At 39.1% G+C, this 69,353-nt stretch overlaps 2 protein-coding genes and 1 long non-coding RNA gene across 11 annotated transcripts; 2 read left to right on the forward strand and 1 right to left on the reverse strand.

Moving 5' to 3' along the window:
- The first annotated feature begins 2,188 nt into the window (after positions 1–2,188).
- Positions 2,189–31,484, forward strand: LOC114317629 (retrovirus-related Pol polyprotein from transposon RE2). Of its 9 annotated transcripts, XM_028264386.2 has the most exons (12): positions 2,189–2,572; positions 2,751–2,840; positions 3,139–3,216; positions 4,281–4,355; positions 11,300–11,352; positions 11,668–11,818; positions 12,279–12,389; positions 20,263–20,389; positions 20,541–20,638; positions 30,061–30,199; positions 30,537–30,589; positions 31,095–31,484. In XM_028264386.2, the coding sequence occupies exons 1-12, from the start codon at positions 2,357–2,359 to the stop codon at positions 31,173–31,175; spliced, it is 1,272 nt and encodes a 423-aa protein (XP_028120187.2). In that variant the 5' UTR covers positions 2,189–2,356; the 3' UTR covers positions 31,176–31,484. The 9 variants fall into 9 exon arrangements, with proteins under 9 accessions (XP_028120187.2, XP_028120188.2, XP_082762941.1 ...); XM_028264387.2 differs by lacking the exon at positions 30,061–30,199 and having other exon boundaries at positions 2,217–2,572; XM_082906815.1 differs by lacking the exon at positions 4,281–4,355 and having other exon boundaries at positions 2,217–2,572.
- Positions 31,485–32,863: 1,379 nt separating this feature from the next.
- LOC114317631 (C2 calcium/lipid-binding plant phosphoribosyltransferase family protein) lies at positions 32,864–36,492 on the reverse strand. The gene has a single exon (XM_028264389.2). The coding sequence runs from the start codon at positions 36,074–36,076 to the stop codon at positions 33,110–33,112; it is 2,967 nt and encodes a 988-aa protein (XP_028120190.2). The 5' UTR covers positions 36,077–36,492; the 3' UTR covers positions 32,864–33,109.
- A 25,297-nt stretch (positions 36,493–61,789) lies between these two features.
- Positions 61,790–63,134, forward strand: LOC145807885 (uncharacterized). Its single transcript, XR_014351284.1, has 2 exons — positions 61,790–62,339; positions 62,420–63,134. It is a non-coding gene; the product is annotated as an uncharacterized LOC145807885 (long non-coding RNA).
- Positions 63,135–69,353: the final 6,219 nt, after the last annotated feature.

Raw genomic sequence — 69,353 nt, forward strand, 5'->3', positions numbered from 1 at the left:
AAGTTATTCATTCATCGCGTAGCTTTAATAATATTGTTATGTAATTCTCTGCTGAACTCACAATTTTATAATATCTACCAACAAAACTAATCAAACCAATTATTATAATTTTTTCCCTACAAGAGAACAAATTATTACTAGGAAACTAAGAAATTATGTATATATATAGAGAGAGAAAGAGAGAAAGAGAGAAAGAGAGAGAGAATATCAACTGTGACAATCATAGATGAGGCATCAAGTAATCACATTCTTGGTGGGTTTTGTTAGGGTTTTTTTGGAAGAGAGATTTTTTTGGGGTGTGGAGATGTGTGGGGTGTGCATTTAATTGGTATAATGTTTTTACAAGGATAATTTTGGTATTATTTGAGGGGGAAATAAATTTTGAGGATTTTAAAATGAGTGATGCTATTAGCACCTACCAAAATTATTTGGACCCCCAATTTCTTTGGACCCCAACCCTAAACCCTAAATTTTAATAATATTTTTTTGGACACCCCACTTATTACCAAATTTACCCATATTTATAATATTTTCACAATGAAATGCACACCCACCTGAATCCATTCCAACATTAACCTTAGCCTAAATCCACAAGTAAATGCACGCAATTCACACCCCCAACCACACCTACTCTCTGCCTCTCTCTCTCTTCTCTCTCTATCCTCATCAGTGATGTCTGTTCTCTCTCTTTTCTCTCTCTCTCTCAAAACCCCTTTTGTTCAGATGAGAAAGTAAAGATTCTTCTCCCTCTTCTTTCTCTCTCTCTCTCTCTCAAAAACCCCTTCAAAACCCTAGATTTTTCTCTAAATTCTCTCTCCAACATTAACCACATCTAAAAAGTGGTTCTTGAAAACACAATGGGGTTGGTGTTCTTCGTCGATTGGGATTTCAACGACGTGGGTCTCTTTGGAATTTGCCATTGATTGGAAAATTCAAATGAGAAAGCGAAGATCGATGCGAATTGTAGGAATAGAAAACAATGTATATATATGGAAAACTAATCTCCATAATATTTCCATAATATTTTTAGAATAGAAAACTAATCTCCATATTTTCACAATGAAATGCACACCCACCCAATTTGTTCACCACTGTGTAGCCGAAAAAATGTATTTTGTTCAGACCTGTTTTGTCGAACAATAATGATCCTGTTAGCACTGTTTGTCCGAACAAAATTTGTTCATCACTGTGTAACTTGAATCCATTCCAATTCACAACTTAAAATAACATGAATTAAATCCATTCAAAATACATAACTTAAATCCATTCCAATTCACTCTTTTGCATTCTAAGTTAGTTTAACAAAGAAAATTACATAACTGACTATCTGCATTAATGTTCGGAACCTATGTATTGAACGAAATGATTATGTTCAGTACTGTATTACTGAACATAATTCTAACAGTCAGCAAACCAGTACCGAACAACTCGAACGAAACAAGAACGACCGAAAACGCCCGAGAATGTTAATACAAGACAGATAAACGACCGAGAATGTTGTCATCGTCCTCCATTGCTCTACACAGTGAAATAAGTGATGAAGTATACGTTATACTTGAAACAAAACTTTCAAGTTTAATAGCGTTGATGATAGTGATAAAGATGACACATTTAGGATTTTAGATGATTATGAAAAATAATAGATTTAGGGTTTATGTTAATTGGTTATGAAAAGTAATAGGTTTAAGGTTTACAAACATGGAATACGTATAGTCAGAGTTGGAGTTGGGGGTGGGTGTCCAATATTATAGAGTATTAGTTCTTATTAATAGGTGGTATTCCATTTAATAATGTCTTTTAATGTAATTTTACTTTAGGGTATAATTGTAATAAAAAAAAATTATAAAATGAGGAGTTCAAAGAATTTTGATAAGTGCTAATCACATCACTCTTTTAAAATTTATAAGTGACGGCACAAAAAAAATAAAAAGCCTAAAACAATTCACGATGTGTTAATAGCATCACTCAATAATAATGCTTCTAACTTTTGTTTTGTTTTGTGATTTTAAACATTACCAAACATGAGCAAGGATCCTCTAGAGTGATTTTTTCCTAAAATTTTCTAGAGTGCTCCATGTGTGGTTGAGATTTATTGGCAAGTCACATCAATTTTTCTGATCTGACTTGCCAGTGAACCTCAACCACACAATGGAGCACTCTAGGAAACTTTAGGAAAATTTCACTATAGAATCCTTGGTCACCAAACATGCCCAACTCTAGCCACTGTCGAGAGAGAGCCTTCCCAAGCAAAGCCAAAGGCGAAGGGCTAATACATCTGCAATCACAATCAGCAGTCTCCGTCCACCGTGCACCGGAGCCACTGAAGGGTTTCGTGTGATTTGCCATCCTGATTTCTATGGCAATACTCTACACACGTCCCACCACCACCACCACCGCCACCACCACCATTGTTTTCAATTCTATGACTTCTCTCTTCTCTCCTCCTCCTCCTTCACGCCCCACTTTCTCTCTCTTCGCTTCCACAACCAGGTCCAAAATAATGTCCACTCACTCTTCTCCCAATTCCTCCCCATCTCTTCCGCTTCCTCCTCTCCCTCATAATCGCATCGTCGTACGTTCCTTTCTCTCTCTCTCTCTATCTCTCTCTCTCTAATTTTTTTTTACACACACACACATATATATATATATATATAATGTATACTGAATGCATTTTGTAACATGCGCACATCAATTGGGAAGCCATATGAGAGATTTTTGTTATTAGTGCTGTGATATGCGTATGTTAGCAGCTAGGATGCGGTGGTGTGGGAGTGGACTTCTTGGCAGCTGTGGCTGCTTACCCCAAGCCAGACGACAAGATCAGAACCACCAGTTTGAAGGTACCCAACTCTTTTTTTACTTTATAATTTAGGCTTTTGTTTTTTTTTTCTTTAAATATATATATATATATATATATATATATATATATATATATATATATATATATATATATATATAAAGTTGTTTTCATTCATCATTCTATAATTTGAATTTTTCAATATGGGCCTTGTGTGTTTCTCCAATATACTTACCTCTTTTTATTTTTGGTTTGTGGGGGAGTTAATTTATCTATTTTATGAACAAGCTAGCTAAGCTAATAAGGGACTTTAATCATGTTTTGATGTTTTTACTTTGCAGCTTCAAGGAGGTGGAAATGCGGGAAATGCTCTAACATGTGCAGCTCGTTTGGGTTTAAACCCAAGGCTGATTTCAAAGGTAATATGTAATCAATTTCAGTTGTTAATTACCTGTGCTTTTGCCGTGATCCTTATTTATTTATTCAACTCCTGATTGTACATTCTACAAACTGTAATTTGACTGCAGTAATTTTAAACAAACTAGTCTTGTCCATAGATGATGATCCTAAAAATTATATAAATTATTGTAAACATAAAATGATGTTTTGGTCTTAGATTTCTATTATCAAATAATCAATACATCATTTCAGTTGAATGAATAACTTATTGTTGCTCAAATAATGTTGTAGACATTGCTGACAATTTTTTTTTAAAAAAAAAAAATTACAAATTTAAAACAAGAAGGCATAAAAAGGTTGTCATTTAATATGAGGATTTTGTATTTTTAAAATTTTAAATTTGGCCTATTCTGTTTTTGTGATAAGTAACATCCATTAAAAGTGCCAAAATGGGCATAACCTATATTCGTGAATAGCATAGAGGACAAAACCAAGATCAAGAAGGAAATGGTTTTTCACCGGAAAACTCTAACTAAAGAACTTATACCCAAAACAACAAACTTCTCAATAACACTACCTTTAACAGGTGTAAAGGGAGAGTGATTGCCTGTTGCTCTCATTCTAGAAGCACCATGTATTACTTGTAAATGGATTGCCTTGTGCACTTCATTAATGCTCCTCCAGTCCATAATAGCCCTCCAACTACCGGGCACGTCACTGACAGAGTGCAGCATAAGCCAGCCCATTAAATAGGTAGCAACCACTATAACAACAATTTCAGAGAGAATGACCCCTCAATTTAAGGTTATCATTATTCAAAGTGGCGTTCAGAGTTGCACTTTAAAGCCCTTTTGTTGAGCCCTCCAACATATGAAATCATTTACATCATCTCTGGTAGTAACATTAAGTAATATCTCCATAAAGGTGTCTATAGATTCTAACTCCCTTTCCTGGAATTGTCTTAAGAACAAAAGGAGCCATACAACATTACTAATATCTTAGCATCTGATATTACTTTATTAATTCATTATATAACTGTCAGGGGTCTTTTACCCTCACATTCATAATATTAGTGTTCCTCTAGGTTGCTGATGATGCTCAAGGGAGAGGAATCCTAGAGGAACTGGAAGCTGACGGTGTAGATGCTTCTTTTCTTGTGGTAAGCTGGAAAATACTATGCCACTCGTGATTTATGAACCATTTATTCATGTGATTTGATTTTCTTATTTGAGTAAGTTCGAAAAACTACATGATATGATGTTATGTCAATATAGGAAGAAAAAAAAGTTTTTCTCTCTCTAAACTGAGAGCGCTCTCTGCCTACTGGTAGTTTTTAGGGTTTATCCCTTGGTGTCTCTACTTAGTTTTCTTTACTTGTGTCGGTCGACTGAAGGTGACTTCGGTGGAGTATGGAGTCTTTCGAGCTGCCGGAGGTCACGGATGAGTGTGAGGATGTCTCACACCGGTGTCTAGTAAGGAAGATTCTTGCTCCCAAAATCTTGAACAAACTAGCTGTTACTAAAATCCTTCTTACTGCTTGGAAGACCAGAGCAGGTGTCTCTATTACTCCTTGGAAGGAGAACATCTATCTCTTTCAGTTTGAAGATTTGGAGGATCGTTCTAGGGTTCTCTTGGAGGCCCCGTGGTCTGTTATGGAGTCTTTTGGTCCTTCAGACACTGTAGCCGGGGATTGGATTTTCGATGGAGCCCTTTTTGGGTTCAGGTTCATGGTCTACCTTTCGAAAAAATGACTCGTGCTCATGGGGAGGTTATCGGAAATAGGATTGGCAGATTGGTTGAGGTTGAAGCTCCCTCAGACGGCCTTCTTATACATTGTAGCTTTTTGAGGCTACGTATCGAGGTAGATGTTACTAAACCTCTGCTACAGGGGTTCATTTTATATTGTCGTGATAGCTTGGGGCCAGTTGGGGACGGTGTCAAAGTTTTTTATAAGTATGAGAAGCTAACTAAGTTTTGTTACGATTGTGGTCGCATTGGGCATGACAACTTGTCCTGCAAATTTGTGTCACGGGAGGAGGGGCGCAACTCTGGCTATGGTTCGAATCAAAGAACAGGGCCTGCTAGAAGCGCGACTTCACTTTGTAGCCCGAATGGGAGACCTATGGAGGAGCTTCGTGCTGATCGGGATAAGTCTATGCAACCTTTGAGTATTCCGATAGGCGCTGCGGCGGCGCGTTCGATTAGGGACGAAGGGGTTGCAGCGAGTGGGTCAGCTGCGCCCAGCTCGCAAAACCTGGATGAGAATGCGGAGGTACAATCAGCACAAAATAGGGTAGTGGAATTGGGGGCTACAGAGTTTTTTCAGTCTGAGGTATCACGTCCATGCACGTCAGGCTCTCCTCTAGAACCTTCATCTTTACTGGACCCCTCCTCGCATGCCTTAAATCCGGTAAGTGGACCATCTCACATTTGCAATTTAAATCTTGGGCCAGTTGAAGTGGTAGGCATGGACCATACAAATTTGGGCCCCCTTATGGAGTGTTCGGTGTTGAGGCCCAAAGCCTCATATTTTGTTACAGAGCCCTTTGAAGCTGTGTCTTCTATTTCACGCCTTATTCTAGTTTAAGTGTGGAAGAACTTAGTCCCAGCCCAAGTCCTGAGAGGCCAAGGCCTAGTGATTCCCTTATAGACTCAAGTATTTCCCAGGTGTTCACCTATTTATCTTTGAAGAGGCAGCTCAGTGAGGAGGACCTCCGTGACCCTGTCCCGCTGAAAAAATTGAAAGGGGCTGATTCGGAAATAGACAATGTTGTAGATGACCCCAAGGCTCTCTGTGTCTTTACTCAAAAGCCAAAACCAAGGGCTATATCTCGGAGAGGAAGTCGTTTGAAGAAGGTTCCCCTTGTTGACATCCCAATTCAGACTGCAACCACTGCTGTCATTCCGAGCCCAGGGGGTGTTGTGCCTGTGGGTGTGGTTTCTTTGGCGGATAATGACTGTTGCACAAAGGTTCTTGGCTTGTTTTCGAACTCGGCCGTCGGAGAGGCGGATACGTTTGGTAATAACAAAAGGGTGGTGGTGGCTAACCCCAAACAGCCACAAGATTCATGTTAATTATCAGTTGGAACTGTCAGAGGTTGGGCCGTCCCCTGACAGTCCAGGTCTTACGAGGGCTATGTACAACCCATCGGCCTTCAGTGATCTTTCTAATGGAGACAAAGAATAAGAGAGCCAAGCTAGATCGAATCAGGCAGAGCCTCAATTTTTCGAATAGTTGTTATGTTGATCTTATCGGCACCTCCGGCGGTCTAGCCCTCTGGTGGATGGATGGGGTAGTGTTAGATATCCGGTCTAAATCCCAAAATATTTTTCGGTGTATTTTTTCGCCAATGGCAGGAAGGAGTTGGGCTGCATGTTTTATTTATGCCCCTCCTCGACGGCGGGAACGGAGAGCATTATGGAAATACTCATGTGATATGGCTATGGGAATGCAATACCCGTGGTTATGTGTTGGTGACTTCAACCAAGTGGGTTCTATTTTGGAGAAGCAGGGTGGTCGGGAATGAGCCTCTCAGCTTAGTGAGTTTCAAGTTATGGTTTCGGATTGCAACCTGGTAGATTTGGGCTTTAAAGGGAATGCTTTTACTTGGTCTAACAACTAGGAGGGTGAGAATAATGTTCGTGAGAGATTAGACCGGGCCTTGGCTACAGTTGATTGGAGAGACATATACCCGAATGCCCAAGTTTTCCACGATATTTGTTTCGGCTCGGACCATTGTCCATTGGTCCTTAATTGTTGTGTCCCTCTTGCTCGGGTGCCTAGAAGATTTCATTTTGAAACTTTGTGGACCACCAGCCCAGCATGTGCAGCTACAATTCAATCGGAATGGGATAAGGATCAAGCGGGCTCTCAGATGTTCAAACTTGTGCAAAAGCTAAAAAGAAGCCGACGCAGGTTATGGGCCTGGAGTGCCAAGGAGTTCGGTAATGGGAGAAGGCACATTGAAAATCTCCGGGGTCAGATAGCCTACTTACAAAGTTGGCCTTACTCAATGACAAATGAAGCGCATCACAAGCAGTTATCTTACAAGTTGGAATCGGTTTTGAGGAGGGAGGAGATGTACCTTCATCAGCGTTCTCAGGTGCGCTGGCTCAATTTTGGTGATCGTAATTCTGCTTTTTTTCATGCTACAATCACTTAACGTCGCCAACGGAACCAACTCTTGCAATTGAAATCTGGTGATGGCAGCCTCTTGAATTTGGAGTCGGAAATTAATTCTCACATGTTTACTTATTTCTCGACTCTTTTTTTCGACAGTGATAGAGGTGAGATGACTGAAGCTCTAGTTGTGGTTCATAGAGTTATATCTAATGAAATGAACTCGATGCTGATTTGAGATGTTTTAGATGTGGAGATTAAAATAGCGGCCTTTCAACTTGGATCTTTGAAAGCTCCCGGACCGGATGGTTACCCAGGGTATTTTTATCAGCACCATTGGGATATTGTAGGGCCCTCTTTGTGTTATGCGGTGAAGAGTTTCTTTCAGGGGGGCTTTTTGTTGAAGAAGCTCAATCACACGAACTTGGTACTCATTCCCAAAGTGCTAGCTCCAGAAACATTAGCGCAATTCAGACCAATAAGCTTGTGCAATTTTAACATGAAAGTGATAACCAAAATTCTTGCCAACTGATTGAAGGGGATTCTAAGTTCAGTGGTCTCGCAAAATTAGTCGGCTTTTGTGGGGGGAAGGTTGATCCAAGACAATATCATTGTGGCCCATGAGGCTTTCCATGCAATGAAACTTTGAAAAGGGAAGGTGGAGGATGTAGCGATTAAAGTGGATTTCAACAAAGCTTATGATCGTGTGGATTGGAATTTTCTAAAGGCCTTGTTGGTTAAGATGGGGTTTCATTCCCAATGGATTCAATGGGTGGTGGAGTGCGTCACCACAGTCTCCTTTTCAGTTCTCGTTAATGGGGCCAAACGGATTAGTTTTAAACCTCACCGCGGTCTCCGTCAAGGGGACCCTCTCTCCCCATATCTGTTTATCCTCGTCTTGGATGTGCTTTCGAAATTGATTGATCGAAGTGTTCACAATGGGAAATTGACTGGGCTGCGAATTTGACAGGGTTGTCCATTATTGTCACACTTGTTCTTTGCGGATGATGAGGTACTTTTTGTCAAGGCCAACAGGGTGGAATGTCTTGAAATCAGCAGATTGCTACACATCTATGGACGCGCTTTGGGGCAATCAGTTAACTTTGACAAATCGGGAGTGCAGTTCTCAAGTAATGTTCCTATATCTCGACGGATGGAGGTGAGTGGCTTGCTTGGTATTCTGCAGATGCATGCTAATGCAAGATACTTGGGCCTACCGTTGTGTTGGGGTCGCTTTAAGGTTGAAGCTTATAATTTCTTATGCGAGAAAGTGCTGTCCAAATTGCAAGGATGGAAGGCGAAGTTGCTTTCCCAAGCAGGTCAGGAAGTCCTCATTAAGTCGGTTGCCCAATCAATGCCTACTTATGCTATGGCCTGTTTCTTGCTTCCCAACAAGCTGTGTGATAAATTGAGCTCCTATATTAGGAATTTCTGGTGGAAAGGGGATCCAGAGGGGAGAGGTATACATTGGGCCAGTTGGAATAAATTGTGCTTGCCGAAAAGAAAGGGTGGTTTGGGTTTCCGAGATTTTCGGGCTTTCAATAGAGCTCTCCTCGCTCGGCATGGTTGGCGAATAATTAAATTCCCGAATTCCTCATTTGCAAAAATTATAAAAGGGATTTACTACCCCAACTCAGATTTTGTCATGCCGTGCGAGGGGCGCGACCTTCATGGGCTTGGCTCAGTTTACTTCGAGGAAGGGACATTCTTTCAGGAGGTTTACGGTGGCAAGTTCTGAATGGTAAGTCCATCAATTTCTGGGAAGACCAGTGGATACCATCTAATCCAGGATTTCGTGTCCAAACAGTGATGCATGGTGGGGTTTCGGTACAAAAGGTCAATAAGGTCATCAACCCTTTGCACAAGCAGTGGAACGAAAGGAAGCTTCAAAGCTTAGTGTCTGGAGCAGACTGTGATGCTATTCTGTCTATTCCAATTTCAGTTGCGGATAAGGATGATACTCTTATTTGGCACCATGACTCAAAAGGCTGCTATAAGGTTAAATCGAGATATCATGAAGCAGTGAACCAAGCGCACTTGGGTTCCAATCTGTCATCCTCTTCTATGTGTTGGTCGGAGAAAGAATGGAGGTTTGTGTGGAATTTGAATTTACCTCCTAAGCTCAAGCATTTCGTCTGGAGAATATATCATAATGCACTGGCTACTTGTCAAAATCTTTTTTCTAAACGGTGTGCCAACACGGCTTGCTGTCCCTTGTGTTTGACAGCCCCTGAATCTATTGAACACCTTTTATTTGACTGTGATTGGTCTAAAAGAGTTTGGTTTGGGTGTAATCTTGGCCTTCGATGTGACGATCTTGGCAGCCTCTCGGTTCGAGATTGGTTTGGGAATTGCTTTACATCTTTGGGGACTTCTAGTTGGGGGAAATCTGTGATTTGTTCCATGATTTGGGTGGCTTGGACTATTTGGAAGGGCCGCAATGATCATCTGTTCAACCGCTGCCTGGTTGATCCAGCAGGAGTTATCCGGAAGGCCAAGCACAATGAAGCTGAATTCTTGGCCACCTGTACTGTGACCACTACCCCTGTTCTGGCAGTAACAGGTGTGAACAACACAGGGTCTGCATGGGTTCCTCCTCCTCGAGGAAAGTGGAAATTCAATTGCGACGCGGCCTTTGATTTGAGGCAAGGAACTGGTGCAGTAGCAGTCCTTCTACGGGATCACCTGGGCATCTTGGTGGATGGCATGGTCTGCAAGGTCCGAGTGAGGTCAGTTGCTCAAGGAGAATTGTTGGCAGTTCGGCATGCATGTCTTATGGCAGGTGCTCTCAACCTTGCTGCAGTAGACATTGAGAGTGACTGTAAATCTGTGATTCACCTTTGTGTATCTGAAGGGGTCCCTCCGTGGGAGCTTCTTGCTTTGCTCAATGATGTTCGATCAATGGCCACGAGTCGGCAGCTGAATTTTCTGTGGTGTCCTAGAATGGGAAATAGAGCAGCCCATTGGGTTGCTTCTGCTTATTTACACAATTCTCTGCCCACTGATTGGGTTGCCCAACCACCTATGGGTCTTGTTAGGTGCCTATCTTCTAATTCTATGTAGTTTGGGATGTTTTACTCGATCAAAAAAAAAAAGAAAAAAAAAGTAAGTTCGAAAAGAATTGTAAGCTATCTTTATCTATTTTGAAGTGGCCTAGTGGGTGATTATTGTTCAGTATTTTACTGACTACATGGTTTATATGCTATAATTGTTTAAGAATTTAAACTCTTAGTCATTTTATCCTATATATTCTGTTCAATTCTATTCAACTTCCTATCTTATGTGTCTCAATTTATCAAAATTTCAGTACGCATGTATCTAATATACTGGAAGTTTACTTTTCAAATTACGCTGTGTTTGGTTGGGGGATTTGAGAAGGAATTTGGAAAATGAAAGGAAAAAAGTGTGTAAAACTATGTGAAATGTAGGTATATTTTATTTATATTTTACATACCTTTACCTTTTCCTTTTCCCTTTCCAAATCTCTTCCCAAATCCACCAACCAAACATAGCGTTAGTAAATATTGCATATGGTTAAGTTTTAGATTTTATTGAGGTCATAAGGTTGTCAGCATTTTGATAGGTCTGCATATTCTAATTAATTGTTGTGCTATGGAGCATGATCCTCTCTCGGAGTTGAATGTGTGAGCTATTTACCTCAAATATGGTGATTCTGTTTTGAACCACATAGCTTGAAGCTTGTCAAAAATTTTTGCTTTCTTTTTATTTTAAACTTTTAAATCTTTTCAACGCTTGTAAAAATTAAATGCTGGAGGGCACCCTTACCCTTGTCTAAGTTTCCCTCCCCAATACCAAAGAAGCCCCAGGCCCTTTGTTTTACATAATTCTCTAACCTGTATTCTCTATACCTGACTCTGTAAATTCATTTTGTGTGTTTCAGGGGTGTGACAGGTAGCTCTGCGACATGAGATTGCCATCTTTCTTCTTTGTGATTTTTCTGACTCGATTTATCTTGGTTCCAGGTCTCCAAGGAGGGAAATTCACCATTTACCTATATCATTGTTGACAACCAGACGTGAGGGTCTTTGCTTTTGTGTTTTCCCCCCATTTTTTATGGTCGGATTTGGAAGATAAATATGATAGAAGAAGTATTGTTCTTCATTGTTAAAAGTTGTGGTGTTTTGAACAAAATTATAATTTGTATTTCCTGGGGAACTAAACCAGTAGGTAGTGGGGAAACTGGATGAAAGTGAGGGTTATTGGCTGCACTTATCAGGCATTTTTCAAATGTTTATTAGAAATTTATTTTTAGTTTCTATTCTTAAACATCTAGCAAGGCTGGTTTACAAGTTGCATATCTGGGAGAATAAATATTGAATGGCACTTTCAGGAAAACTCGCACTTGTATTCATACTCCTGGATTCCCTCCAATGATACCTGATGACCTTTCCAAGTCAAGTTTGTTATCTGCTTTGGATGGAGTGAGACTTGTCTATTCTGATGGAAGATTGCACGAAACAGCTTTAGTTATTGCACAGGAGGTAAATATCATTTCTTCTGCCTTCAAACTAGTTAAAAGATGAACTTGGGAGGATAGCTAAGATGGAGTAAATTAGTTGTAGAACTTTGGCTTAGGGAGGGTGATAGGAATACTTGCCTTTTCCATACATGCTCATAGATAGTGCAATTTCATCAGTAAAATTTAGATTGGGAACTACTTCTTGTCATCAAAGGACAAGGTATCCTTCGTAGAGGAATGGAAAGAAGAAAATGAAAATAGAAACAACTGGATGGTAAATGGTAGTATGTTTATAATACTACAAATCCCCCAAAGAAAGTAGTCGAAGGGGGATAGAAGTGTCCTCTAATGTTCTGACGCATCTCAGTCGAGTTTCCCATACTTTATCATACTTGCAGCTATTTCTCATTTACATAATTATAATAAAAAATTATGTTGACAAAAAGGAAATAAACAGCATCTCTTCAATTCATCCAGTGCAGGCAAAGTGCAGGAGTATACCCATTTTAATTGATGCAGAAAGGAAAAGGGAAGGGTTGGACGATCTGCTCAATTTGTCAGATTATATTGTATGCGCAGCAAAATTTCCACAGGCAAGCTGACTGTTCGTATAAGCTACTATTAGTAGTTTTCTTGATGAATTCCTCATAGTTTTGTATAAAAGTTATATTGTGAGGATCCGTGTTCCTTATCTGAATATTGCAATCTGTTTGTTAAGGATTAAGCACTTGGAAATTTTCTTTACTGACATATGGAGTTGTAATGAAACATAATCAGAGTAACCTGTATGTAAAAGCAAATTAACTGAAAAACGAGGTCTATATGCTCTTTGCTAGTGTTCATTTGATTGGTATCAAGATGATAAACACCAAGTTATGGTTTAATCACATTATTGTCTGTCTTTTACTGTATTAATGCCATCAAAGAATATGAGCCTTGATGAAATTACTACGAATACCACTGTGCAATAGACAAGTACTGTATTTCTGTTAAAACCTATCACCTACTTCACCCACTTAAACTTACTCCACTAAACCTAACCCACTACACCACTACCACCTCACCTACTCCACTAAACCTAACCCACTACACCACTACCACCTCCACTTCACCTACTCCTTACCTACTACACACTCACCCTCTTCTATATATAGGAATCATGAATCATTGTAATAAATATAACATTAGATTAATCAATAATACAATTCTCTATTTCTTTTTATACATCAATTTTAACATGGTATCAGAGCAAGGTTAACAACCTAGTCATTCTGCTTCACCGGCGGGCGGCAGCCTCGCCTTGGCCGCCCGCCGGACCTCTACACATACCTTCCCATCGTTGCCCTTGACCTCTCATTTTCATAGCCAAATCTCCTACAAATACAGAAAGATCTGAACCAGTATCCACACGCCTATCACCTGTGCTGAAGCCTGCCCAATTTAGGCGGAAGAGAAAACCTCGCCGGTGTGAGCGAAGCAGCTATTGACGTAGCATTCATCCATTGTTGCAGGTCACCGATCCAGATCATCCTCTTCTCTTCACTAGAAACTCTCTCGCTGCAAGCCTCGCCGGAGTCGCTGCTGCCGATGGCTCTATTGGTCCCTCGCCCTCATCATTTTCCCACCGCCACTGCCCTACCTCATCTTCGACGACATCGACAAATACTCCGTCGACGACATCGCCATCCGAGGCTTTAACCCGACGTTACTCTCCCTGATATCAAAGGAATTTGTGCTCTTTGTTGCCACCGATGGTCGCAGTCCCTCCATCGTCGCCGATGTTGTCTTCGATCTCCCTCCTCCGCCGTTGCACTCAAGAGGGTGTTCGAGCAGGAGTGAAGGCAGCTTCCATTGCTTGTGTTGCCAGTGCCGTGCCTACTTTGGTTGCTGTTCGTGTGATTCCTTGGGCAAAGGCAAACCTCAATTATACAGTTCAGGCACTCATCATATCTGCTGCATCCATTGCTGCATACTTCATCACTGCTGACAAAACCATCCTGGAATGTGCAAGGAGGAATGCACTTTATGAAGCACAGTATGATAACTCATCGACCTGAGATTGTTGTTCTGATACAGTGCTACTGCAATTCCCCTCCTGTAAACACGTGACGTCCGACACATGTTGGTCTGGCCAAAGAATGCCTTGAACATCTCATCAGGATCAAAATCCTCACACGGGACTTGACCCTCTTCTCTCTCTCTCCACTTTATCACATGAGTTTTGTCCCCCTCTTTTCATTTCTTTTTATTACTATTATCTACCCACTCTTCTTTACTTTAATCATATCCACCCATATCAGACCCACTTTAATCATATCCACCACTATTCACCTATCTTTATCTCTTTTCTCTACAACTCTCACCCGCGCACATGCTTTCCTCCTTAATATATTATTTTTTTTATTATTATTATTATAAAACCAAAAAAATAAATAAATAAAAAAATAAAATAAAATAAAATAAAATAAAATAAATAAATAAATAAATCTATATATATATATATCTATATACCGCACACCGTTGCGGCTTTCACATATACTCTTATTATTTCTTTCTTTATTTTTCTTTCACATTATTTTTAATCTTTTTCAAATTCCTTTCATACCATATAGCTTTGCACACCAAACCAAATTTTATTCATCTCAGGGCTCAACCCCGATCACAATTTTACACAAAAAAAAAAAAAAAAAAAACACCAAAACACGACACCCGACGATTTGTTTTCTTTTCTGTAGACGGCCACCCACCGACCTCACTTCTTCGCCTATTCCGCCGGTCTCTTCTTCTTGCCTCCGTCCTGGGCGGCCCTTGCCGGTGTTGCCTCCGTGTTTCCCACTCCACTGGGCATGATCACTACTCCCTGCTCCTCCACTGCAGCATATGGCGGCCCTTCAAATCGAAACATCACGGTAGCCTTCCGCTTCAGCTCCTTGTTTTCCGCCTTTAGCACACTTATCTCTGCTCGCGCATCCTTATACATGCGCTGGAGCAGAGCCAGTTGGGCGTTTAACTGCTGCACCTCATTTGTTCTACTCTGCAGCCGGTGCGACAGGTTTGTGACCGCCGTCATGGTCTCCACACATGACTTCAAAGTATACTGATTGGCCTCAATATCAGTTTGCACCGCCATTTTTTGCTCCACCGACCGCATCGGAAAGTTCAACGGAGCAAAACCAAAGGCGCTTGGTTGAGGTTCACTGGCCACCGTACCAGTTATCTCTCTTGTTGACTCGTTGAGGTCGGGAAAGAGAGTGAGCAGACCACGGGACGAAGAGGCCATATTCTGGGTAGCTGAACGGGAAGACGAGGCCATGTTATGGGTTGCTGAGTGTTTCAGAGAAAGGTTGGTTACAGAATGGCAACAGAGTGTTCCAGAATCTCTTTCTCAGAAACGAAAGAGTTTTTTCAGAGGATTTTCGGTGGTTTCAGACTGGTTTGCACAGCCTCCGTCTCAACCTTGGTTAAATAGCCGAGGCCGACACGCCACTCTGTCGCTCACGTGCCTCGCCACGTCTCCGGCTCACCTTTTGATGGCTCGACGCTTTCTGTCAGGCACGCCTTTTGATGAAGTGGGCGCGCCTTTTGAGGGCGCGACTTTTGAGGGCTCACTATATATATCCATATATATATATATATTTGGGCAGCCTATATATACCATCATACAGTGTATTTTTTAAAGGTCCGACAAGACTCTGTAAACTGTCCCGACATTGATTCCGGTTAGCTCCTTCAAGGGTCCGACAAGACTCTGTAAACTGTCCCGACATTGATTCCGGTTAGCTCCTTCATGGGTCCGACAAGACTCTGTAAACTGTCCCGACATTGATTTCGGTTAGTTTCTACAAGGGTCCAGCAAGACTCCGTAAACTGTCACAACAACTATCACAACATTGTCTGCTACAACGGTCCGTCATGACCCCATAAACTGTCTTCTACATCGGTCTGACACAACCATCCAGTGTCCTCTACAACGTTATGACACCACCATACAGTGTCTTCACCATCGGTCTGACACGACCATACAGTGTCTCCTATCCTCTTTTCTTTTATGTATTCGTCTATTTTCTTGTTTTGTTACTCTCTCCAAACTCAAGTTGGCTAGTTCCTATCCCCCTTGAGTTTGCGGGGGGCTGTTAAAACCTATCACCTACTTCACCCACTTAAACCTACTCCACTAAACCTAACCCACTACACCACTACCACCTCACCTACTCCACTAAACCTAACCCACTACACCACTACCACCTCCACTTCACCTACTCCTTACCTACTACACACTCACCCTCTTCTATATATAGGAATCATGAATTATTGTAATAAATATAACATTAGATCAATCAATAATACAATTCTCTATTTCTTTTTATACATCAATTTTAACAATTTCTTTCTCTCTGTGTTTGGAATCTTTTTTCCATGCTGGGTGATTATCCCACTGAGATAGATTATTGATGTTTTGTTCCCTTGGTACTCCGTAAAAAAGGTTCTGAACCTGGGAAACAAATATTTTTTACTGTTGGATTAATGCTTACCTGTATAATTGGTACGTGATGTTGTTAAGAGTCATCACTCACTCTCCTCACTCTCTAGAATCTTCTCTCTAGAATATTTTAGAAGTTTCTACATAAATCTAGAATACTCTGGAAAGATCTAGAAGATTCTAGAAAGACCTAGAGAAATCGAGAAGATTCTAGAATATCCTAGAAGGTTCCGGAACATTAAAGAAGTTTGTAAAAAACTAGAGAAATCTAGAAAGTTCTGGAAGGTTCTAGAATATTTTAGTGAAGAATAGAAAGCTCTAATATGTACTAGAGTAATCTAGATTGTTCTAGAGTGTAGGGTAAGTATGAGTGTATTCTAGAAAATTCTTTAACTAGTATAAATATAAGATGAGTGCATGTATTAGGTAATTGGACAATTGAGTGAAAGAAGAGTGAGGCCAAAGTGAGTGGTCAAGCACTATCTAGTGTAAGGTGTCTTAAGGTCTTGTGTGAGAAAGACACAAAGTGTGAGTGCTTGAATGTATGTTTGAGTGGATAAGTGAAGTGTATTAGTGTGTGATTGTGTACAAGTGTTTAGTGTACTAGAGTATTATCAATAAAGGTTGTATTTCTGGGTCCACCAGTGCGTCAGACTCAACAATTTGGTATCAAAGCTTGGTCGTTCGGGGACCGACACGAAGAGTGATTGAGATTGATACAAAAGATTGTTGAAGTCAACGAGCACAGTTGTTATGGCGGATTTCGGAAACTTCATTGGTGGTATGGAGAAATTAAATTATTATAATTATGATTATTGGCGAATATGCATTGAGGCATATATTCAAGGACAGGATCTATGAGAGACTGTTGATGGCAAGGAAATTGTGTCACCTGGAGAAGAAAATGCACCGGCCTTGCGAAAGTGGCGGATTAAGGCTGGAAAAGCGATGTTCGTGTTAAGGACAACTGTTCAGAAAGAGTTATTGGAGTATGTTCGGGAGGCTATTACTCCAAAAGCAGTCTAGGACACATTTGCGGCGTTATTTTCGAAGACAAATGATGCACAACTTCAGTATCTAGAAAACGAGCTTGCAACGGTGGCACAAGGATCAATGACTATCAGCCAATATTTTCTCAAGGTAAAGACTCTTTGCAATGAAATTTCACAACTTGATTTTGAGTAAAAAATTAGCGAGTCAAGAATGAGGCGCATTATTACTCGAGGTTTAAGACCCGAGTATAGTGGGCTTATGGTCTCTGTTAGAGGATAGTCCACTCAACCATCACTGGTTGAGCTCGAAAGTCTATTGGCGAATCAAGAAACTCTAGCAAAGCAAATGGCTGGAGTCACACTGAAGAATGAAAGTGAAGAAGAGGTGTCATTCAGTAACAAAAAAGGAGATGGACCGAAGTGGCAAGAATATGAAAAATCGAAGAAAAAAGAAGATGAACAATCACAAGCTGATCGAAGTTATCAACGAGGAGAAGTTCGACATAATGAAAATAATCGAAGAGTTACTAGATTTGGACGACGCAACATAGAGTGCTTCAAATGTGGCAAGATTGGCCACTATGCAAAAGATTGTCGGTTAAGAAGAAGACCAATTGAAGGTAATATGGTAACATCTAACGGTTACCAAGATGAGAGTGAATAAGAATGGGATTTCCAAGCTTCATGTGCAATGTTCGAGACCGTAGAACCAGGTTACTTAGAAGAAGAGCCAGAATTTGAAGAAGAATGGGATTTTGAAGCATCTCCTACAATGTTCGTGGTTACTCAAGCAGATTCAGATGAGGAGATAGACTTCGATGAAGGCGTACATGAGCAGTGCAATGCAATTACCAAGGAAGTGGATGCAAACTCTATCACAGATAAGTCGATTCTTGTAATTGAGTCTCAGTTTTCAACATTTAAAGATCCAGAAGCTCACCTAGTAGAGAAGTTGGGGGAGCAAACAGAAGAAGAAATAGTTGAAAAAGTGATAAAGTTGCAACATCCAATATCTACAAGGCAATGCCAACCTAATCCAAGGTACATTGATGCAACCTTTGCTAAGATAGATGATACAAAGGAACCAATAACATTTCAAGAAACAACAAAATTTAACAATTGGAGGAAGACAGCAAAAGAAGATATTGATGCATCAATACATATTCAAACGTGACACTTGCTATCTAAATGGAAGGATGAGAATCCTACAGCTAGCCAAAGACGTGGTGTTCCATGGAAGAATAAATCATTTCAAAAGAGGGAAGTCAATATTGGAAGAGATGGAGACAAAGATTATCGTGGCAAAGGACCAGGGTGCAAATATACTTACGAAGAGTTTCTAAAACACTGTGGTATGGTTACATAATTTAGAAATGAGAGTTAGGGTTCATTTGGGAAGTGGGTTGGCTTTTTAGTTTTTTTAGCCTGGGGCTAAAAGCCTCATTTGGGAAAGGCTTTTGGCTTTTTGTGAGAAAAAGAATATAATGATTATGGGTTGGATATAATGCTTTGTCTTATTGGACTAAAAAGCCTATTTTGTTTTTCTATGCCTATTTTATCCAAAAAAGCCCAAACCCTCCCTTCCCAAACGAGCCCTTAGTGCTGAGGAGGAGTGTTGAGAGTCATTACTAACTCTCCTCACTCTCTAGAATCTTCTCTCTAAAATATTCTAGAAGTTTCTACATGAATCTAGAATACTCCGGAAAGATCTAGAAGATTTTGGAAAGACCTAGAGAAATCCGGAAGATTCTAGAATATCCTAGAAGGTTCTGGAACATTAAAGAAGTTTGTAAAAAATTAGAGAAATCTAGAAAGTTCTAGAAGGTTCTAGAATATTTTAGAGAAAAATAGAAAGCTCTAATATATACTAGAGTAATCTAGATTGTTCTAGAGTGTAGAGTAAATATGAGTGTATTCTAGAAAGTTCTTTACCTAATATAAATATGAAATGAGTGCATGTACTAGGTAATTGGACAATTGAGTAAAAGAAGAGTGACTCCAAAGTGAGTAGTCAAGCACTATCTAGTGTGAAGTGTCTCAAGGTCTTATGTGAGAAAGACACAAAGTGAGTGCTTGAATGTATGTGTGAGTGGATAAGTGAAGTGTATTAGTGTGTGATTGTGTACAAGTGTTTGGTGTACTAGAGTGTTATCAATAAATGTTGTATTTTTGGGTCCACCAGTGTGTCAAACTCAACAGATGTAATTGGAAGTTTGTGCATTCCTGAAAGAATAAGAACATCTTACAATCAATGGGATATATCAAGAAAATAGCATTGTAAAAATATTTACACAAGATCGTTAGTAGTATAGTTTGCTGCATATTGACTATAAGGATCTCCAGATTGTCCATGGTAATCAAGTATTTTAGTTTTTGTCAACATTTTCAGGCTGGTTAATGAATGTTTGCAGTGAAACGAGAAAAGCATGAACTTCAAATATAATTAGAAATCTGTTTTTCTGTTATGTTCAGCCCTGCAGGCAATAAATAAAACTATGCCTAAACAATGTTTGTTCATGTACTGTGCAGAGGAAAACTCATGCTCTGGATCTCTCTTATTATACCATCTCCAACATGTTATCCATCTATCACACTGCAAAAATATTATGTTGAAACCCTTCATGTTGATTGTTTTATTGATATCCTAGGATATATGATCACAAGGCAGTGTGTGATTTGTTCTGTGAGATATTGGTTGTTCTTTGTTTTTGCCTTTCATTTTTTTTTTCGCTGGAGACCCCTTGTTCTCCCGTTTCTCTTGTACCTTTCTTCTTTTTAATAATATTTCTCTTGTTGCCAATCCAAAAAAAAAATGTAGACATTTGACTTGTGGTTTCATGTAATCGATTAATTTCAAGTTAAAATATCTTTGTTCTCCTGTCAATGAGGTAGAATTTGTTCTTTTAAATCTCTAGTCCATATGATTTGTACAATTATATTGCTGGCTTAATTTGAACTACATGGATAATAATGGACATAATTCTTGCCTAGCAGGCATGGACGGAGGCGCCATCTGTTCCAACTGCACTTGTGTCCATGCTTTTGAGGTTACCAAATATTAAATTTGTGATCGCGACCTTAGGCAAAGATGGTTGTGTAATGCTTCAGAGAAGTGTGACTGGTTTGTGCACAATTCCCTGTTCTTTTACTTTCAACAGTGAAAACTATCTGCAAGCACAGAATTTGGAAGCATGAACATGCACTAGATAAACTTGGTCTATGTATTTGCTTTAGTATTCACCATTTCTAGTTTGTAATCCTATATTTAACAGAGGGTGATCAGCTTGAAGAAATGGACGCAGATATTTTGTTAGAGACGCTAAAGCAGAGAAAGGATAGTGACACAACCATCCCAACATGCATTTCATCGGTAGTCCCTTGCTCTTTAGATTGCACATATATATTCCTATTCTATGTATAGATAACATATAGACATGCATATATGTAAGGTTACCTTTTGAATTTTAATGCTATTATTCTTGCTCACCATTAACTTAATGAACAAATTATTGTTTATGTGTTGGTTAATAACTTGGGAGAAGATAATATGCTTGATGCTTGTGTGTATTAAATGGAAAATTTACCCAACTTTCTGAATCTCCATCCCACCTCAACTGTATTTGGATATTTTGGGAGGGTTTAATTGGAGTAGGATCAGGTTTGGGGGTGGGACACCAAAACTTGTTTGGGGATGAGAAGAGGTGTAAACAACCCAGCCTAACCCAACTATGTGTAATAATTTAAATGTCCCCATTTGTTAGTAATATCTGTATAAAGACCCTTACTCTATATAAGACTTGCGTGCTTCAGGATTCTAGGATTAGAGTACTCTCTTCTCTGTTCTCTGTTACCACTTCATGTATGCTGTCCTCCATGTACAAGTGTCAAAGATTAGGAAAAACACTGTTGTCACTTCTTTGACTTCAGGTGCTTTTGACAACTGAAAATTATTAAATTATCTCTCAGCTTGCCTTCGCCCTGTTATACATGTGGAGTACAACAGAGAGAAATGATGCATAAGATGGTCTGTTTTCCTTGAACATCTTCTTGTTGCAATTGAAAAAATAATAATGCTAATAATATTTTTGCAATATAGTTTTCTGTTTCTTGAATGCCACTTATTGCTGGAAATTTGTGTTAATGTATATAATAAGATAGTGGCATGTATATAATATGATAGTGGTGTTGGTGGCAGATAGTGGCATGTATAGAATATGATAGTGGTGTTGGTGGCAGATAGTGTCATGTATATAATATGATAGTGGTAGATAGTAGTAATATATAATATGTAAGTGGCATATAATGGGTTATAATGATATTTGTAATATCTCCTATATAAGGAGTGTCATTTGGTCTTGTAAGACAAGAAGTTTTGAATATAACAGAAATATATTCCTTCTTCCTCATATTTTCTAAGTTGGTATCAGAGCAACAAAAAACACAGCAGCCCTAAAACCGTCATAGCCATGTCGGAAGTCACGTCCGAAACCACTTCAATCCCTGCCGCTGCCATTCCGGTGAAAACGTCCAACTCTCACTCTGTCCAAATCACCACCATCCGCCTAAATGGTGATAATTTTCTCCACTGGTCACAATCTGTCCGGATGTATATCCGTGGGCAAGGAAAGATCGGTTACATCACTGGTGACAAGAAGGCTCCTGCTGTTAATGATCCGATGTTCGACAGTTGGGACGCTGAAAAGTCCATGGTTATGACATGGTTATGACATGGTTGGTCAATTCCATGGAGGAGGATATAAGCTCTAATTACATGTGCTATACTACTGCACAAGAATTGTGGGATAATGTTAGTCAGATGTATTCTGACCTAGGAAATCAATCTCAAGTTTTCGAATTAACTTTGAAGTTGGGAGAGATTCGTCAAGGAGATGATTCCGTCACCAAATATTTCAATTCGTTGAAAAGGTTGTGGCAGGATCTTGACATCTTCAACGCATACGAATGGAAATCGGTTGACGACTGCAACCACCACAAGAAAACTGTGGAAGACAGCCGTATTTACAAGTTTCTTGCCGGCCTCAACATTGAGTTCGATGAAGTGCGAGGAAAAATTATTGGCAGACCTCCTCTCCCATCCATTGGCGAAGTATTTGCCGAAGTCAGAAGGGAAGAGAGCCGAAGGAGCGTCATGCTTAAGAAAAAAGGTACTGGTGAATCAATTGAAATTTCTGCTTTAATTAGCGATGCTGCGGCCAACAAGGCTGCAAATTACCAGCGCAGGTTTGATGATAAGCCACAGGTCTGGTGTGATTTTTGCAACAAGCCTCGCCATACACGCGAAACGTGTTGGAAAATCCATGGCAAACCTGTCAACTGGAAAAGCAGCAAACAAGGAGAGAAGAATCGTGGCTTTCCTACCGCTAATGAAGCCGATTCAGGTCCCTTCAACAAAGAGCAGATTGATCAACTCTTAAAGCTGATAAAATCCAACTCCTCATCCGGTACTCCTAGTGTTTTGTTGGCACAAACAGGTAGAAATCCTAAAGCCTTCTCTTGCCTAAACTTCTCTCCGTGGATCATGGATTCCGGTGCCTCCGATCACATGACTAGTTTTTCCCATTTATTTAGTACCTATTTCCCTTGTTCTGGTCATGACAAAATCAGAATAGCCGATGGTAGTTTTTCACCTATTGCAGGAAAAGGATTTATTAAACTAACTGAGAAAATTAATCTCAATGCTGTTCTTCACGTCCCCAACTTAGCCTGTAACCTTTTGTCTGTCAGTAAACTATCTAAGGATTCTAATTGTCGTGTTACATTTTTTGAATCTCATTGTGAATTTCAGGACCAGAACTCGGGGATGATGATTGGGCGTGCTAGGATGCTTGAAGGTCTTTACTACTTTGATGAAGTACCTGTTAGTAATAAAAAAGCTCAGAGCTTTAATAGTACTAGTTCAATCTCTGTTCGAGAAAAAATAATGCTATGGCACTATAGGCTAGGACATCCTAGTTTTCTTTATCGAAAACATTTATTTCCAGAATTATTTAAAGGGATTGATTGTTCTTCTTTTCATTGTGAAAGTTGCATTTTTGCAAAATTTCATCGCTCTACTTATTTGCCAAAACCTTACCAGGCTTCCAAACTTTTTTATTTGATTCATAGTGATGTTTGGGGCCCTTCTGAAATCACTACTCTTTCTGGTAAAAGATGGTTTGTTACATTTATTGATGACCATACCCGCTTATGTTGGATTTATTTGATGAATAAAAAATCTGACGTGAAAAATTTATTCACAAATTTTTACAATATGATTGAAAACCAATTTCAAACCAAAATTGGTATTTTACATTCTGATAATGGAACAGAATATTTCAATGAGCAGTTGGGTGAGTTTTTGGAAAAAAAGGGGATTTTTCATCAATCTATATGTCGGGATACCCCTCAACAAAATGGCATTGCAGAACGAAAAAATAAACATTTACTTGAAGTAGCACGTGTTATAATGTTTTACATGCATGTTCCTAAATATTTATGGGGTGAAGCAATTTTAACAGCCTCTTATTTGATAAATAGGATGCCTACAAAGGTGTTAACATACAAAACACCTTTTGATTGTCTCAAAACTTTTTTTCATGACACGAGGTTGTTTTCTGATTTACCCGCCAAAGTTTTTGGATGTACTGCCTATGTTTATGTTCCTAGTCAATTTCGTTCAAAACTTGACCCCCGTGCTATAAAATGTGTTTTTTTGGGTTATTCCTCAAACAAAAAGGGGTATAAGTGTTTCGATCCTCAAACCAAGAAATTTCATGTGAGTATGGATGTGTCATTTGTGGAAACAAAATCCTATTTCCCCAACACTTCTCTTCAGGGGGAGACAAGTGGAGTAGAAGACCATTTTTGGGATATTTCTATCCCGCTCCCCAATGTCATTTATCCTACACAAAAACCACATCTGTCTGATAATGATCACTTAGGAGAACCAAGTTCTATGGTGCCTAGTCAAGAAGATTCTTGTTTAGGGGGAGAAGTACTACAAAATGATCTAAATTCTGAGCTTCAGGTTTATACTAGGAAGCGATTTCATCTGAGGAATAATGACTCGAATGTCCATCCTAATGACCCGAATGTCCACCCGAGTTTTGGCATCGAAATTTTAGGTAATCCTATTCCTTCTATTTCCGACCTTGATGTTCCTATAGTGCTGGAAATTTATGTTAATGCATATAATATGATAGTGGTGTTGGTGGTAGATAGTGGCATGTATAGAATATGATAGTGGTGTTGGTGGTAGATAGTGGCATGTATAGAATATGATAGTGGTGTTGGTGGTAGATAGTGGCATGTATATAATGTGATAGTGGTAGATAGTGGTAATATATAATATGTAAGTGGCATATAATGGGTTATAATGATGTTTGTAATATCTCCTATATAAGGAGTGTCATTTGGTCTTGTAAAATAAGAAGTTTTGAATATAACAGAAATATATTCATTCTTCCTCATATTTTCGGAGTTCTTCTTCCTCATATTTTCTAAGTTGGTATCAGAGCAACAAAAAACGCAGCAGCCCTAAAATCGTCATAGCCATGTCGGAAGTCACGTCCGAAACCACTTCAACCCCTGCCGCTGCCATTCCGGTGAAAACGTCCAACTCTCACTCTGTCCAAATCACCACCATCCGCCTAAATGGTGATAATTTTCTCCGCTGGTCACAATCTGTCCGGATGTATATCCGTGGGCAAAGAAAGATCGGTTACATCACTGGTGACAAGAAGGCTCCTGCTGTTAATGATCCGCTGTTCGACAGTTGGGACGCTGAAAACTCCATGGTTATGACATGGTTGGTCAATTCTATGGAGGAGGATATAAGCTCTAATTACATGTGCTATCCTACTGCACAAGAATTGTGGGATAATGTTAGTCAGATGTATTCTGACCTAGGAAATCAATCTCAAGTTTTCGAATTAACTTTGAAGTTGGGTGAGTTTTTGGAAAAAAATGGGATTTTTCATCAATCTACATGTCGGGATACCCCTCAACAAAATGGCATTGCAGAACGAAAAAATAAACATCTACTTGAAGTTGCACGTGCTATAATGTTTTACATGCATGTTCCTAAATATTTATGGGGTGAAGCAATTTTAACAGCCTCTTATTTGATAAACAGGATGCCTACAAAGGTGTTAACATACAAAACACCTTTCGATTGTCTCAAAGCTTTTTTTCCTGACACGAGGTTGTTTTCTGATTTACCCGCCAAAGTTTTTGGATGTACTGCCTATGTTCATGTTCCTAGTCAATTTCGTTCAAAACTTGACCCCCGTGCTATAAAATGTGTTTTTTTGGGTTATTCCTCAAACAAAAAGGGGTATAAGTGTTTCGATCCTCAAACCAAGAAATTTCATGTGAGTATGGATGTGTCATTTGTGGAAACAAAATCCTATTTCCCCAACACTTCTCTTCAGGGGGAGACAAGTGGAATAGAAGACCGTTTTTGGGATATTTCTATCCCGCTCCCCAATGTCATTTATCATACACAAAAACCACATCTGTCTGATAATGATCACTTAGGAGAACCAAGTTCTATGGTGCCTAGTCAAGAAGATTCTTGTTTAGGGGGAGAAGTACTACAAAATGATCTAAATCCTGAGCTTCAGGTTTATACTAGGAAGCGATTTCATCTGACGAATAATGACCTGAATGTCCATCCTAATGACCCGAATGTCCACCCGAGTTCTGGCATCGAAATTTTAGGTAATCCTATTCCTTCTATTTCCGACCTTGATGTTCCTATAGCAATTAGGAAAGGTGTCCGAAATTACATTAAACATCCTATTGCAAATTACCTCTCCTATCAAAGACTGTCTAAAAACCATAGAGCTTTCACATCTAGGATTTCACACTTGTTTGTTCCAAGAAATATACAGGAAGCATTGGATGATCCGAATTGGAAATTAGCAGTCATGGAGGAGATGAATGCTTTAAGGAGAAGTGGTACTTGGGAGATAGTTGATCTACCCAAAGACAAGAAAACAGTTGGGTGTAAATGGGTGTTTACGATAAAATGTAACGCAGATGGAAGCGTTGAGAGATACAAGGCGAGACTGGTGGCTAAAGGTTTCACTCAAACTTATGGGATCGACTATCAGGAGACGTTTGCTCCTGTTGCTAAAATAAATTCCATCAGAGTACTGTTATCTCTTGCAGTAAATTCAGATTGGCCTCTACATCAACTGGACATTAAGAATGCATTTCTCAATGGTGATCTTGAAGAGGAGGTGTTCATGAGCCTACCGCCGGGATTTGAGCAGAGACTTGGAAGCGACAGAGTATGCAGATTGAACAAGTCATTATACGGACTCAAACAATCACCAAGAGCGTGGTTTAAACGCTTTGGGAAGGCAGTTATCAGTTGTGGCTTCTCGCAGAGTCAAGCAGATCACACAATATTTTATAAACATTCAAAAAACAGTAAAATTGCAATTTTGATTGTTTATGTTGATGACATCATTTTAACTGGTAATGATGAAGCAAAGTTAGCAGCCCTCAAAGAGAAACTCGCAAAAGAATTTCACATTAAGGATCTGGGAGCTCTCAAGTATTTCCTCGGAATGGAATTTGCAAGATCCAAGGAAGGTATATTCGTTAATCAGAGAAAATAGGTTCTTGATCTCCTTGGAGAAACAGGTATGCTTGGTTGTAAGATGGTGGAGACTCCGATCGAGCCTAACTTGAAGTTACAAGCTGCTAAGGCTGAAGAAGTCAGAGAGGGAACAATATCAGCGACTTGTCGGGAAATTGATTTACTTGTCTCATACGCGGCCTGATATTGTCTTTGCAGTCAGCATGGTAAGTCAGTTCATGCACTCACCAGGGGCAGAGCACTTTGAGGCCGTTTATAAGATCTTAAGATATTTGAAAGGAACTCCAGGGAGAGGCTTACTGTTCAAGAAACATGGACATCTTCAAGTTGAAGTATACACAGATGCAGACTGGGCAGGAAGTGTTACAGACAGGAGATCAACATCCGGATACTGCTCCTTTGTAGGTGGGAACCTAGTTACATGGCGGAGTAAAAAACAGAATGTGGTAGCTAGAAGTAGTGCAGAAGCAGAGTTCAGAGCTGTTGCCCATGGAATCTGTGAAGTAATATGGATTAAAAGAATTCTTGAAGAATTAAAGCTTTCTCACCCGACACCTATGAAGGTCTATTGTGACAACAAAGCAGCTATATCTATAGCTCATAATCCAGTTCTACATGATCGCACAAAACATATAGAAGTGGATAAACATTTCATCAAGGAGAAAATCAATGCTGGCATAATCTGTATGACCTACCTTCCAACAGGTGAACAATTAGCTGATGTGCTAACGAAGGGACCACACAAGAAGCAATTTGATAAGCTGACTAGCAAGCTGGTTATGGAAGATATCTTCAAACCAGCTTGAGGGGGAGTGCTGGAAATTTGTGTTAATGCATATAATATGATAGTGGTGTTGGTGGTAGATAGTGGCATGTATAGAATATGATAGTGGTGTTGGTGGTAGATAGTGGCATGTATATAATATGATAGTGGTAGATAGTGGTAATATATAATATGTAAGTGGCATATAATGGGTTATAATGATGTTTGTAATATCTCCTATATAAGGAGTGTCATTTGGTCTTGTAAAATAAGAAGTTTTGAATATAACAGAAATATATTCATTCTTCCTCATATTTTCGGAGTTCTTCTTCCTCATATTTTCTAAGTTATAGCAATTAGGAAAGGTGTCCGAAATTGCATTAAACATCCTATTGCAAATTACCTCTCCTATCAAAGACTGTCTAAAAATCATAGAGCTTTCACATCTAGGATTTCACACTTGTTTGTTCCAAGAAATATACAGGAAGCATTGGATGATCCGAATTGGAAATTAGCAGTCATGGAGGAGATGAATGCTTTAAGGAGAAGTGGTACTTGGGAGATAGTTGATCTACCCAAAGACAAGAAAATAGTTGGGTGTAAATGGGTGTTTACGATAAAATGTAACGCAGATGGAAGCGTTGAGAGATACAAGGCGAGACTGGTGGCTAAAGGCTTTACTCAAACTTATGAGATCGACTATCAGGAGACGTTTGCTCCTGTTGCTAAAATAAATTCCATCAGAGTACTGTTATCTCTTGCAGTAAATTCAGATTGGCCTCTACATCAACTTGACATTAAAAATGCATTTCTCAATGGTGATCTTGAAGAGGAGGTGTTCATGAGCCTACCGCCGGGATTTGAGCAGAGACTTGGAAGCGACAGAGTATGCAGATTGAACAAGTCATTATACGGACTCAAACAATCACCAAGAGCGTGGTTTGAACGCTTTGGGAAGGCAGTTATCAGTTGTGGCTTCTCGCAGAGTCAAGCAGATCACACAATATTTTATAAACATTCAAAAGACAGTAAAATTGCAATTTTGATTGTTTATGTTGATGACATCATTTTAACTGGTAATGATGAAGCAGAGTTAGCAGCCCTCAAAGAGAAACTCGCAAAAGAATTTCACATTAAGGATCTGGGAGCCCTCAAGTATTTGCTCGGAATGGAATTTGCAAGATCCAAGGAAGGTATATTCGTTAATCAGAGAAAATATGTTCTTGATCTCCTTGGAGAAACAGGTATGCTTGGTTGTAAGATGGTGGAGACTCCGATCGAGCCTAACTTGAAGTTACAAGCTGCTAAGGCCGAAGAAGTCAAAGAGAGGGAACAATATCAGCGACTTGTAGGGAAATTGATTTACTTGTCTCATACGCGGCCTGATATTGCCTTTACAGTCAGCATAGTAAGTCAGTTCATGCACTCACCAGGGGCAGAGCACTTTGAGGCCGTTTATAAGATCTTAAGATATTTGAAAGGAACTCCAGGGAGAGGCTTACTGTTCAAGAAACATGGACATCTTCAAGTTGAAGTATACACAGATGCAGACTGGGCAGGAAGTGTTATAGACAGGAGATCAACATCCGGATACTGCTCCTTTGTAGGTGGGAACCTAGTTACATGGCGGAGTAAAAAACAGAATGTGGTAGCTAGAAGTAGTGCAGAAGCAGAGTTCAGAACTGTTGCCCATGGAATCTGTGAAGTAATGTGGATTAAAAGAATTCTTGAAGAATTAAAGCTTTCTCACCCGACACCTATGAAGGTCTATTGTGACAACAAAGCAGCTATATCTATAGCTCATAATCCAGTTCTACATGATCGCACAAAACATATAGAAGTGGATAAACATTTCATCAAGGAGAAAATCAATGTTGGCATAATCTGTATGACCTACCTTCCAACAGGTGAACAATTAGCTGATGTGCTAACGAAGGAACTACACAAGAAGCAATTTGATAAGCTGACTAGCAAGCTGGCTATGGACGATATCTTCAAACCAGCTTGAGGGGGAGTGCTGGAAATTTGTGTTAATGTATATAATAAGATAGTGGCATGTATATAATATGATAGTGGTGTTGGTGGCAGATAGTGGCATGTATAGAATATGATAGTGGTGTTGGTGGCAGATAGTGACATGTATATAATATGATAGTGGTAGATAGTGGTAATATATAATATGTAAGTGGCATATAATGGGTTATAATGACGTTTGTAATATCTCCTATATAAGGAGTGTCATTTGGTCTTGTAAGATAAGAAGTTTTGAATATAACAGAAATATATTCCTTCTTCTTCATATTTTCGGAGTTCTTCTTCCTCATATTTTCTAAGTCTTATTATGATGTTAAAGCAAGGAATGATGTTTATAGTTGGTTTGGATTTGATTATTTATTTCATTTCTCCTTAAATCCCACAGACAGTGACAAAATTCAGAGTTAATGGGATAGGGACTGTGAGTGGGAGGTTATTTGTTGGAACAGCTGAGAAGATACCACCCTCAGAACTTGTTGACACAACAGGTGCTGGAGATGCTTTTATTGGAGCAGTTCTTTATGGTAAGTGAAATGAATGAAATAAACATTCATTTTTTATTACTTTTGTTTAAAAACTACGTAGGCAATCACCTAATCAACCCCCTTGCAGAGGTATCCCAGATGATTTGCAGCACCATATTGCAAATAAAACTGCATCATCAGTAGTATGTCTGGTCTTTTGTGCAGTGTCTCGTGATAATTAGATTTGTTTTAACTTTCAACCCTGTTGTCCCATATTTAATCAATCATTGCAAAACATTGGTGCTACTTTTTTTTTTTATTTTTTTTTTTTTTACATATATGAAGCTGGGCCAGTGATGGAACTGAGAATTTTTTTTTTCCCGTATTTAATCTGCAGCTGTTTGTGCCAGCATGCCACCAGAAAAAATGTTGCCATTTGCTGCTCAAGTGGTTAGTAAGCTTGTTTATTCAATTTTTAAGTATTGGATCTAGCTCTATATTTGGATTATGGATCTTGGATTTATCTGAGACAAGGAACATGAAAAAATCAATGAAAACTTATTCATGACCTAGTAAATCGTCTGTCCTAAAAATCTTTCTCCATGCCTTTGTTTTAATTCATTTATAGCCGTTTAATTATGTCTTGAGATTATCTTATTTCGATATTTTCACATAATTAACAACAATTATTGATCCCCAAAAAAAAAAACTGCGATTATAAATGAAGTTAGACATGAAATTTGTAATATGAGTAATGATATACCAATGGAAATTTCGTATAAACATTTGTTAAAATGTGTTTTATTAACAAAAATGACATTGTTTCATATTTTTTGAATTTTTTGTTTTTTGTATAGATTTTAGAAAAAGTAGTTTTTTTTTTTTTTTTAATAATTTTTTTCCTTTTGAGACAGCATCCCCTAACCACTGGTAAGTGTGCAAAATTGATTTGCAGGCAGCCCTAAGCTGTAGAGATTTGGGAGCTCGAACAGGTCTTCCATGCCGCACAGATCCACGCTTGGCTCCTTTTTTGTGATACAATGTCCCAACGGTCGACCCCCACATTGTTGGTGCAGCCACCAAGAAAGAAACATGTCTTCTACAGCTACTACTACTTAACTACTTTTTTTAGCTTAACATAATATACTTATATTTCGTTTGTTTCAATACTTGAGACAAAATGATTATTTTTTCCTCCTTGTAGTTGTATATTGTATGTATGTAATGGTTCAAAAAATGGTCTTGTGGTCATTTAATTTCTTGTGGCATAAATGTTGATGTGGAAATTGATTGTCATATTTGTAATAAAATAAGAATAATGTTATATAAACCAAACTTTAAACCATTTTGTCTGTTTTTTTACTTGTAAATGTGGTGGTTCAATTGTTCTTAATTACAGAAGAGACTTCCTAACTCAAAGCACTTTTGAATTTATTCTCCCACCTTTTGTTAAATCCTGTTTTTAAAAAAGAAAAATGCTATATGAAAATGATGTATTAGTGAATTTTTTTTTTTTATTTTGAAGTGATAGGTGTATAATTTTACCACATCATTGTATGTTAATTTCTTCTATAAAAATTTTAATTGAATATCATTACTCCTTTTTTTTTAAAAAAAAAAAAAAAAAAAATCTTCAATTTATTTATTTTAATCTCTTTAGAGTTGAGTTATTATAAAACAGCTTATCTTTAAAAATTAAATTCAGTTTTTTTTTTTACTGATTCCTGTATAGGCATAGTTTGGAAAGCTGATTTTGGTGGGTTAGGGACTAAAATAGCCACAAAAAATAAAATAGACTATTTTAGTCACAAAAAATAGAACATCAAATTCAATCTATAATCATTACACTCCTCTTTCACGAAAAAATTCTAAAAAATTAAAAAATCCTTCCTAAATCAGACTTTTTAATCTCAAGCTAAAATAGTTAAAAAGTCAAAAAACTAACTCATTTTCCCCCACGGAGGCATAGAGTGCTTATAAATTTTTCAGAAAAGTTCTTAAAATTTTATTTGAATTTTTTGGTGGTAAATAACAAGCATTCATTGTTTGCCAAAATTGAACAGACATCAAAAAGATACCCTGGCATGGCATTGGCATTATGGGAGCACAAAGACAATAAAAAAAAACAAAATGATTTGTCCCCTAAAAAAGCATCTTCTTAATTTCCAAAAAGACGTCGTTTTGGATTTTTTTTTTTTTTTTTTTTTGCCTTGCTTGAAATTTAGGGGGATTAGGGGGCCAAAAATTAAGGGACGTAGCAAGGTCCTAAAAAAATCATATTTAAAACAGTGCAATATTCAAAAATACCCAAAATCCAAAATACAACTATTCATATTGCAATCCCCACCAACCCACATTACATTCGATTAGGGGGCCAAAAATTAAAGGAGGTAGCAAGGTCCTAAAAAAAATCATATTTAAAACAGTGCAATATCCAAAAGGGTTTGGTTATGGTGTGCAACTTACACCTTACACCTTATACCTTACACTTACACCTTTTGTAAAAAATTAAACCTTACACTTACACCTTTTTTGAAGTTGCACACCATGTGCAACCCACTTACACCTTACACCTTACACCTTACACTTACACCTTACACTTACACCTTATACTTATACTTATACTTATACTTATACTTATACTTACACCTTACACTTACACTTACACTTTTTGTGTAAGTGGCACATGGTGTGCACTTGCACACTTAAGAAAACTCCTATCCAAAAATACCCAAAATCCAAAATACATTTTCAACTATTCATACTGCAATCCCCACCAACCCACATTACATACACCACCAAACAATCTAATCACACACAATTTGATCACAGAATTTAACACAACATTTTTATATGAAGTGAGAGCTACTCAATATATAAATCTCGTCTCACATTAGAACATTGTACTTAATTCATAGAACATTGTACTTAATTCTGTGATAAGATTCTGTACCTTAGAAGAATTGAAATCTACAACATGCTATCTGCCTTAGCAGGCAGTCTCTTGAAGAAGGTCACAGCTCTTGAAGGCAACTTGCTTCTGAACCTCGGTGGCCTCAAAAAGTACAACCCCCAAGCAGCCACCACCCACCTAATCGGCACCAAGTAGAACCCAAAAGCACCCACCAAACAAAACACCACAAACAAGAACGTCGCCCTCGGATCGCGCCAGCTCAGCAGCGCTTCAAACCTCTCCCCTTGTGTTGCCATGTCCCCGATCACCGTCTGAATCCGCCCTGCCACGCTCCTCAACCGATCATACCTCATCCGAACCATGTCCGCACTCCGAGTCGTTGGAAACGAATCGAACTCTTCATCCAACTCATCCACACTCACACGACCTTCCGCGCAAGACAGCCTGGTGTCCATGTGGGGTGGGTAGCGAGGCCGCGAACGGTACCGCCAGATTCCCACTAGTGCCATGATAACGAGTACAATAGGGAGTATGAGTTCCCGAGCCCAAACAAGAAAGACAAATGATAACATCGACAGAGTCGAGTACACCGGCCTATCCCAACACCGCATAGACTCCACGAATCGGACTATAGAAATCACACCAGAAACCGCATTATTTAGTCGGAAAAAATTGGCCCTGCTCTTTCTCATGCTCCACATGTGGGAGTCGTGGTCAAGCATATACTCAACCACATCCCGCCCTAAAGGCGGCTCGGCTCTATTGAGCCGAGCCACTACTACATTTACAGCCTGGTACCTCAGAATTTCCAATTGGTTAACTGACAAAGGATTCACATAATGCATCTTTGGAAGCAATGGCATTGTGTAGCTATGTAGTACATTAGCCATATTAGTACACGAAAATCGGACTGCCAAATGAAGCTCCCCCATTTTCTTCACCCCGGAAGGGTGCAACATAATCAAAGGATACGAGTGCGTATACACTCTATCCGATTCAAGGGTTGATAACCGAATTCGAACTTTACCGATGCGCAAGTCACGCGCACCAGCATTGCTCGTATTCTTATCGACCCTAGAATTATCAAACACCCCAACAGTAATCACCGTACACGGGTCAAAAACTTCCCACGTGTACTGCTCGTTCCATTTTGGCGCGAAACTATCAACCACCGTGCGAGTTCTCACCCACTTCTGCCCATACTTGGCCACGCAATAGGCGTCGACGGAGCCGCCACGGCCCTCCTTGACCTTCATCGGCATCAAATTAGTAGCCCCCAAAATCCCCAGTTCAAGCACACCAATGTGGGGCTTCCAAAGCTGCTTGGCAGTAGGCCTCAAATCACTGCTATACATTGTGGATTCATCAAGCACATGGTATCCACCATCGAACGAGGCTTTGAGATGAATCCGAGAACCAAATCTCCCCGCCAGTTTCGACTCTCCCAAATTGTTTGAATGAATGTCGAGATTAAACCACCGCGAATTCACCGGTTTATCGTCTAATCTCCGCTCGATCGTAGTCACAGGGAGAAGAACTCTCCCCACAACTTCGTCCGTATTCGGGGCAATTCGATCTTCAATCGAAACCAATAGATAGTCTTCAAATGGCTCTGCGACAACAAACATCAAATCTTCCTTCCAAAATGGGTTCGAGAAGCTTCGATTATTCGGTGTTGTTGGAGATATGATTCTGGTTCTCAAAACTTGATTTCCGACTTGGACTTTTGCTGAAAGCTCTGGATATCTCATCAATGAAGAACCTTTCTCTCCCAAAACAATGTCTTGAGCTTCAATTACAGAGACTCTTAAGTACCATAGCTTTGGAGAGAGATAAACCTTTGATTTGATCGAACTGAGACCATCGAAATGCACATTGGCGGCTTTCGAATGCCACGCTTCGGCGAAGAATTCGTCGGCCTGAGTTCCGAACCAAATGGCCGCCATTAACTCGCCGGTTTTTGTCGATTTCTCGCCCTTTTTGTCTTCCATTCGATACCATTGAGGAGCTAACTGACTATCTGGAGGAACCCTTTTGGGGACTTCGTTTAAATCGAACCAAACACGGCCTAAGAAATCATCTTTATCTTTCTCTTTCAAAAAAATTTCCACCGTTGATGATTGCAAACAATCTTTTGAAAATGCGAAAACTTGGTTCCATTCGGCATGGTTTGAACTAACCCTTTTCGTGATTCCTCTGTAGTTTCCGAGTTTCACTTCCGCCACCACTTCTCCGCCGCCAAACACAGCGATTTCTCGAGCCTTCACGACTCTAACATACAGATACTGCATTTGCTCGACCAGATCATAGGTTGAGCTCGTTTTATCTTTGTTTCCGAGGTGAGGACTAGTCTCTTTTAGCGAGAACTCGTTCGACCCAGTAGAGTTTACACCAAACCCACCACCGCTTGCGGTGGTGATGATAACAGGCTTCATATCACCTGGGTTTGGCATAGTAGGCTTGGGATTTTGCGGATTTTGGTTGTTTTTCTTGTTTTCTTCTTGTTGATTCACCGCCATTGTCGACTCTGCTAGTTGCTGCAACTTCTTGTTCTTCTTCGAAGAAGACGAACCAGAACCAGAACCAGAACCAGAGACCATACCATTGATGACGTCTTTAACTTCTTCTCGAGTCGATAAATAGAGCTTGAAGCTAATCTCGCCACGGACATGAGAGAAAAGGCTTCGCTTGTCGAGAGTGTAGAGTTGAGCAATCTCTTCACCTTCTCTAGCAATGCTCGACCCTGAAACTCTGACTTTACCCAGAAAATTTCGACTGTTGCTGGACCTCTTCTCGTTGTAGACATTGAGTTCTATGGTTCTGTAAGGAAGGTCTGCAATGTTGGTGACATGGAAGACGAGCTTTTGATTCCAGATTGGGTTGAGATCTTTGTATTTGACTTGGGTTCTCTGTTTCTGGTTCTCAAACTCTACTTCTACAAATGGGGAAGACGAACCTTCGCCATCTTTGGGCATCAAGTTGTGGGCTGCCACTACTTCTACCACAAGCTTTTCTTTGTTCATGGCTACAGAGAGAGAGAGAGAGAGAGGTGGGTTGAGAGACAGAGAGGGAGATGAGAGGAAATGGAGACAAAACGGGTGGCTCAAGAGAACAATAAAGAGCAGAGAGTAGAGTCGTCTCACACAGAAAGGAGAGAGAGAGAGAGAGAGAGAGAGAGAACACTACTACGATACAGTGGGGACAGTGAATTGGAATTGGAGAGAGATGAGATGACATGGACTAAGTCCTATCTGTCAAAAGACAGCTCAGAATGCATTTATTACTGTGCGCGTCTTCTTCACGTAACCCGACTCAAATTATTTACCATGAAAAGGAAAATTCTAGTACTCCCGCCCTCGGTTCCAAAAAAAAAAAAAAAAAAAACGGTGTGTTTGATTTTAATTTTTTGAATTTAAATTTTTAGAAATTAAATTTTTTTATTTTTCTATTTTTTGTTTTTATTGAATATTTTTTAAATTTTAAATAATTTTTTTACATTTTTCAATGCACCTTATGTAAATATATCTAACTAGTAAAATATTTGTAAAAAAATATTTTAAAAATAATAATAAATACATAAAAATATGAAAAATGTACTGAATTTTTATATATTTTTTGGTATTTTGTGTATTTTTTAAAAATTTATTGGATAAATATTATACTTTTTAAGTGTATTTATGTTAAACTTGTCTAAAAATTAAAAAATAATGCTTAAAATGTTAAAAAAAATCATTGAAATCATTAAAAGAAAGATGAAAAAGTAAAATTTTCTAAAAACTGTTTTCTGAAAAACAAAACCAAACAATCTAAATCTTTTTAAGGATTTTAATTTTTTTTGGTGATATAATTATTATATTTTTTAAAAAATAATTTTTTCAAATTATTCTTTGATAGTATATTTTTTAAGGAATATCAATTATTATAATTATACTTTTTGTATTATTGATAAATTTAAAAGAAAAGCAAAATAAGAAATTCAAATTATTTTAGTCTTTAATTTTAAAAAATTGACAAATATTTTGGGATAATAAAAAATGAAATAATTGACTAATATTTTGGAACGGAGAGAGTACATACAAATTGCTAAAAATTGTGCACTTATACTTAGGACTGTGTAAAATAGCGCCCAATCCGCTAAAATCGCACCGATTCGCATTAATCTGTACCGCTCTATCCGCTAACCGCGATTTAAATTTTAAAATTTATAACCCGCCTTTGAAATTGCTCCACGCCGCTGTAGTTAATACATATATATTTTTCAAGCTATACTGAAATATCAAAGTAAAAATGAGTGTTCAAAATATTTAACATATAAAATTTATTACAAATTAGTAATTATATATATGAAAAATATTATGTAAATTAATGTTATATATTATGCAAAGGCTTGATAATTGATTAGAATATTTTTCAATTCGTCAATCCGCCTAAAACCGCTTAAACTGTAATTTAACAATCCACTAATCCATCATTTGGTTTATAATTTTACTCTCGAATCGCCCGAACCGTACCGAACACAATTTTTTTAGTTATGATTAATTTTTTAAATTGATATTATTTTAGTTATAATTTATTAATTATTTAATTATATCTCGTGTTATATTTAATTATTATATTTTTTAAATTATGATTATAAAATGTAAAATTATGCCCTTTTTTGAATTATAAGGTGCATATGCTACACACCCTTTAATGTTTTCTGAATTGAAAATTACAAATAATATAGTCACTTTCGAAACTTTTAACCCATTTCTGTGTCACATCATCTCTCACGCTTTTTACACGGATTTTCAAAAAAAAATCAAAAAAATAACTTTTAACCATCTTTTCAATATTAATGGATTTAAAAGAAGGGTAAAATAGAAAATTTATGTTATTTTTGTCATTGATTTTTAAAAATGAACTAATATTTTGGAATAATAAAAAATAGAATAAAGGACTAACATTTTGGGATGGAGAAAATATATTTTTTATTAAAATGTTTAGTTTTTTTTACACAATCTAAAAGTATTTAATAAGATTTTCTAATTGATAAAAAAAATTAATTTTTTAATATAAAAATATATTATTTATAATTTTCGTTATTTCTCACAAAACAAAACAAAAACAAAAATAGAACGAAAGAGTAATAATAATGGTATAATTGAATTAGCAGAGTAATATGGTCCAACAAGATCCAGTACATTTCTATTTAAAAGTCTAAAAATTTATCTTTGTATTTTTATTGAAATTTTTTAAGTTGTGTAATGATTTTTTTAATTCGAATTATTTTTAATAAAATATTGAACTTATTTTAAATTTATATAATTTTCAAACTTGTATTAACGAAATTGAATTTTTTAAAATTCTAGAAAAGGACATTTGTTTTGTTTTTTTTTAATAACATGCGGCATTTTTTTTTACTGAACTAGTTTTATAAAAAAGAAATTAAAATTATAAAATTGTCTAATTGGTATGGACTCAAAAAATAAGTTGACTTTTAAATTTTAGTCAAATGAAGTACAAATACCTGTAGTCTAAAACGATGTATAGAATTAAAATTTTAGGCTCCGTTTGATAAACAGTTGAAATTATAGTTTCACCGATTAATTTAAGTGTGTCGTTTGTTTTAAACTTTCAAATCATCATTTTATACCCATTTCTCAAAACTCAATTCAAAACATAATCATTATTTTTCAAAACTCATAACCAAACACATAATTCAAAACCTTTTTCAAAACTAAATTCAAATCAATATTTTAATTTTGTTAAAATTTTAAATATTTTAATATTTAAATATGTTACAATTTTTTAATTTTTTTTAATTTTTTAAAATATTTTAATTTCAAAATATTAAGATTTTAATTTTTTAATTTTAAAATATTTTATAAAAATAAATTCAAACTCTATTTTATAAAAATATTTTTAAATATTTTAATTTTTTTTATGTATTTGGTTACGATTTGAGTGTAGAGTTATGAAAGTAGTATGGAGTTTCGAATTATGTGTTTGGTTATAAGTTTTAAAAATAATTTTTTAATTGAGTTTTGTTTTACGTGTTTGATTACGATTTGAGTGTAGAATTGTTTTTAAATTTAAAATATTAACATTTTAAATTATTTTAAATTTTTGAATATTTAAATTATTTAAATATTTAGGATTTAAATTTTTTGAATATTTATTTTGAAAAAAAAAATATTTCCTTTGTAGTATTTTCAATTAAAAAATTGATTAATGTTATTTTCTCTTAAAAATAAATTTTTTTAATTGAATTTTAAAAAAAAAATTGGTTATGAGTGTTAATCAAAATTTTCAATAGTGTGAAAGTAGTGTGTTTTGTTATGAATTATAACAATTTGAATTAAGTTTTGAAAACTCTTTTCAAAACTCTTTTCAAAACTCATAACCAAATAAATTTTTTTACTTCACATGTCAAATCAAACTTTCAAAACTTTTCACACTCAATTCAACACTCTATTCAAAAACTATAATCAAACAAATTTTCTACACTCAAATCATAATTTCACAACTCACAAACTCAAAATGCAACTCATACTCTCAAATCATATTTACAAAATTCTACCAAACGCAACCTTAGGCTCCGTTTGGTAAGCCTCTTAAATTATAGTTTCACCCATTGATTTGAGTGTGTTGTTTGTTTTGATCTTTCAAATCATAATTCTATACCTATTTTTCAAAACTCAATTCAAAACAAAATCATTATTTTTCAAAATTCATAACCAAACACATAATTCAAAACTCTTTTCAAAACTCAATTCAAATCAATATTTAAATATTTTAAATATTTAAATATTTTAAAAATATTTTAATTTTGTTAAGATTTTAAATATTTTAATATTTAAATATGTTACGATTTTTTAAATTTTTAAATTTTTTGAATATTTTTAAATATTTTAATTTCAAAATATTATGATTTTAATTTTTTAAATTTTAAAATATTTTATAAAAATAAATTCAAACTCTATTTTATAAAAATATTTTTAAATATTTTAATTTTTTTTGTTATGTATTTGGTTACGATTTGAGTGTAGAGTTGTCAAAATAGTATGGAGTTTAGAGTTATGTGTTTGGTTATGAGTTTCAAAAATAATTTCTTAATTGGGTTTTATTTATGTGTTTGGTTACGATTTGAGTGTAGGGTTGTTTTTAAATTTAAAATATTAACATTTTAAATTATTTAAATTTTTTGAATATTTAAATTATTTAAATTTTTACGATTTAAATTTTTTGAATATTTATTTAAATTTTTTACTTATTAAATTTTTAGATTATTTAAATTATTTAAATATTTATGATTTAAATTTTTTGAATATTTAGTTTGAAAAAAAATTATTTCCTTTGTAGTATTTTTAATTAAAAAATTGATTAATATTATTTTCTGTTAATAATAAATTTTCTTAATTGAATTTTAAAAAAAAATTGGTTATGAGTGTTGATCAGAATTTTTAATAGTGTAAAAGTAGTGTGTTTTGTTATAAGTTATAACAATTTGAATAAAGTTTTGAAATTTTTTTTCAAAACTCATAACCAAACAAATTTTCTTAATTCACATGTCAAATCAAACTTTCAAAACTCAATTCAACAATCTATTCAAAAACCATAACCAAACGAATTTTGTACACTCAAATTATAATTCCACAATTCACAAACATAAAATACAACTCATACTCTCAAATTATATTTACAAAAGTCTACCAAACGCAACCTTAATTTTTTTGGTTTCAAAATTTTAAATTTATACAAAATTTAGCAATGATTCAAAGCCTCTGTTTGGCAAGATGGTTTTCAGGCTTTTTTGGCTATTTTAGCCACAAAAAACAAAATAGGCTATTTTAGCCATAACAAACAAAACATCACATCCAACCTATAATCATTACATTCTTCTCTCACAAAAAAAGTCAAAAAATCCAAAAAGCCCTTCCCAAACCAAGTTTTTTAGCCCAGGTTAAAATAGTCAAAAAAGCCAAAAAGCCAACCTACTTCCCAAACCAAGCCAAAGTATTAATTTTTGTGTTCTAATTGAGCACTAATGACATGACAATAAAAAAAAATATATATAAAAATAAATTAAGATTAAAATATCGTATCACATTAGGTGAAGTTTATTGCCAACTCATTAAAGTTGATTTTAAAACTAAAAAAATTAGAAGTCTAAAATATTTTTTTATAAAATTTTAGAACGTACAAGTTTAATAAAATTTAGAAGCGATTTATTTTTTAAATATTAAAAAAAAGTATGGCGAATAAAAAATTACTGAAAGAACAATTGACAAATCCTTTTTTAACAGAGAGTTCATCAGTAAATGGTAACGTTAAAAACACAGTCCCAGAAAAGGGCGTGGAGATGGAGTGAACGAGGTGGGGCTTTTTAACAGAGGAGCGCGTGACAGAATCTACAGAGATTCCTTTCCCCAAAACTTTCTAGTAAGAAGAGAGAGAGAGAGTGAGAAGACGAACAACTCGTCGTCCGAGGTTCTAAACATCCACAGACAGCTTTGTCCTCTCTCATGCTGGGGATTTCCTGCTTGTTTTGTTTTTGAAGGTAGAATGGTGGGAATTTGTAGTGATAATAATAGTGATGGAATTGTCAGTAAAGAAATTGATAGTAAGAAATTATTATATTATTATTATATAAAATAATAAAATAAATAAATAAATATAAAAAATTAAATATTAATATTTAAAAAAAATTCTCAATATATAAAAAATAAAAAAAAATTCTAATTCCCTCAAGTCCCGTTTGTTTGGAGTTATGGGGAGGGGATTGGGTTTGATAGTGAAGAGGGGATTGAGAATGGAGTGTTTGTTTTGAGAGATAGAGAGGGGATTAGTAATCCCTTGATATTAGTAAGGAGGAGGTAGAGATGGTATTAGAAAAATAGTGAAGGGATTATAAATTTTTTTATTTTTTATATATTGGGAATTTTTTTAAAATATAATGTTTATTTTTTTATTTGTTTTATTATTTTATATAAAAATAATTTAACAATTCCTCACTATTAATTCCCTCACTATTAATCCCCTCACTATCAATCCCCTCTATTCTATCTCTCAAAACAAATGGGGCCTCACTATTTTTCTAATACTATCTCTATCTCTTCCTTACCAATCCCCCTTCCAAGGGGACTACTAATACCAAGGAATTAATAGTCTCCTCCCCATCTCTCAAAACAAACACCCCATTAGTAATATTAAGGGATTAGTAATCTCAATCCCCTCCCTATAACCCCAAACAAACTGGGCCTAAAAGTATTATCAAAATATTTACTCCCTTTGTCCCAAAATATTAGTCCCTTATTCTATTTTTCATTATCCCAGAATATTAGTCCCTTTTCAAAAATCAAGTACAAAAATAATGTAAACTTTCTATTTTGCCCTTCTTTTAAATTAATAAACAATATAAAAAGTACAATTATAACATTGATATTTCAAAAAAATGTAATATCAAAAGGGTAATTTTGAAAAATCAACTTTTTTCAAATGCAATAATTGTACTACCAAAAAAAAGTTAAATTCTCCAAAAAAAGACCATTATTTTGGGACAGAGGGAGTACTAGCTTTATTTTGATAACTATGAAAAAAAACAAGGCTTTATTTGTCATAATTTAAAAAAATTAAGAAATTAAGAAATTATTATTTTATTTAAGTCACATTATCTTATTTAAATTATATCACCTCTGTATTGTATCACTTCAAACTAAACTCATATCCAATCCATATTTCATAAAAAAATCAAAAAATAAACTTATTTAAATCATCCTAAATAATCCATAAATAAAAATGTTAAAGAGGTTTCGTTTGAGTGTCCACCAGTTGGAATTAAAAAATAATATAAAAAATAAAATAAATTAACTAAGTTAAACAAATAAAATATCATATTGAAATCATAATCACTTTATTCTTTCTCTTATAAAAATTAAAAAAATTGTTAAACAAATTTTTTAGCTTCAAGTTAAAAAGTTTCAACTCTAAAAAGTCAATAAAAAGTTTTTACCAAACAACAACTAAAAGGTTATTTTGAAAAGTTTGTTAAAAGTTAACTTTTTTATTTTTTTATCTTTTTTTTAAAAAAACGTGTAAAAAATAGAGTAGTAATGTGATCCAAAATAAGTTGAAAGCTGAGTTTTGACTTTTAGCCAAGTTCTCAAATTAAACCTAATTTATTAATTTATTTGGGTCACATCACTTTTTTATTTTTTTACACATTTTTTTAATAATAATATAAAGTTAATTTTTTTTTACTTCTCAAAATAAGCCTAAGGATTGGTTTGGGAAGTGGATTAGCTTTTTGGCTATTTTAGCCTGGATTAAAAAGCTTGGTTTGGGAAGGACTTTTTGGTTTTTTGATTTTTTTGACTTTTTTTGTGAGAGAAGAGTGTAATGATTATGAGTTAGATGTGATGTTTTGTTTGTTGTAGTTAAAATAGCCTATTTTGTCTTTTGTGACTAAAATAGTCAAAAAAATCCCACAAAACCACTTCCCAAATAGTGCCTAAATGTCTCATATGGATGTGAGATTTATATAGAATTCATATGATGTAAATTTCACACCTATGTAAGATATTTAGTAAAAAATTTAATAAATTATTTAAGATTAAAAATGGTATATTATAGCTAAGTTATGACTTTTGTGAATTTAATATCAAAAAAAAATTTGAATTATAGCTAAAATAATATTAATATAATTAATATTAGGGTCAATTATAAATAAACCTTCTGAGGTTTGATTAAAATACAAATCGTCCCTTGTGATTTTAGAAATTACATTCCACCCATTGAGATTTTTAATTTCATAACAAATCGTCATATTTATTAATAAATCATCAAATTAATAGTTTTTAATAATGTTATAAATGTGTTTCAATTAATAATTTAAGTAATTTTATTATTATATAGGAAACTAATTATAAATTTTATTTTTTTAATTAATTTTGTTAAATAAAAAATATTAATAATGTGGTATTTATAATTTTTTAAATCACAAAAGATAATTTATACTTTAAAAAATTCAGATGATGTATTTATAACTTAATATTATAATTAGCCATAATTGGCACTATAATGGGTAATAATAAAAAATCACAAATTATTTTTTTTCTTACTTTTGTATATTTTGCATTCGCACGAAGGACAAGCCCGTGTTGCGTGTGACAACCCAGACAAGAAAATTTCTAGATTGGTCCACGGGAAACATCGAACTGAATTAATCATTTTGACGTGTTATTATAATTTTTTTTTTCTTTTTTTTTTTTTTAGGTGGTATAATGAGATGTTTTGGAAAACACACTAAAAAATTTAAAATTTAATTTTTTATCTATTTTAAATCACATCATCTCTAGTATAAAATAATAAAAAAATTAAAAAATTAATTTTTTATTATATTTTCATAACACTCTCATATTAATTTCTTAATAAAATTATATTACGATTAAAGAAATCGTTGCTATTCTATCACACCTTACGATGAAGTTACAGGACCTGAGTATAAAATTATAATCTGTTTCACACCTTACGATGAAGTTCACGGAGGGGTTATGTCTGGCTGGGAGTGGGTCAGGCAGAGGTTGAGGATCGAGGAGTTTGAGATACCCTCTTTCCATCAAGACTTTTAGTGCGCTAGTCAGGCTCATATAGAGAGGGGTGAAAGTTCTGCCCTGAGCTCGGGCTGGACCGGCAGTTTGTAGGCTTGGATTGGCAAAAGGGTTGGGTGTGGCGACTGTATTGATTTCTGCGGGTTTGGGAATAGCGCTACTACCAGCATTGGCACTCTCTGAAATCACCCTCCTTGTCGCTTCACTTGTTTTGGGAATGATCCCACTGTTGAGCGCATTCTCGATCTGAACCCCCAGTTTATGAAACTTTTGAAAGTGAATAGCGGAGCGACTATCAACTTTTGCAACATATCATGCTCGAGGTTTCGCACCATCATCTGCACTTGATCCCTCTCAGAAGGGCAACGATCTGTCATTTGTGCTGCCTTTGCTCTCCACTTCGCAACAAATTCCACAAAAGGCTCTGTTGGGTTCTGGCGAGTTGCTTCAAGCTCTTGGATGGTCATTTCAACTTGGGTATTGTAGAAATACTGATTGACAAAGGCCTCAGCTAGTTCTTCCTAGTTTTGCTTCACTGTATCCTCCAATTTGGCATACCAAGTGGCTGCTACACCCGACAGGGTTCTTCCATACAGAGAGAGTTTATGTGGCTTAGTCAGACCCATCGGCTTTAGGATATCCAAGAAAAACCGGATATGTACCATAGGATCTCCAGATCCGTCGAAACGGTCAATATGTGGCATTTTGAATCTGTCTGGGAGCTGTACAGCAACCTCGGTGTACCCATCCTCAATGTCGGGAATGAAGTTAAGGCCATGTACCTTTTTGAATTGCTTCTCAAGGTTTGCAATTTTCACTGCGGTCAGATCGAGCTCATTAACATCAAGGGGATAAAGCCTCTCATTAGGCTACACCAGGGGTCTGAAAACTCGGGCTTGAGCCAACCCTTCTCGAGGTTCTGAACCCTGCAAATCTTCAGCTGGCGGAAGTGCGTCAAAGTTCGGCTGGGGTCCCAAAGCTGGATGTGAGGTAGATGCCCCAGATGGGCGCTGCGTTTCAATACTGGTCTCGACCTGCATGGTAGTTCCCTGATTTAACGCTGCTATCACGGCCACAAATTCTTCCGAACCCTGTGCTATCACGGTCTGCTGAGTTCGAACAAAGGTGATGTCACTGGCGACTGACGGATCAGATAAACCGGTGAGCCCCGACTGACCTTTCTTTGCCTTGCCTTAGCGAAAGAACACTAGTTGCCCTTAAATTGAATTTCTGACCTAACAAAGTCTATCAGCACTAGTCCAATGTACCCGGGGGATATCGAAGCCTTCTGAAGCTATGGTTCCCAGACTGCCTAGCAAAAGAGAAAACAGACAGCATCTCAGCCCGATTTCATCGAAACAGATATGAGCAAAGCTGAATGACCGTGCTCTCTACAGAATTATGCCCAAAATTTTTCCTGTAAATCGATACCCTCAGGTAAAACTGATTGCCCCAAAATACTGATGCCCGCAGGCCTGATACTCAGACTTGCAAGCTGATACACACAACCTATAGAGACACACTCTGACAGCACATAGCAAGCAAGTAAGAGCCAAAACACCCCTATGTTGGGGTAGGGTTTCCCTGTCCTATTTTGTCAGGAGCTAGGGTTTCACTACGCACACAGCGGTTTCAAACAGCCTATCGGGTAAGCAACCTGTCCTAGCTTGGAATGGTCACTATGGATTTCGAATATGCACTAGGTCGAATGGTCAAAAGGGTGCCCCGGTAAAACCAGGGTTTGTGTTCCCATACTGGCAGAGCCCGTAACTGGTCAGCCTTATAGCACGCAGCCTCCAGCAAACCGTTCAGGAATAGCAAATGGCAAACACGGTGTCCTAGGCACACCAATGCACATGCAATGCAAAGAAACACATAAGTGTAATCAAAACAAGATATCATGAGTTCAAGTCAAGTTCTCTAAATCCCCAGCAGAGTCGCCAGAAACTATAGACGCGCCCTCGGGAGCCTCATGCTACAGTTCGGACTCAATTTGTGTCACGATCCTATATCTAATCTCACAGAGTGCAATGTAAGACCGATGAATCATCAAAGAGTCTAAATCTAGCAAATCATTTTTGAAAACAGATTTTTTTAAAAGAAGTGCCAAACATGGACTGCTTTGCTAGATACAAAGTCGCCACCTAAATATTTATTTGTGGAGAATTTAGGAAACCCTGACTCGTCGCCTAAGGCCACGTGTCCGTCATCACCAAAGTTGCCTCGGCTTGGGAACTTGAGTACGATTGGGGAAGGTCACTTCGTGAGCACCCCCGCTCGCCCGATCAAAGATCGGCCTTTATTAACCATGATATCTAGTTTTGAAAACATTACGCGTTCTTATTCCGGTTATTAGCCTAGATTTACTATGTGATGCACACAGCATACAAGTATAGACTGGGTCGCCTGAATTGGAACAAAACATCTCATGTTTGTTTATTTGAAAATGGTTTGATGGTGCTACCCGCAAGTAGGCTAAGACGTGGATTTGCCACCCTCGGATGGGCTTAGAAAACATGATTTTTGCCACTCTTAAGTGGGCTTAAAACTCACAATTAATGAATTGTTCCAATTCAAATAACCCAACCTTCACCCACAGGCATTCAGGCAGTTATATCATATAAGCACATAGCCTCATGGTAAGCATGCTATCATGGCAGTCACTCACACACATGCAAGGATGCTAAAGCATAAACACTTACCGAGTACTCCAAGTCAAAACAAAAGCTATGTTAGAAATCCATGCATGATCCTAACTATACAGAAATGCCTAATGCAACACATGCAAAATGCAACTATAGTAGGCTCGGTTATTCTAAGGATGGCATGTGAAATGCTACAACTAACAAGTATTCAACTCGAAATTGAAATACAATGCAGTTAGTATGATGCACCAAGCCCGGTGCATGCAAGACAGATGAATGAATGCAAACATGCTATCATACTATATGCTAATTGAAACATGCCCTAATCTAACCATCATAAACTAATAAATAAAAGGGAGAAAGACGTGGGATTGGAAGACATACATCACACACACGCACACTTATTACAGTTGTGCCCTCGTTCGGAGGGTCCGAATAAATAATATACAGTCCGAATGAATAGTACAGTCCGAATAAATATAAAATCCTAATTAATTAACAAATTAATCTAGGAAAGCAGGGAATTAGCATACAAGCTATGGACCGCCTCAGCTCTGTTCCGAATGATGAATGATGCATGCTCAGGTTGCCTTTGTCGAGAAATTCCTTGCGATACCCCGGTTTGCCTCTGTTTGCAATTAATCCCGAGATGTTGTGCGAAGCTCTAGAAGGCTGCTAATTTCTGGTTTGTTGCAATAGAGAGCAAGAAGGGGGCATGGCAAAGTATTTTCACATATGTATACATGACTACTCTTCGGGGAGTGTAGTCCTCGATCCTCGTGCCACCAATCACGCATCTCGATGCATGATGACCGAGGAGTCGAATTGCACGACTTAATGTGAAATGAATGCACATGAAAACACAACAAGACCTAAACTCTATCATGGGTAATCCAGAGTGTCGGCGACAGGGAATTGAGACACGTTCCATCACTCGGAGTATGAAACATACCTCGTTTTCTGTGCTTGGGCTAACTCCTATCCCAAACACGATGCAAAAGAGATGGCATACACAATGCGACTAACATACAACCTAGCATACGCAACGCTATGAAATGGCATACGCAAATGCTCGATGTAACATGGCATACACAATGCTCTAACATGCAACCTAGCATGCACAATGCTATGAATTGAAATGGCATACACAATGCACAATGGACTTACACCAACATGAGTGGACCTTAGCCACACTCACATCAGTGGCCATTAGATGAAAATGAGACAACCGAATGTGTGCACACATGCACGCAAACCGAAGACCGAACCTAAGGCATAAAATATCACTCTACCAAGGCATGACAAGGGATGCAAGATGGCATTCAAACATATAAATTTCAGCACTGAAACATGATGCTAAATGGTCCCGAAACATGGAAATATTGCACCCGATGCATGGAATAAGCCCCGAAACTCAAAATTAAGCACATGCATTGAACCACAAGTGCACAAAGCAAGCATTATTTGATCGTGAAGTATAAAGACAGAGCCAAGGTAGTCCCAAAATATGCACATTTCTGGTTTAAACCATGGCCAAAAGATGCTAACGTGATGGACTAACATAGCATGCAACATTGGCTAACAAGCATGGTTTACATGGCATGTATATGAAGTGTATGAGAACTCATCAAACCAGCCAAAAATAGTGAATAAAACATGCCAAAATATGCCTAAATAATCACTAAAATGCAGCCAATGCATGCAAAAATGAGGGGCTTCTTTGGAGGGCCATGCAAGGGGTTGTTAAGCACATACAAGATAGATATGAAGAATAGAAAAACCACCTCTGGAAATGGATAGGAAAGCCCTAAAACTCACCAAATTGGCCCTGAAATGGATCTAGGAAACATGCAAAGAAAGGCCCTTTTGAAAGGCCTTGGATGGGATTGCTCTACACATGCATTGTAGACATAAAATATGGCCAAAAGGGCTTTGGACATCGCCAAGGAAGACCTTAAAACTCACAGAATGAGGCCTGAAACAAGGCTTCAATGCATGAAAAATAGGGTTCCTTTGGAAGGCCCAAAAGACCACCAAACAAGACAAGCAGAGAGCAGTCACCCCCCTCTAATTTTGGCCCTCAAAAATACATCTAAGTCACTGAAAATCTACTAGATTTCAGTGTCTAAGAGGCCAAATCATGGCCAATGCAAGTGCTCTAATGCATAGCCTTAATCATGAAGAGATGAAGCATTCATAGGGGGAAGATGACCCCAAACAGAAATGGGACCTTAACCAAACTTGAAGATAATGTCAAAACAAGACTTTTTCCAGTTTATAGAAAATCTCGAAAATGCTCACAAGTAAGGCTAAAATAGGATGCAAAAATAGCCCTAAAAGAGAGATTGAACAAACAAGGAAGTAAATGACTTCAAACAGTAAAGTGTCCTTAAACAAAGTTGAAGAGGGACTCAAAATAAGTCACTTTACAGTTTATATCAAATCTCAAAAGTGCTCACAAGTAGGACTACGATATGATGCAAAATAGGCCTACAGAGAGGGGTAAAGCATGCAAGGGTGTAGGAGGCCTCAAACAGAAAAGTGTCCTTATACAATCTTCAAGAGGAGCTCAAAATATGACACTTTTCAGTTTATGAAAAAGTCCAGAAATGCTTTCAAGTATGGCAAAAATAAGGAGCAAAATGAAGACCAAAAGAGGGAAATAGTATGTTACCCTTGTAGCCAAGAACTCCAGCAGAAAAAGGGGTCCAAACTCTGAGCTAAAATCAGATTTTGGAGCTCAAAATGATCCTCAAAGAACCTCAGCCCAATGGTAGTTGAGTTTGATTAAGGGTGCTTAGGCAAAGGAGAGGTATATCTCCAAGTATAGCTCTTGCTATGCACACCAAGGCAAGAGAAGGAGAGAGAGGCTGAGATTTGGCTCTAGAATTTCTAGAGAGAGAGGGGGTTTTTTAGAGTGAGAAGCTCCCAAAACTTGCTTAGGAAGATTTTTTTTTGAAAAATAAGAGATATAACTCATATATGGCCAACCTTAGAGTTGGCTCGAAAATATCTCATTTAAGGACAGCTGGAGGTTGTGGAAGACAGCTAAAAGGAAAATATCTATCAATTTTGGGCTTTCTGGGCATAAGTGGTCGGCCGACCACCTTTTATGGTCGGCTTGCTACTTTTTCTAGTTTTTCAGGACAAAAAATGGGTCTGCCAGAAAGAAAGGTGGTCGGCCAGTGATTTGGAAGTCCAAAGGTGGTCGGCCAGGTGTCCAAATTGAAGCCCCAGAAGTTATCTTTCCAATGGCGCAAACCTTGCATTAAAATTCCATCTGTGCAAAAAGTTATGTCTGTTTTGGTGAAGCTGCGCAGATTCGATCCAACCGGGTTGATGCCCTACTTCAACCAACCATATCTCCCCCGTCCGGACTTGGATTTAGGAGATTCTTGAGTGAAAAATGAATCCCCGGAATTAATATTTCCAATGGTGGTGGCCTCATAGCTAAAATCCAAGTATGCAAATGAATAGGCCTGATTCAGTAAGGGCTGCTCGACTCTCTCCTATCTGGATTCATGCCTAACTTCTCCCAAACTAGTTTCTTCCCTCTTCTCTTATTTTCTTCAACTCCAAACCCCTAAGTAAGGTGTTTTGAAATATTTTTCAAAGATTTCATCTCTCTTTCATTTATTTCCACTTTGTCCTTGCTCGGTTTACCGAAAAGCGTAATATTTAACGAAATGCGTGTGTCGGAACATCGTAGGAACTTTATTTTCAAAACGTTTTGAAAGAGAGGGTTTCAAGTCTAAAATCTTTTGATCAAGATTGTTTCGGTCCAAAAAAGGGGTATGAAGTTGAGATTTGACTCTCTCCTTGCCGAAGAAACTAAACCTCTGCCCTGCACACCTTTCTCCATCAAGTAAATCATCAGTCGCGTCCAAGTCTTTAGGGCGGTTAAAAATGGGGTGTCTACAGCATCATGACCAAGTCACGTGGCACCTCGGTTGACACTTCGGTGTCACCTTGGCCACGTGCTGTCATTCATAAAATATATCCCTACAACTGTCCCCTGGGTTCTATTACCTTAGCAACCTGAGGTGATGGAACCTACATCGCTTGTTCATATATTATATCAGCTAAAATTTATTCTTCCCTTCAACCGAGGCCATGACTCGTCGGTTTCAAGTACCCAGGACTCAACTGTCCATCTTTATCAAGGATCAAGAACCAAGAGTCAAGTTCTTTAAATATCTCAACCGAGATCCCTCATCTTGCCGAGGTTATGGTATTATTATTTCAAAAATTCCAAGAGTGCTAACTGCGCATGAGTTGTCACGCATGGCCTTCCCAACCGTTTCATACATGTGTTCCATTTTCATTAGGTTGTACCTAACATGCGCCATGAAGTCACGTCGATTCAGTCCACGCCGCCTGACAGGCACGTCGCCCAAGGCATCATCAAAACATTTTTGCCGCCTTTTCATGTTTTTTACAAAACTCCTTCTCTCTCTCTGTCTCTTCACTTCTCATTCTCGCGTCTTCTCTCTACTTCAGACTTTTCTCTCTAAACATTTTCAAACCTCCATTGTCGTGCTCTCGAGTTCTCTGTAACTACCTCATCTGGCGAGCTTTTCTGTCTTCTGCTTCCATCGTCTGTCTTCTGCAAGCCTTATTCTGGCGTCCATTTTGTCGACCACATTCGGTAAGTCCTTAATTTCTTTTTTTTACCTTCTACCTTCCATTATTCTTGGCTTTATTTTCTATCTTGATCTGTTGCTGTGGAACTTGAATTTATATTCACAGTTGTACTCCATTCTTTCTATTGTTCTTTTCATGCTCTGAATTATATTTCTGGATTGTTCAATAGTGTCGTTATTGTACATTTGCACACAATGTTTCACGAGTTCGGCTGTTTTGCGCATGAAAATCCGATTTCTTGTTCCCCCATTTCTTAAGTGCTCACCCTTGCACTGGTCATACTTGTATTCTTGAATATTTGGCATTGTTCTTGCCACATCTGTGCTTCTCTCTCTATCAATTTGTCATTGCTCCTGATTATTGCACACACTCATTCAATGTTCTGTATTATGCTAAATTGGTCCTTAATTTGTTTATGGTTATGTGTTTAGCATGATTTTGTGTGCCATTATGTGATAATATGTGATTTTGAATTCGTATCTGTTCACCGTAGGAACATCTGTTTGAATAGTCCGCTTCGGGAATTAAATTGAGGGCCTTATCGGCCACAGAACCCGAAATTGATTACGCCACTGTGATTGGCATAATTTTTAGAGCCTACGGTGAAATTTAATTAAAAATTTATCCTGGTCAATTTAAACTAATTAAATTGATAAATTAAGTGCCCAATTGTTTTATAATAAAATAATGTTGAGTGAGTGCTTATTAAGGGACAACTACACCCTCATTTCTCTCCTTTTAAGCTTCATTTGGCTGATGAAAAACTCTTAGACTTGAGAGAGGATCGGCTAAGAGAGAGAGGGTGAAGGAAATTGAGATTTTGGTCCTAAAGCTTGGTGATCTTGGAGGCTAGCTCGAGAATTTACCTTAAATTGTGAAAATTAAGCTTCTAGGTAAGCCATTGACTCTTGGATTCATGAATTGAACGTGCAATCTTGTGAGCTCAAGTATTTTTTGTGATTAAGAGTATGATTTAAATTGGTCTTGATGAGATATGACCATGCATGCATAAAAATTCTGTTGAATTGCCATAAGTTGCATAATCTAGCATGTACCATGTCAATTAAGCAAAAATTGAAGTTTGATCATGCATGCAAGCTTGGTTTTGTTGAGTTTTGGCACCATTTGCATCTTTGAAATGGAAATGAAGTCAAGATGGCCTTGCATGTTCGAATAATTAAAGACATGAGCTTGAATGCATGAATTTGTTATATGGGTGATGAGTTTGTCATATTTTGGGACATGCATGTAGGTAAATCAAGAAATTGAACTTCATAATGCTATAATCTTGCAAAGGAACCATGTTAGTATGATTATATTTGAGATTTGAGCCTTTGCATGCAAGAATGGTAGCTGGGAAATTGAATTGAAGCTCAAGAACACAATCTGGAATTTCCAGAATTTTGACTTCCGCTCGAGCGGGGGAAGTGCCGCTCGAGCGGAGAAATCGAGCTCCCAGCATTTTTGCAGACATGGTTCTCGCTCGAGCGGGGGAATTTGACGCTCGAGCGGGGAGCTATGTAGACAGGCAGTACGCTCGAGCGGCCGAGTTCACGCTCGAGCTGGAATTGAAGGCAACCAGTACTTTTGTAGACCTAAGGGTCCGCTCGAGCGGGGACCCTGTTTTCTGAGATTCTGTTTTTGCATTCTGAGTTCTGTTTTCCGTTCTCTTTCACCTATAAGCACTCTTAGGGATATGTTAAGCATTGTAAATGAATTAATGAGATATGAATAAAGCCTAATGAGGAACGTGTGAAGCAAAGAATGGGTTGAACTGTTAGTGACCCTTTTTGTGTTCATGAAATGTGTAGGGGCAAGCTCCAGGGCAAATCCACAAGCCGATCACTGTGAGTAATATCAATATTTAAAAGCTTGTGAATGTCCAATTGTTATTCTCTTAAAAGCCTTATGAATTTGCTAATTGGAATCGTGGACAAAAGCTTGATACGAATAAATGAATGGACCAGAGGTCGTTTTGATAAAAATAATGGGCCAAAGGCTGTTTTGATATAAATGAACGGGCCGAAGGTCGTTTTGACAAGAATGACCAGGCCGAAGGCCGTTTTGACAAGACTGAATGGGCCGAAGGCCGTTTTGACAAGAATGAGTGGGCCGAAGGCCGTTTTGACATGAATGAGTGGGCCGAAGGCCGTTTTGACACAGATGAATAGGCCAGGCCGTTTTGACAAGAATGAATGGGCCGAAGGCCGTTTTGACAAGACTGAATGGGCCGAAGGCCGTTTTGACAAGAATGAACGGGCCGAAGGCCGTTTTAACATAAATGAATAGGCCGAAGGCCGTTTTGACGTAGATGGAAATCAGAATGGGCCAAAGGCCAATATGTTTAGAACTACAGTCACTTGATCTAAACTTTGTATAAATGTACATATGTTAAGTAGGAATATGAATTGGGCCAAGGCCGTTTGGAGTATGTTGTTCTACATATTGTTTATATGACTTCTGTATTTGATATTATTCACTGGGCTATCGCTCACGCTCATTCATGTGTTTGTAGGTGAGCCAAGGGAAGTCCAAACCCAGCCCCAGTGAAGTCTGTTAGGAAAAATACGAGTTTTGAGGAAGTCAGCCTTGCGTCTCACTCTTGAGACCTATCCTTGCCTTTTTGTTATGTAATTATATTTTGTCTTGCCGGCAAGGACTTTATGTATATCTATAAATGGTCTGTTATGGGTTGACTTAATTGGATGATCCTGTTGGTAAGGAATTTTATGGTACTGTACTTTTGACGTGGGTTATTAACGTATATGAATTTGGTTTGTTTTGAAGTGCATATAAGCACAGCTCTGTGGACAAAGTTTTGATTATTGCTTCCGTTTGGCCCCTTTACTCTGTTGACTTATGTCTATTTTGGTTTGAGGCCGTAGGTAATCTCAGGATTACTGACCGGTTACGTCTTTAACCCATGGAGGCGGGTTCGGGTCGTGACATGAGGCCACAACTTCCAATGCCCCTCCATCGAAAAAGTCGAGGTCTGAACACCCAGAGGGTAGCAACAGCTTCCCCCGCGATCAGACTTGGGCACCCGAGGTCATGGTAGGAGATCGTCTATTGACAGCCAACGATAGTACAGTCGAGAGCGTGAAGGTCAGTGCCGCTCTATTAACTGTCGTGCTCCTGCCGGTCGACATGAATCATATGGCCGATCTTCACGAATAAGAGAACTTCAGCCTCATGATGCAGCACTCCGTCTTGGTAAAGTCTCTTTACTTTATCTCTTAAAGTTTTTCCAACACTTAGCCAAATTTTTACTAATCTATTTCATTTCTTGTAGGCCATCCAGCATGCGCATTCATATGCGGTTAAGACCGAGATGACAAAGAAGGAATTGGTAGAAAAGACTCAAAAAGCAACCAATCTCCTCTCCTCTCTCAATCAAGCTGACATGATGGACAAGGCCAAGGCTGTAAAAGCTAAGTAAACCGAGGCTGAGAACAAGGCCGAGGAAGCTGGAACTACTGCCGAAGCTGCCAAAGTCGAGGCTAAAGCTGGCGAGGCCAAAGTTGTTCAAGCCGAGGAAAATTGAAGAAGGCCTTGGATAGCAAAAAGGTTAAGATCAAGGCGGCTATTGAAAAAGCCTACGCCAAAGGTCAAGCCGACATTCGTGACGCCAACAAAACCCAGGTCAACCAAGCCTGCAACCGGGGTTATTACCTCGGCTGGACTGTAGCCCTAAACAAACTGTCTGTCCCTACGGACTCTCCTCTCTGAGATATTAATTAACTCAGCATGTCATTTCCTCCCTCTCCCAAAGACTCTGACAACGAAGCCAAAGAGGAGGAAGCCGAACCTAAGGGTGCCAACGAAGGGTTAGATGCTATCGCTGGGCCCAAGTCCCCTACTCTAAATAAATAAGTCCTAGACTTAACTCAGGATAAGGAAGATGATAAGGTGTCCAACCATTCTTCTTCAAAGAAGGCTCCCCAAGAGGCCAAGATCCAGTCCGCCGAGAAGAGTCTTGACCAGACTCTACTCGAGATTGAGGCCGAGAAGATTGCTGAGAAGTCCTCCCAGCTGTCTTCTGTCATGATCCAAACCTGCCCTTATAGGTTTAGTGTCGTAACTGGCCAGTAATCTGTGATTACCAAAGGCCTGTTTAACAATAATGACAATACTATAATATGAAGGGGCTGGCGGAAGCCAATCAATAACAAGATAATATCCAATGAGCTGTGAGAACCTGAATAGAAATAAACTTTCATATACATAGTCATATCCATAACCACTTATGCCCAAAAACACATATATACATGACAAAATACAAGTTAGGGAATTAATCCCATTATCAAAAACAGAATTAACAAAAGTCTTAAAACATTCTTTTCACTTAGCACAATCAAAAGGGTAAATTTGAACCACCCAAAAAGCCTTAACACAAATTGATTCGGAACCTTGCAGTGCACAATAGCTAGCTTGACAAACAAGGGTTTGGGTCGACGCCACTAGCTTTGATCCAGTGCCTGGCCACCTACATATATATAATAAACTCTGATCTAAAGCCCAGTGAATAATAGATGTGTAAAATGGTTAAGAATGATAACCTTACAGAATTTGAAACAATCGATTATCAATAGAACATTTTCAATTAATATCTTTTTGTCAATCAATCGTTCAATTGTTCAATTCAATCAATTATATTCATAAAGGTCATACGTGGTACATCCGATAGCAACAATACAATTGGTCTTAAAGACTGTACAATCAATTAATGGCCATCAAACAATAGACAATAATTCCAAGAATTGAAACTGACAAAGATCTCTGTAATAATGGCGATAACAATATCAATAACAATAGCAATATGCTATGGATGCCACGAATATAGATCAAAAAATAGGATCATCATTCAGTCAATAAAAGTATCAATTCAAAAATCAATATAATTTATTAATCAGAAAATAAATACAATTTGAACATATTTTTACACAGTGTTACTCACAATGGACTTCTCGATACACGTACTATTGGTTCAGTGTCCGACCTAAACAGATAAAGTCAAGCATAACAACTCAATTACATTCATATCAATAGCCAATTTTATCTGATTCAGTTATTACTTATTCAATAACTAATCGTTTTTACTAGTTCGGTTCTAATTTTTCATTTATTCTATCTAATGTACTCATAAGATGCAATGATCGTGAAAACACTTTAAAACCATGCAAACAGAGGCCCAGGAGGTAGAAAAGTATAGCACAAACAAAATCGGGACTATCCTATTTTCCGCACGTGTGGGACCCCAGGCCGCACATGCAGTGCTATTCCAAAAACAATCTGAAATCTGCTCTTGTTTTTGTAGCTCAAATTGTACCAATTCAACTTCATTTCTAAGCATTTCACATCCTAAAAACTCATATAAACATGCTAGAATTTGAGCTTTAAACATCAAATACAAATTATGGTTTTGAATGAAACTCAATTTTCCATTTAAACAAATCAAATTTTGAAATGAAATGTAAAGGTATAAAACTTGCAATCTTGAGCTTTAAAGCCTCAATTCCCATGGAATTTCCTTTCAAGTTTAAAAATTTATGCAAGACAACAATGTATGATCAAGAATTTCATGACAACTATGCCATGCAAGGATCAAACTTTTGGGTTTAAAGTAGAAAATTATGAAATCATACACACATGAGTTCTATGTCCAACACTTTGAAGATTTCTTATAAAACCATACAAGAAATGATGTTCTTCAATCTCATAGCTCAAGAAATCCTTTTGGAAACTTTAGAATCCATGAAGTTCATGCAAGAATTTATATGATATAATAAGAATATCATGAATCCATGCCATGCATGTAACATTTATTTCAAATTCTTAACCATGGCTTTCAAAACACGAGATTAGACCTCATGGCTCCTAAAATCATGGATGCATGGGACAAATAACTCTCAAATTCTTACACATTCATGCTCAAAATGGTGATTCTACACATAAATGTTCATGCATGAGAGCTAATCTTCCATATTCACAATCTATGAGCTCTCTCTTGCATTAAATCCATAATTTCCTTAAATCCAAAGATGAGATGAGTCTAATTCATAAATAAACACTTACCTAGAGCTTGATTTCAGATTGTAGGTGGGTCTCTTCCTAGCTCTCTTTTTCTTCCTCTTCACAATCTTGAGCGCTCTCTCTCTCTCTCTCTCTATATATATATATATATATATATTCTCAACACAATGAACCAAATGAATAAACACATTCATTCTAAGCATCAGATTATACACACACCCTCATATTTGAATTGCATAACACGTGTAGAACACCCACATTGATTTCTCTATACATACACGCCCAGATCTTAATACACCCACCAGAATTTAATCTCCTACACTCACCATCACAAAATGCCCAAACACTTACTACACTTAATCAAATTTTAAATCATGAATATAACTGAATTAGATATTAATCATGCAACATCTTTGGCAAATACAATTAATCAAAATTATCATAAAACTCAGTTTACTCAGAATAGGTCCAATTAAGGCTCAATCCGATCACAGACAGTTTCAATAAACTGAATAAATTTCAATTAAACTTATCATAGTGTTCTACAAATTCCGAATAATTTATTCATGTAACCAATTCTGATTTCAGATGCCGCTAAGGCTTTCAATTTTCATATCCATACACATATGTTCACAATATCACAATTAAATTTTAAACACATAATTAAATTAATATAATCAAATTAATTCATTTTGAATAAGATTTTCATAAAACTTCGTATTAAGTCCTAAAAATCATGTTGATTATAATTATGCATTCCGTTCTAATTTCTGAAGCCTCTACGACCTTCAATTTGCAGTGTAAGGTCGCAATTACACCACCCAAACACACCTTAACGAATCAGACGAAATAAATTTTCAATTAAACTTCTCAAATGACTCTAAAAATTCCCATTAACATATCCATGTAGTCAATTTCGGTTTCTGAACCCATTACGGCTGTCAATTTCAATTTCAAAGTCGAGTTCACAACAAATAGTTTCTCAATTGGGACAGGTATGAACCAATTAAATCACATGGCACATATCTCATTTAGAATTTAACACATAATTAATTAAATTCACGATTAGCAAGTCTGGGTTGTCACAGTCTCCCCACATTAAAAAGTTTGGTCCTTCAAACTTGCGTTACTAAATATATTTCATATGCAAATCAAATGTCTTAGGTTTACATTATACATTGTTCGACAGTTCATAGCTCAAATCAGTCATTCAGTTCCACGATCAATCATAGTTGTTCAAAGCATTCATAAATCATTAGGTATTCAAAGTAGACCCATATAGTAATCCCATGGCAATCAATACAATACTGACATAAGCAACCACATGAAACTGCCAAGTATAGGAACAATTCTTTTCCAGGTACTGGATTTAACAGAATTTGAGTTGTTGTCAGGCACTTTTTCAAGTCGACCAAGGTGACTTCGCACTCTTCCGTCCATAAAAAATTTGTGGCCTTCTTTAACAAACTAAAAAATGGTTTACACTTATCAAAACTTCGACTGATAAACTTGTTCAGGACTGCTGCCTTGCCAGTCAAAATTTGGACATGCTTGGTTAACGTCAAGCTTTTTAAGTCAAGAATGGCCTTGATTTGATCTGGACTTCCCTCAATGCCCCTTCTGGTAACCAAGTATCCCAGGAACTTACCATACCCCACTTCAAATACGCATTTCGAAGCATTGAGTCAGAGCCGATACGTTCTTAGCATATCAAAAACTGCCATCAAGTCGGCCAAATGATTCCCAAGTTCTTTGGTCTTCATGACTGTATGGGGAGCAAATATTCCGGCGAGCCCATACTACTTTTTTCCAAGCTCCCTGTCTGTCCGATCGACCTGCGAACACAACGGCGGTGAGCTACCCGGTGGTGTGTGGCCGGAAAACCCTCTGACGGCCAAGTTAGCACCGAGCTCCATACCGACCGAGCTCAGTTGCGTTCCGGCAGAGCCGAGCTCGAAATAGGTCACGCGGGTAAAACAAAGTCCTTCCTACCGAGCTAAAGGCCCGAGCCTTCCTGCCGAGCAACGGAAGTAGCACGGTTCCCATCTGTGCAAGTTCAAGTAGCTCGGTCTTGGGCTTTAACCGAGCAGCCCCATCTCCGTGCAAGCCCAAAGCTATCCTGGCCCAAACGCGCTCGGCCTTCAACTTAGCTGGCCCTTACCATGGCCCATTTCCAGCTCATAAAATCTCCCTCTCAATTGCCCCTTAATTCCGTCCGCAAAAGCGTGACCGGGATTACATGATCCGACCGGGGTAGACCCTTCCTCGGTCTGTTGTTTGCAAGACGTCAACCGCACTAATTCCAGTGCTCAGTTCCTCGATTTGATCGGCCGATGTCTCATCTCGCCTTCCTGTCTCTTCAACTCTGACGCCGCCAATAATTAGGACACGCGTCGCTCGTTTGTTGGCCTCCAGCAGCCAACCATCACATCCCTTCACATTCAAAATTTTTGGAGATCTCACACTTCTATTTATACGTCTCTTTCCCTTCACTTTTCGTTCTTACTGACTCTCACTCATTCTTGTCGATCCAGAGCTCCAATGCCCTCAGCAGCTTCCACTCTTGCCCTCCTTCTGCGTTCGTGCCTGAAGGATCTGCATTCGCCTCTACTGGTAAGTTCTTCGAATCTTTTTGTCGCTGTTTCATTTGATATTTCTTGTTTTAGGGCACTAAAACCATAGATTTTAGGGTATAGCTCTCCAAAACTCTCCCTTGTCCCTTATTCTCCTTGCTGTTCTTCAGCTTCACTAATGAACACCTGAAGATCTGGGGCGGACCGGGCTCCAGGTCTTCTTTTGATCCCAAAAACCATCAAGACCGAGCGAATTACGAGTTTAATGAAAACTTCTGTAGAAACCGAGGTAGGTAGAGTACTTGACCAATCGACCGGGCTAATATCTGGTCCGCTTGACCGGCCGAGCTTCTGAATTTACCTTCGGGACCGAGGTGGTCTGGCACTCCATCTGACCGGGCTAAAGTCAAGCTCGTTTTGCGCGACCGCGCTTCCACTTACACTTGCCCTCCTTTTCCTACAGAGTCTAAGGGGACCACACCAACTCCAAGGCTCTCAAAGACCGAGCAGCCATCAAACAAGAGTTTGTGCCAAACCACCTCAGCCGAGCTAAAACCAGCCGGCCACACATGGGGTGCTACCGCTTCCTGGTCGACACCCCGGTCACTCTAGCCGGTATCCCGGACAACGTTCATTTAGAGCTCGGCGTTGAGGACACAACCCTATGGGGCAGATTAGACCAGTGTCCCTTCACCGTGCTGTCCATTATAGAAGGGGCCCTCCGCTTCCCGGTTAACCTGCTGATCTGCAAATTCTTGTGGCACACCGGGCTAGCTCCAACCCAAGTCTCAACCAACACTTACAGAATAATCAACGGGATCCATGAACTGAATAACCAGCTAGGAACCAACCTAGGACTAGCCGAGATACTGCGCCAGTATACCCTCGGGCATACCGACGATGGCCTTGCCTACTATTTAAAAATCAGACCGGGCAAGGAGAAGATAGCGACCGGCACCCCAGACAAGGACTTGCACGACAATGACTTTTTTTGGGTGTCTGGTAACTACGAAACAGCCGACGTACCGGGCTGGTTTATCAGTAAGAATTTCGGCGAGACATGTAAGCCGTGCTAATTGCTCAGTCAATTTGCCATATTTCATTATTCTATACTTAGCATTTTTTTTTCTTTTCTTTGCAGCAATCGAAGCCCTACAAGCCCACTATCATTATCCCAACGAAGCAGCCATCAGGACCGTGCTCTGCTACCACAACTGAGATTGTCACGAGCTCCTCGGTTACACACCGACATACAGATATTCAGCTCCACGCCGGAGTAAAGTCACAGACTTTCTTCATGCTCCATCTTCACCTCTCGATCCCACATTACCGGACGTGCCAATCATCCGGTTGACCGAGGCAGAAGAGATGGCCAAAAGAAGCCGCATCAAGAACCTCATCACTGCCACCTCGACCGAGATACCTAACATCCCGACCCGCTCGCCTGCTGCTGGGCAATCCAGTGGGACCGTGGTTACACTAGCGTCTCCCGCCACCGGGAAAGCCAGCAAAAACAACCGCCGGGCTGGCAAAAGGCCACATGCAGACCCTTCCACCGAGCTAGTTGCGGAGCTCAACACCGAGCAACCTGCCGTGATAACTGACCCAACTCCGCCATGGAGGCCCCAACTTAAGCACCGGGGTAAAGAGATCCCAGCAACTGCTTCTGTCAAAGGCAACAAGGAGCATCTGCTCGCCTTTGACCTCACCAAAGCCTTGCTGCTATCGAGCGACGTGGTCGGCAACGACCATGTGCCGGACACCCAGCTGGTGAAATCCTCGGTTAGGTCTATGACCAGGGTAAGAACTTTGCACATTTTGCCAGAAAAATTTCCAAGTGTTTGCTCGCTTTTCTTTCTAATCAACCCTTCTTCTTGCAGGCTATCCAGAAACAACACTTGGTCATGGAGCGCATTCACCGATTCCGGCAGAAGTCCACCGACTCTGCCAACCAGGTGGAACACCTTCAAGCCGAGCTCGGCTAGTCCAAAGCATCACTGTAGATGGCGAATTCTGACAATTCAAAGTTGCTTGGCCAGCTTGGTGTTGCCGAGCAAGAGAGTGATGCGCTCAAGACCGAGTTGGAGAGGTTGAAGCAATTGAGAAAGGAGGAACTAGGGGATGCAAACAATGCCGACTTCAAGGAGGTCGAGGAGAACTACACTAAGCAGGTCCATGCCACCCAAGACATCTTCTTCAAGGTGGGCTGGAAGGCTGCTTGTGAACAGATCGGCCAAGGACCTGATACCGACGTGTTTGCCTCTCCTCCAACTGTCTTCCTACTGACCTATCTCGTGCATGCCAACGACGTCTTCAGCGCGTTGCAGGCTGAGGCCGAGGAAGAAGAAGCTGAAGACGCCGAGGAGAGTGCGGAGGGTGACAACTGCCCAAACCAGGCCGGCCAGGAGAAGACCGGTGCCCAGGAGACCACAACCACGGTCGACTTGGAGGTCGCAACCGAGGATGAATTCACAGACCTTTCCCCCTTAGCTTAGTTTTCTTTGTCTTTCTTTTTGTTTGAACATGTAATCGGATTATCTGCCCCTCCTCTTGTAATTATTTTGCACATCAATGAAAAAGTTCAATTTTTGTCAAGTGTTTGCACGGTCTTCAAGCTAAATAACTTCAGCCGGACAAAATACTTCGGCAAAACAGACCATCTTGTTTAACTTATTTAACCGGAAAAGACATCTTGGTTTGAATCATAAAGTTGAGTAAATCATCAACTCAATCAACCGGAGTAAAGTATCTCGGTTGAAGTTTCACAAAAGTTTAATAAATCTTCAACTTAGTCAACCGGAGTAAAACATCTCGGTTGAAAACCTCAAAGTTGAGCAAATCATCAACTTAGTCAATCGGAATAAAACATCTCGGTTGACATTCACAAAAGTTTGAGTAAATCATCAACTCAGTCAACCGAAATAAAACATCTCGGTTGAAATCTCAAAGTTGAGTAAATCATCAACTCAATTAACCGGAGTAAAACATCTCGGTTGGAATCTCAAAGTAAAAAACAACAATCTGAATGCTAAAACAAAGATGAGACACTTATATTATATTGACAAAAAGAATATTGCATTCTGAAGTGTGAGGCAAAAAATTCATTTGCACAAAAAGAACACAAAAGCTAAAAATAGTACAGTTTAAGGTTTGCCGCATTCCATGGCCGGGGTATTCCTCTTCCCTCCAAGTGGTATGCCCCCTTGCCCGCCAGACCGGTTATTTTGTAGGGTCCTTCCCAGTTTGCCCCTAGTTTGCCTTCACCTGGCACCAGGGTGTTGCCTATGACCTTCCTCAAAACCCAATCGCCTATTTTGAACGGTCTGGGGTGTACCATTTTGTTGTATTTTCTTGAAAGCTCTTGTTGGTAGGCGGCCACATAGATAAGAGCCTTTTCCCAGCGTTCTTCCACTAGGTCCAATTCCAGGGCAATGGCTTCAGCGTTCAGCTCGAGCTCAAAACTTTCACTCCGGAGGGTGGGCATACCGACTTCCAAAAGGATGACCGCCTCCATGCCATATGCCAAGGCAAAAAGAGTTTCTCCGGTGGATCGCCGCGGGGTCGTTTGGTATGCCCAAAGAACGCTTGGGAGTTCCTCGGCCCATTTTCCCTTGGCTTTCTTAAGCCTTTTCTTCAACCCATCAAGAATGGTCTTGTTTGATGTTTCGGCTTGACCATTAGACTGTGGTTAAGCCAGGGTAGAGTTGTAGAATTCAATCTTCAAGTCTTCACAAAATCCTCTAAATAAGCGGCCGTCAAATTGGGTGTCGTTAACAGAGATCAAAATTTTGGAGATACCAAACCGCGTTACCACATTCTGCCAGACAAACCGTTTGACGTCTTTCTCCTTGATTGTTGCCAGACAAACCGGTTGCCTGGTGCCGTTGGGAGTGGCCTCACTATATCTAGCCCCCACATCGCAAAGGGCCAAGGACTGGTGAGGGGAAGAAGTTCCCTGGCCGGCTGGTGGATTTGGTGGGCAAACTTTTGGCACTTCTTACATTTGCGAACATACTTCTGCGCGTCTGCTTGCATGCACGGCTACCAATATCTTTGCGAGATAGCCCGGTAGGCTAGAGATCTGCCCCCTATGTGACTGCCGCATATGCCTTCGTGAATTTCGTACAGGAAAGCTTCCACGCTGCTTGGGTGTACACACTTGAGATAGGGACCGGTGAAAGACTTCTTGTATAAAGCGCCACATGGAGAGAGCCAAAATCGCTCTGACTTCACCCGGACTTTATGTACTTCTTTTTTGTCAGTGGAAAGGATCCGATCTTTGAGAAGAGGATAATTGGGTCCATCCATAAAGGACCTAGCTCGGTGCAAAGTACTTCTGTCTGCTCGGCTTCCTCAATACTGGGCCTTAGAAGGAATTCAGTTAGAAGAGAGCTGGGAGATGTGCTATCGACCATGGAAGCGAGGCCGGCTAATTCATCTGCTTGGCCGTTTTCTTCACGTCCAATTTGTTGGACCCTTATTGCCTGGAATCACTTGATGTGGTCTCTTACCAGAGCTTGGTACTTCGCCATTCTGTCGTCTTTAGCTTCGTAAACCCTAGAAACTTGGTTAACCACAAGTTGGGAATCACTATAAACCATTAGCTCGAATGCGTGCATCTGAAGCGCGCTCTTAAGGCCGGCCAAGAGCGCTTCATACTCAGCCTCATTGTTTGAGGCAGGGAATCCAAGGGTGATAGAGTGTTCGATGGTCAGTCCGTCGGCGAAATTAGAACTATGCCCAGCCCGGCACCGTGGCGGTTAGAAGCCCCATCTACAAAAAGTTTCTACATTTTTCCCACAAAGTGCTTCTAACATTCTGAGGGGTCCTGGGAGGCTTGCAGGTGGATGGGCGCATGGTCGCTCGGCTGTGCGGCATCAGGTTCAATGCTGATCGGTTCCAACTCCGTCGTCGCATCGCCAGGCTGTAGCGTCGTACTAGCTGAAGGTTCTTCGGCGGGGCGCGCAAGTTCCGTGTCACCAATATCGCCTTGCTGTGTTACTTCGGTTAAATCTGCACTCACCACCTCAGCTGCCGCTGCAAAATCCACTGGGCAGACAGGATGAATCCTGGGTGAGAATTTAGCAACAAAATCGGCCAATATCTAGGCCTTTATGGCAGTGCGTGGCCGGAACTTGACGTCAAATTGTCCCAATTCGACCGCCCACTTAAGAATTCGACCGGAGAAGTCCGCCCGCTCAAACAAAGCAACAAAATTGTCCCAATTCGCCGGGCTTCGGTGTTACCAATAGTGGTGCTGAAGACAGATACTCCTTGAGCTCGGCCAAAGCCCGGTCACATTCTTCATCCCATGAGAACTTTGATTTCAAAGCTTGAAAGAAATGGCGGCAGCGATCTGATGACCGGCTTATGAATCGGTTAAGCGCGGCAGCCATTCCGGCCAGATGTTGCACGTCCTTAGCCGAGCTTGGCTGCTTTAATTCTTGTACGGCTCTGATTTGTGTGGGGTCTGCCTCGATGCCTCGGTTTGTGACTAGGAAGCCTAAGAATTTTCTGGATCCCACGCCAAAGGCACACTTAGACACATTCAGGCGTAGCTTGTGTCGTTTGAGAATGGCGAGCGTCTCGGCCAAGTCGGACAAGTGGTTTGTTTGATGCCAGCTTTTGACCACCATATCATCAATATAAGCCTCCATTGTCCAGCCTAGCAGAGGAGCAAACATCTTGGTCACCATCATTTGGAAAGTTGCCCCGGTGTTCTTCAAACCGAAAGGCATGACTCGGTAGCAGAAGAGTCCCCTGGGAGTAGTGAAAGAGGTGATCTCACGGTCGGGGCCATGCATGGCAATCTGATGATAGCCGCGGTAGACATCCAAAAAACTAAGCCTATTATGTTCGGCCGTTAGATCGACGAGCTGGTCTATTCTGGACAGAGGAAAGCTGTCTTTAGGACAAGCTCGGTTGACGATCTTGTAGTCGACGCAAACTCGCCACTTCCCATTCTTCTTAGGTAGAACGACCGTGTTTGAAATCCACTGAGGGTAGTGCACTTCTTGAATAGCTCGTGCCTCAAGCAAGTTCTTCACCTCTTCTACAACTACCTCGACATGGTGTAGCGCCGATCTCCTCGTTCTCTGAATGACTGGCTTTGCCCTGGGAAAAACATTGAGGTGATGGCAAATAAAACTCAAATCGATGCCGGGCATGTCGTAAGGCGACCACGCGAAGACTTCGATATTTGCCATCAAAAATTCCACCATCTCGATCCTTTCTTGGGCGGTAAGGCTTGATCCAAGCAAGAAGAACTTGTTCGGGCTCTCAGCGTCAATCCGCACTTCCACAAACTCTTCAACGGCTTTGTCCTCAGCCTTGGTGCCCACGTCGTCAAGGACTCCCCGGTCTTCCGGTCCTTCAATCATTTAGACGAAGCCTTTGGCAGCTCGGCTCCCGTTCACTGCCACGAAGCATTGCTTCGACATGACCTGATCTCTCCAAACTTCCTCAATTGCCCCCATAGCCGAGGGGAATCTTATCACCTGATGGTAGGTCCACGCTACGGCTTGCATAGCGTGAAGTCATCCCCTTCCAAGGATCAGGTTATATGTAGACGGCACATGCAATATCCAGAACTCCACTTGCTTAACCACGGATCCCGCTTTGACCGACAGAATAATTTTTTCCAAAGGCCACTCCGGTTGCGAGTTGAAACTAACCAGTGGTGAAGTTACCGGAGCCAAGTCTGTATCTCGGAGTTTGAGTTGTTTGAACGCGTGGTAATACATGATCTCGACCAAGCTTCCCTGGTCGATCAAGATGCGCTTGACATCGAATTCCTTGACGCGGAGTGTGACCACTAAGGCATCATTGTGCGGCATCTAAATGCGCTCTAAGTCCCTTGTAGAGAAACTGATCACGTCTTTCTCTTCGGTCTTCCCCCTCTTGATCGCGGGCTGGACCGACAAAACTTCCCTTATGTGTTCTGCCTTCTTGATCATACCTCGGAGCTTGCATACACGTGCCGGCTCCATTATGCCATGGATGACATTAACAACTCCTTGTGGCGGCGCCTCTAGGTCATCCTGTCCACGCGGGTCAACCGGGGCTTGATGTGCGGCCTGCACACCCCCATCAATGTAAAGGTCCAAGTGTCCGACTGCGACTAGCTCCTCAAAGTGTTGCTTCAGAGGCAAACAGTCCTCTGTCCGGTACCTGCGCTCCCAGTGGAATGTGCAGCGGTACCGCGGATTGAGGCCTTTTTGCGCATCGCCTAACTTAGTAGGAAATCGGACGTAATCCTCGTCACGAATTTCACTAAGTATTCGATAGATTGGAATCTTAAAGACCGTGGTGATGCCCGTCCGAGCTTTCAACCTTTTGTTTGCATCAGCTACGTCGTCGCGGGGGTATTCATCTCGGTCATTTCGCCGAACCCTATCCCGATTTCGACAATTTGAACCTCGGTCAGACTCCTCGGCGTGATCATTTGAACGGTTAGCCTCCTGTCCGACCGCGTGCACCTTGCCAGCCGTCCTCTTGTCTGTTGCTACCGGAGTTACCTTCGCGGTAGATGCTGCCGCATCATCTTCTACTCGGATGTTCTCGTTGATGCGCTGCATTAGTTGGCCCATGGATGTCGGCTGGTGTATGGTAAGCGAGTCCCGCAGTCTATGTCTGATTGGGAGACCACGCTTATATTGTGTGATTGCCAGGTTGACCGGGCAATCCAAGATCTCATTAAAGGTTTCCCAATATCTGGAGTTGTATGCCTTGAGTGTGTCGCTCAGCTCCATCTTGACACTAAGAAGGTGGTCAACTTCTTTGGCGTTCTGGTGTTGATTTTGAAACGCGTCACAAAAGCTTCCGCCAACTGCTGCCACCTTTCGATGCTCCCCTCCGGCAGCCTCTCAAACCATTTCAAGCTCAGGTCGCCCAAACTTGAAGGGAAGATAAGGCACATAAGAGCGTCATTCCGCCTATGTTCGGCCATGACCTGTCGGAAGTGGCTTACATGCATATATGGATCGGTCTTTCCGTCGTAGAGCGTGAATTTTGACTGATGAAAGCCCGCGGGAAGCGGTTTTATTTCTATCTCCAGGGAAAAAGGAGTGGCGCTCAGCCTCGCCAAATCCGTGTTTGGAGGAGGACGCACAACAAGGCAGGGTGAAGGCATTACGACCTCTTCACTGGCGCGACCCCCATAGGATAACTACTAGAATGCTGGCACCCTCTGAGTCTCCCGTCGGCGAGCCCGCTCCTTCAAGACTACCTGCAAATCCTCTGAACGAGCGGAGTAGGAGTACCTTGACGTCGTCGCCGGACGTGAGGGTTGGTAAGTGCTATCATGCGCGCTAGACTTCTCTACGGGCGTGTCGGAATCTCCAACCTTGTAACTTCTGGTGATTGAGAAGGACGGAGTGTACCGCTAGCTCTGACTGCCTGAACGGCGGGGTTGGATGCGCTCACTGTGGTCTCCCACTCCAACTACACCCTTCCCTTTGACATGCCGCTTAAGATCCTCCATCTTCGCCGCCATTCTCCGAATGATGGCGTCTTGGTCCCTCAGCTTGTGTTCCAAACGTCTGGCGTGCGATTCTCTCCGCCGCCGGCGACTGTCTGGACTCCGATAATGACCAAAGCTTCTTCCACGCTTATCCCGCGCATCTCTTGAATGTCCTCCTAGAGAAGTCTCCAGGTCCACCATCGGAGGAATGGCGGGGTGTCTTTCTCTCCGTCTGGCTAACTCCGGGGTAACTCCGTCGATGGCGAACAACGGAATCTCATCGTTGTTTGCCATGGATGGCGATCAAATAAGCTGGGAAGACAAGGTTTTGTCGATCAAGTTCCCACAGACGA

Source organism: Camellia sinensis, chromosome 14 (genome assembly GCF_055761805.1).
Source record: "Camellia sinensis isolate YWXY chromosome 14, ASM5576180v1, whole genome shotgun sequence".
In the NCBI taxonomy this organism is placed as follows: Eukaryota; Viridiplantae; Streptophyta; class Magnoliopsida; order Ericales; family Theaceae; genus Camellia; species Camellia sinensis.

Excerpts from the sequence above, each read along its gene's own strand:
- LOC114317631 (XM_028264389.2), bottom strand. The coding sequence starts at position 36,076 with ATGAACAAAGAAAAGCTTGTGGTAGAAGTAGTGGCAGCCCACAACTTG.
- LOC114317629 (XM_082906808.1), top strand. The coding sequence starts at position 2,357 with ATGGCAATACTCTACACACGTCCCACCACCACCACCACCGCCACCACC. Across the intron at positions 2,841-3,138 it reads TCAGAACCACCAGTTTGAAG|CTTCAAGGAGGTGGAAATGC; the intron begins GTACCCAACTCT and ends TTTACTTTGCAG. Across the intron at positions 4,356-11,299 it reads TAGATGCTTCTTTTCTTGTG|GTCTCCAAGGAGGGAAATTC; the intron begins GTAAGCTGGAAA and ends TCTTGGTTCCAG.